Raw genomic sequence first — 63,187 nt, 5'->3', positions numbered from 1 at the left:
CGAGCGGTTATCCGATATTATTTCGCTAATTCGATACTTTTATTTCAAGCAAACGGGTACCTACCCTCTCTCCATCGTTTCTTTGCATAATTTTTCATAATTTTTCTTATTATGATAATTTTGCTGGCGAAAAAAAAAAAATATAATATACATTTTATGTGAATGCAATCTGATCCGTTATTTATGTGCCACACAATATAGTATGGTCTGCGGGTCTGCGTTCCCTGTACCGAATATAAACCGTTATGTGGGCGCAGACCACACATTATGTGTTATTATAATTTCACTGCACTGCCTGCCTGGCATCGTCTTTTTTATATCATCTTTATTTTTCATTGCTTTTTATTTTTGTGATTTACAGTTTCTGGGCTCGCAGACAGGTGACAACAGCTGTCAGTGGGCCACAGTTGGTTGGCCGATTAAATTTAAGTTTGGAATGGGGAAGGTACAGGATCTTAACAATCCGTTTTGATCAAATTTAGAAGGCACCAGTAAGATTTTTATTGATTTTTTTAGATAATTTATTGTTGTATTGTTGTACTTTATAAGCTATTTATAAGACTACCCACCTCTATCTGCCCGCATGTTGGAAAACTCCCAAGATTTGCATCCGCTAAACTCAGACTTTCGATTCATTCCCAGCCTCTTCCGGCTCAAGAAAACGAACCGCAACTTGTGCACGTTTCCCTGGCATTCTTACTCCTCCTCTGCTCAGCACTCCCTGCCACCGATTGTTCCTTGTTTAATTTCGCAGGAGCACAATATCCATATCCTTCCTGCTTAGCCGCTGGCTTGTGGGCGGAATATGGGAGCTGGTACGGTGGCGGGCCCCGAGGATTTCTTGCCCGAGAAAAGAAATTGTAAATTTTCGTAAAGGAAGTATGAATTACGGGCACTTTTTCTGCCTTTTGTTGGAGAAGGTCCTTCCCCCACAGCCCCTTGCCGTTTTTGTGTTCTGCCATATCAAGCAATGTCTATAACTAGATATGCGGCAAGTGTGAGAGTGTGTATTGTATATGGCTTTCACTTGCTGAACTCTTATAGGTGGGAATAAAGTCCTTGTTTGCCGGGAATACAGGGTGACAGGCGCATTCAATCTCTTCAAAAAAAAAATTCGATAGAGCTTAAGACCTAAATTCAATGAGAGTATTGGCCAAGGTACTTTTCCAAATACGTGCCATTGTTTTTCAAGTTTTTTACCCTATTTTAAGTGAAAAATTCACTTAAAATAAATTATAAGTTAATTTCTATGCTATATATACTCCTCTTTTCACATTTCTTTAAAGGCTAAAATAATGTTTAAGGTATCAATAAAAGTTTACAGATATTGAAGATGTCCTTTTGGGATCCTGTAACTTCTTCATACACGTTCAAACATCTTATACTCTTGCACACCCATTGTCGAGCTGCAGTTAGTTAGTTTTTGTTTGAGTAAAATCAACGCCATATTGTAGACATTGTTAAGGTTTCTGAAAATTTTATAATTAATTTTCTGGTTAACATGTTTTTCATATGTGTAAATATGCGCACAATCCATACAATACCAGGGGGGGGGGGAGGTAAGGCCCGTTGGTTGGTTGCTGGGTAAAGTTCAGGAAGTGTGTTTACAAAGAAAATCCTTTTGTACAAGTATCAGATTCCTGTGCTGATTAAAGAAGCACCCAACAAAGGGTTTGGATTGGGCCGGCTAGAACATCTTCCCATGCGAGAATATTTATTAAAAATTTCAACATTATAAATGATTTGCCACATGCTACTCATTGCCACGCTCATATCCTGTTTTAGTTTGTTGCTGCATTGAAGGGATGGGAAGTGAAGCGAAGGGCACTGTTTTCTTGTGGCGCCATGACTTTACAAGATCCCGAGACTCATTGCTATATTAACCATTAAGGCATTTTAAATCCAGACGCCGTTGCTCCCCCCGCTTTTAAGTTTTCAACGTCATTTACTTCGTTTCAATTCAATTTGAAATTCAAACTCTTTTTGGCGGCTGCCGCTGCTTCTGCCGTTGATGTTCCCGACTTGGGATTTATAAACTGAGTGAGTGACATGACCATGACGATATAGTAGTTGGTAGCTAAACTGCTGAATCACCGATTCGACGGACTGCCAAATGGCATTATTGTGAATATATCTGGAAGATGTTTTTCTCTTTTTTTGGGTTTTCTGGTTTTTCTCTTTTTTATCCATTGTGCGCGCATTCAACTCTTCGATTCTTTTCCTTTTCCTCCAAGCAGTTGTCCTTTTACTTTTTCTAGCCGTCATCCATTCATGTGATCCATCTTAATTCTTTCGGCATTCGTCATCGGTTTTCCTTCTTCTTCTTATTATTTTTTTTTTTTGAAAACCCATTGCGCCAGTTCCACACTTGGCTCTGCATTTTAATTTGTCAGCGATTTTCTTTTCAATTTTATTTTCCTCAACCAAAACACGGATATTGCATAGTATTGGGCGCCCTGCCAGCTTCTGATCGATGACGTTTTTATTTGCCATATGCGCGTGAGAGTGTGTGCGTGATGGATGGCTTTCGAGGGGGCGGGGGTTGCAGGGACTTTGAGCCAAAATTAAATTTAAATTGAAAGTGCTACGGCTTAGTGATGGCCAATAAAAAAATATGTCAAAATGTCGGTCTTAAAGCCAATCAATGAGTTTATTGTAGATGTTTATATTCCAGTCAAACTTAATTTATGTAGCTTATAAATTCAAAATTGAGTGTATTACTTAATCAAAAACTATAGTTTATAAGGATAAAGTTAAAGTCGATTAAAGCATGTGATTCCTGGAGGATTCAAACTGTTTTCATGTATATATCACATATTTCCTGTGTGTTTTTTATGCCCTAGATCATTTTGTTTTTAAAAAAGCATAAATATATAAAGTCTATCTTGTTTTCTTCAAGGAAGTTGTGCATCGAAGTTTCGAAGCTTACAATCCATCGATTTCGATTTCGTTTGGCTGAGACAAGTCGAACTTGCAACTGGGCTGCGTGTCAATATATCACGATTATGTCAGTCGCTTGTGTTTGTTACCCAGCAGGCGGTCACTTCTTAACCATTGTGGAGTATAAAGAGGGGTATCCAGTTGGGGAACTGGGGATTTGCGTGCGCACGCGTATAGCGCCAAAACGAATTAAATGTGATGCACCAGCAAATGATAATTCAATTTTTTTTTTTTTTTATGTGGTGCTGTCGGTGAGGGGGAAATATCTGAGAATCTGTAGATTCAATTTGTCCAACTGTTTTGGCCCACAAAGCAACAACGCACACGCTCTTCAATTTGGCAAGTTGGCAGTTCGATTTGCGACTAAATGAGGAATCTCTTCTGGACACGCAAGCCGAGAGTTAATGTGGGGGATAAACCCCCTGCCCCTGGCAGCAGAAACTGATGATGTCAAAGTGTTGCAGTTGCTGTTGATTTTGATTTTTTTTGGCAAATCATTGGCGTAATCTTTCAGCTGCTGTCAGTTGGAAAACCGATTGAATGAATCAAGACTAAACATACATACATTGCTCAATTGTTAAGCAATTTATGCAAACAGCATTTCCCCTTTTTTCCATTTCCCTTACGATTTACCATTCTTTCGGCGTTTTCGCCTGTCAAATTTGCCAAATCACGATGACGTATCGCTAGACCACGCTTGACATTAACGTTTTTTGCTATCAGCCAACAAAAAGGGTTGCATACTAATTTTCGGATTGGAAAATAAGGGTATGGTCCATTTTCTTTTTGCTGCCATGCGAGGGGAGAGATAAGAATGCGTTCGCACTGATTGAGTTAAGAAGTTGATGGGAAATGATGGGGAATGATCTACAATGTGGAGTAAATTTGTGACGTTTAAAGGAATGTAATTTTGTTTTAAACTAATAAGTAAATATCTTTTGGTTTTTTTGCAATAATTGGCTTAGCAGTTACTTAAGGCCTAATATATAGAGCTCTTTAACGCATTTGATAGTCAACATTAAGTAAAGAGCTCTCTTTTGAGCTTAAGCCATTTGTAGATCAAATAAACCAATTCTCCCCAAAAGCGAATTCCCTTCCATTTCGTCTTTGTTTACAAGCTAAATGAGGAATTGCCTTTTTTGGGGGGCAACGGGGCGATATTTAACGATTGCCCGCTTAGTGTTTATTTGTGCATCTAAACATTTTTAATGGCAAATCGCAACGTATCCATACGAGAACAGTGCCAGTTGGCCCCTAGAAAGTCCAAATCGAAATCCCACCCAGCGTGGGTGATTTTTGATTTTAATGATACACGGGGCAAGTATTTTTTGAGTTATTGCGCACAGTGCGTAATAAAAATCCTCGGCCCGGACTCTCGATGTGTGTGCCGTAGTGAAGTTTTTATTGTTTCTCTGACGATTTAATTAAATTTCTAAAGCGTGCCGCCAGTCGATGCGATGTTGATGTTGCTGTTGATGCTGTTAGTTGGCCATTTAGTTGCAGCGTTTTATTTGTTTGCTTTAGGCGCGTCGTCATCCCCCTCGCCATCTTAATTCCTTTCGATTCGTAGTCCCCATTTTCCAGTTTTAGTCGCGATTCAAATGCAATTTCACACATTTCTTCAGTCTTCAGCGGCAGGCAGGGCATTTTGGCATTTTAGTGCCGCAATCAAAAGTTTTGTATTTGTTTATGCACATTCTTCGGTGACCACAAGTCTTTGGCAATTTATTTGTTATTTCTGTTGATGCTGCCTTATTGTTTAGGTTGTAATACGGTACGATTTCGATATAATTTGGAAATTCATAGTATTAAAAAGAAGTTGAGAACAATTTAGTTAAGCCTTAAGTATTTTAATATGTACCTTAATGTCAATATATTGTTAATTAAATAGCCTATGTTTCTTATAATCGAAATCAAATGCTTCTTTTGAATAGATTCAAATGTACCCACTTATAGTATTAACTTATAACCCTTGGTTTCGATCGCACTCCTCACATCACATTTTTTCACATCCCATCGAAAGCCATATAATTCATGGAGCCACACACGTTTCTTCATTAAATTCCACGTGTTTATTTGTTTAAACTAACCTTTTATGAGGCAGTGGCGCTACATCTAGCCGCAGACACACACAACGATGTGTATATACACATATATATGCATATATATGCATATGTATGTCGGGGCGTCGGGTTATCACATCGGTCTATATAGAGAGTCGCCTCTGCTGCTGACAGCTAATTGAATTTAATTGGTGCGAACAGAAAATTACACAAAATATAAACAAAACTTTCATGTTTTAGTTGTTGTCGTTGTTTTTTTTTTTTGTGCAGCATAATTTTATGAGTTGTTTATTTCGTTAAACAAGAATAACCTTAACTTGTTATGGCACATTTTTATTGTCGCTTGTTTATGAATAAAAACAAAGGCAAAACAGTAAGGAGCGCAGAATGGAACAAAAGCCGGAGCCTTTTATTTTGGCATTCAAAATAATTGTGGTCAGACGAATTCACGATCTGGGCGTTAAAAATCTATAAACGTATCTCCGCTCTGCACGATGCTGCCTGTATGCCCTATAAGGAATTAAAGGGTATATCTACAAAGTCAACACGATAATTAAGAGGATATCTTGCAGATGTACTTCGAAAAAAAAAACAAATACTAAACATTGTGTTTGGAGTATCTACTGTTAATGGTGTTTTTAAATGACTAAATGTGTTATGTCTGTAGTTCTGATTACTTCTAAGGCGTGGTCATGTGCTGTTTATTATAAATCTAGTTCGAATTTATTTATGATTAAATGCAGAGCATTTGAAGTGCTTTATATTTAAGTGGCACTATGTTACCAACTTCTCCCACAAGTGAGACTCGATGTTGTGGCGCCACTTGGCCATGGTCGAAGTCAGTGATGATCGTCATCTGTAAATCATTTTGTGTGACAACCCGCTGACAATTGATGGAGAACGATCTCCGGGAGGAGTTACAGCAGGAGAAGACAGCTCAATCGGAATGGCCTGGTGGCTGAAGTTCTCAAGTTCTCAGTTCTCAGGTTCTCTAACGAAGTCCCTTAACGACAACGACTGCCTTGTACGGACTCATATACGAACATAAAGTCGCGTGGCTTATTTAAAATTAACAAAGCAATAAAAATGCAAACTCAAGGCAAGCAGAGGGCGATAACAATGTGAGAGAAAAAGGAGAATGAGTCCTGGAAATGGCCTGCAGTAAAACAAGTTCATTGTGGGTAGAAGCCAAATTGAGAGGCCGCAGTCTGAGATACTTAGTCATTCTAATACCAAATGTAGTGGAATGCAAAAACTAAAGCAACTTTTCCAAGGAAATCTTTATCGGTACGGTCAGCTTATCATATCGCTGGCTAACAAACCCAAGCCCCTGACCAGTCCACATGCATTTCCTTATCGCCATCATCGCCTCTTCGACCCGGCCAAAACAATGCAACGCGCAATCAGCGACACTTCATCGGCCACAAAAAAAAAAAGCAAACTGCAAAAGGCGCAGTGGGTATATCGAAACCACAGCAAATAAACAAAAGGACACAGCGCGTAATGAGGGCGAAAATATCTTTATTTAAAGACCAGCCAGAAACTGGCTTCCGTGGAAGACAACAGAAGTCGCTCCTGACTCCCAGTTGGAATCCCTGGTGCAAGGCAGCATATTTGTCATTCGCAGGGAGCACCAGGCGGCGATATGGACCGGGGCAATAATCATGAACAGATCTTGTAGACGCCGCCATGGACCAAATGCTCCTTAATTAGATGGAGCGACAAGCCCAAAGAAATCCGGTAGCTGGTCCGCAGCTTTGTCCTCGTCCTCGTCCGCAGCCTAGAAACACGATCAACGATATATGCAAGTAGTTTACACTCAAAAATATAAACAGTAACAATTAAACATATTTTAAATAATATTCAGAACTTTGTTCTAAAACAGATCTGATTATTTATGTATTTCGAAATGGTTATGTTTTGGTTATACCAGGAATAACCCAGATTTTACTCCAGATAATTAGAAAAAAATAAGGCAAAATGATGTATGTATATTTCATTTTTATAAATGCCTAAGAATATAGAACTTCTTATGAATTAAAAAACAATTGTTATGTTAGTTGTCATTATTTTATTAAAGTTTCCTTCTAAGTGCATTGCGACTTTAGTTCTGTTTTGGGATATATTATGGAACGGTGGCCAAAACAATGCCGTGTTTACAACTTGTAAGCTATGCAAGTGGCATGCTCTGGCCCACTCCCTTCCCTGTCACCATCGATTCCATATAGTTACCCAAAATCCATGCCCTTTGGGCCCTTAACTCGCAGTCTGGGAAGCTGCCTCGAGCTGGCCAAGTCTCGACTTCTGCCACTAATGGCATATTTTGCATTCCAATAAGGCATTGCGCCAATTGCAAATAATTTCCGAGTGTATAGTCAGCTTAATAAGATCACGATTCCCAGATAAGCCGCCTAGATAGCAACTAGGACTTTCAGCTGGCTCCAAGGGTTTGAATTTGGTTAACAGTGGCTAGGGTAAGTGTGGGAGACCAAGTCACACGGCGTATTCATAAGTTCGAAATTCTTCAGCTGGCCACAGATTATTAGATAAATAGAAGGGAATACTTTGAGATACTTAAGTTCGGGGCTTGTTGATTTAATATGCTTATATAAATTTTAGCTTTTGTTTGTTAGATTTAATTCAGATTAAGCACATAGAAACCTAAAACGTTATATTAAATACTTTCCTTTAGAAGTTGCATCCATTATATATTTATATATGGTGAATGAATTCCTCATTTTTATTATCGTATTCATATTTTTATAATATATTTTATCATGACTCACCACACCCAATAGAAGGGTATTCCCAAGTTATTAGGCCCGTCGATTTTGGCCAAGAAACAATAACTTAATTTAGTTGTCTTACATCGTGTTGCTGTCGTCGCCAGTCGAGGCAGTCGGCCCAGACACCCCCGATCCAGGTCCTTGTGGCCACAGTTCACTGTAGTGGCAGCCTTTGCATGGTGGTATGTCAGCAATTCTGTAAACAGGGGACACACGGCCCAAAGGGGGCAAGTCCAACCATCGTGGAGTACGCATATGGATCGCGCGGATCGAGTTTTTCGGAGTCGCGTTTGTAGCGCCAATTACACAAAGCCAAGTTAAGCAGTTCGAACTCAGTGGCGAAATCTGTAAATCTTCGCTGGGGCACAAAAAGCGAGGAAAATCGGCAAAGAAAAAACCACAGCAAAATGCCATTTGACCAAGATGGGTCCGAGATGATAAAGCGACCGATTCGCCCAGACGTGGGCGCCAAACAATTCAATGCAAAAGGGGCAATTAAACGGGAGAGCAGGGTAACGATGCATATACAAAAAAATATAGGAACCCAGGCAGTGTTTGTACAAAATAATAAATTAATAATAAGAAAGAAAATAAGAAACATTGCGAATTCATGTTCAAAGGTATCAATTAGAAAATATAAAAAATATTAATCAATTTTAAAAACTTTTTCGTTGCGTGTATATGAATGAAGAGGGCAAACATAACTAAAAAATAGTAATAACAACATTATTTTTATATATAGAATAATATGTGGAATAGAATTAAGTTCCATTTAGCACTACCTCTTTTCTCTCACTACATATCAGTTTCCTTCATCTCCCTTCCCATTTGAGGACCAAGCCCATCGAATTAATTTGCGGTGCATTTTAGTTTACAACTTTGTAATTAATTTGCAAAAAGGGACAGACACAGAAGGAGGCCTTTTAGGCACCGAAAGGGTGACATTTGTTCCCTCCCAGCTCCGCTTCACCAACTTTTCTTGTGACATTTGCGTGCTGGAGATGTCTTTATGGTCTGGACTGGAGAAGTTGGCTTAGAGAAGTTGGCTTAGAGAAGTCGGCTTAGAGAAGTCGATACTTGATGGCGCGCAGCATGGGGAAGCGATCGTTTGTGCACTGACCACGGAAATCGTCTTGGGTCAGATCAAACAGAGCCACTCCACCGAGATTCCTTGCCCTGGCGTACATAGCCTTGCTGGAGGCAGAGTCCGGATCATCGTAGCTGATCCACAGTCCATGGTCACCATTTTCATCGGCGGCACGGAAGGCGTAGCTGCCATAACGTTTGGTGGGATCCACAACCCTTTTCACCGGAGCATTAGGACCTCGGGCATTGGAGTTACTGGGGTTGGGCATCAGTGAGCAGATCTCAGCCCAGTTGAGCAGACCCTCCTGTTTGCTCTGAGGTCCAGCTGGAGCAGGTCCCTGGGTGGAGGGAACCACTGGCATACCAGAGTCTCCCGAATCCTTGCTCATCTTCCACGACCTGCCATAGGTGGCAATGCCAATGTTTATCTTATTAGCCGGCACTCTCTGAAGCAACCAGTGTTCCATTTGGAAGTTTAGATTGTAGTGGCCCAAACGATTTTGTCCAACTGCCTCATATGTTGGCGCCGAGAAGTCCGCCTCCTCGGGATTGCGCTGCGGGGTCAGGAAGTCAAAAGTTCCCAGGTTGATAAAGTCCAGGCTTGGGGCGATCGACGGGGCATCATAGTACCCTAGAAAGTGGAATTGTGCACTGAATTATTAGTTCCGTAATACATTAATACTCATTATATAATAACTCTTTCCCTGCTTCTTTCTAAGACAATCTGTTTCAACAGCTGCTTTCAAAACAATTAACAGTTGTGTACCAATTAAACAAAGTGGCTTGTATCAGTGGGTTTCATCGATACACAACGCAAATAAAAAACTTTTCTGACTCATCAAATTACACCAGATCGTCGGAATAAACAAAGTAATTGCCTGTTGTTTGTATACTTACAGCTGGAGTTCACATTTGGCAAAACGGTGAGACTGAGCAGCAGATCATTTTGTTTCAGAGCGGCACTCAAATCCTTGATCAGTGCAGTCACCTGTCCTTTGTGCGTTTCCGATTCAGTATCCACAATAAAGTCGCCGGTGAAGAACTTCTTGAAACTCTTCCACGCAGAGCCCACATCCCCATGAACTTTGCGTGGCTTATTTCTGGGAAGCTGGAGAGCCAGGTCCAGACCATCGAAATTATAACGTCTCACCAAATCTCGAGCAGATTCGATGAAGCGTCTGTGGCCCTGTTGTCCCGATTCCAGGAGCTTTATATACTGATTACCCTCATAGGTATCGGCATCGCCACCAACGCTCAATAGGAACTTGATGTGGGGATAGCGTTCCTTCATACTAGTGATCTGGGCCAGATGACGCTGCTCAAGGTCCAATCGCTTGTTAATGCTCTGCATTTCATAGTTATCGGCATTAACACCCGCATAGCCGTAGACCAAATGGGTGCAGAATTGTAGGGCTAGCTCGATGTCGATCATCGAAAACTGAGCCAGGCCTACAATGGGGTTTACAAATGTAGCTATAACTATACAAATACTATGTTCCCCAATTTGGAATACTTACCCTGACGCTGAGAGCCCTGCGAGTCATAGAAACAAACCAGATTAGGAGCGGCGCTCACTTTAAATTGAGCCAAAACCGCTAGACTCAGTGCCAAACTGAGCCAAAGAGAGCCAGTCATCTTTGCAGAGCGATAAACCCAGAGAGCTGCTTTACGATGTCAAAACAAATACTATATACTTTGGGGAGGGGGACGTACTACAATACTTCGCAATGCGTTCCGTCGCCGGCGAGATGCGAAACCAAACTGAATTCGAAATGACACTTAGCACGGGAATTGGAATAAATATGGGCACAGTGGAGCTTTTCAGTGGAATCACCTCCTCGCGTTTCCCCGTAGTGAAACGAAAACCCCAGACGAACAATAGCAAACGCAGTTTTGTGGGTATTATTATCAACGAAATTCAACCAATTCGTTTGTCTCAAGTGCCAACTGAGATCGGGTTCAATGAGATCACCTCTCAGCTCGGTAATTTACAGAACAGATTATACGTCTTTCTCGAGATTATGTCCATCGACTCATAGTTTAAATAGGCTAATTCCACGGGCATAGTGATAAGTCTGCACTTTATAAGGTGTTGACGAATTAGCAAGGTCGCTACTGTTCATTACTCATGCCCAAAAATGTGTAAATATTTAGCTTTTAAATGCTTAATGAAAATGGGTACATAGCGAATAAGTGCCAGATAAATAAAATGTATATACGAGCTCCTAAAAAATATTTTGATATAAAATGAAATCCATGAACTCGGCAGAGCTTAAACTTTTATAGAGATTACACAAAACAAATGTCATAGGTTTTGTTTATAATTGATAATTGTTTATTTAAAGTATTAAATGTTATGTTTCGTTTTATAGACGATATTTGATGGCTCGCAGAATGGGATACTTATCGCCTGAGCACTGTCCACGGAAATCATCGTAGCTCAGATCGAACAGCGCCACGCCCCCTAGGTTCTTGACACGGGCATAGGCTGCCTTATTGGAGGCGGAGTCGGGATCATCGTAGCTCACCCAAATGCCCTCGGTTATCTGACCATCCACTGGGCGATAAGCTATGCCTCCGAATCTCTTGGTGGGATCAGAAACTCTTCGCAGTGGCGATTCGTTGCCCTTGAGGAATTGATTTTGGGGATTGGACAACTTTCCGCAGATTTCAGCATAGCTTAGTAATCCAGGCTTTTGGGACTGGAAGCCCTCGGGTGCTGGTCCACTTGTCTCCGGCACAACAGGAACTCCTTCGAGACCCGAGTCCTTGGTAAGTTTCCATGCATTACCATAGGTGGCAACTCCCAAATTGATCTTATTGGATGGGAATCCCTGAGATAGCCAGTACTCCACCTGGAAATCAGCGTTAAGGTGTGCCAACCTATCCTTCGATCCATCGGGATGGTAGATGGGAGCACTGTAGTCCGCCTCCTCGGGATTACGGGCTGGTGTCAGGAAATCGAAGGTAGCCAGGTTCACAAAGTCCACCAGGCCATTCAGAGCGGGAATATCAAAGTACCCTAAAGTCATAATTAAACTAAAGTATAATTACATATTGTTATTATTTTGAAATACCTACATGTTGAGTTTACATTGGGCAGCACAGTCAGACTGAGCAGAAATCCATCAGCTCTCAAGGAGTCCTTTACATCCCTTACTAAAGCGGTAAACTGCTCCTTATGAAGGGCTGCGTGTGGATCCACTATGAAATCGCCGGTGAACAGCTTCTTAATACTCTTCCATGCCAGTCCAAGATCACCGTGAACCTTTCTTGGCTTATTCTTTGGGAACTGATAGGCCAGATCCAAGCCATCAAAGCCGTAGGTCTTAACCAAGTCATAGGCCGATCGGATGAAACCAATTTGACGAACCTTCTCGCCCTCCAGCAGATCGATATACTTGTTGGGATGATCAGGGTCGATGTCATGATCGCCGCCCACACTCAACAAAACTTTCAGGTGGGGATACTTCCTCTTGAGGGAGGTAACCTCGGAGAACTGATGCTTGTATATGTCCAGGTTCTCGTTCATACTGTACGCCTGTAGGTTTTCACCTCTCAGCCCAGCATAGCCGTAGACCAAGTGGCTGCAGAATTGCAAGGCGATCTCCAGATCGGGATTGAGCAGCTTGCCCAGACCTGGAAAAAACACAGTTTAAATTCAAAAGATGGCATATTTAGTATGCACGAAAAGTACAACGAGCTGCACTCGAATAACAAATAATCCCAGAGACTCGAAGTGGTCATTGCTGTGGGACACTATCTGCGCACAGTGATCCGACACCCAACACTCTCGCTCTCGGTGAAAACTACCGGAGAGCGGAGATCGGAGATCGGTGTATCTCCCCCTGACCAGAGCCACCTCCTCTCGGATGCTGATCCATTGTCTCGTCGACTTCAGTGGCTTAATTGAACGCCAACAGTGTGAGCCCAGCGAGCGGTTTATTATTGTTTGGCTCGGCTGCAGAGCACAGTGGGTTGAGTTGTGTTAAGAGCTTAATGTAAAATATAATCATTTGCATTTATATAAGAATATTTAATTAAACGTTATTTGAAAGCAGAATTTATAAATGAACTTTTCGGTTTGTACCTAAACATATTTCTGAACATACATTTGAGCTGCTAACAAATCAACTTCAGTCATTTTAACTTCTACCTGTTTTAAAAATTTTTACAAATTTAAATTTATTTAATTAATTATTAATTTTATTTATTTACCTATCGAATGCATCTATTGGACGATATTTATCTCATTTTTCCCCTATCCTAAGGACACTGTGCAGCGCTGCTGAGTCACTTGGTGCTCTGCTTGCCACTTGCTCGGATCGCTGGTGCCAAGTCAGCGTCCGCTGGCGGGGCAGTTGTCGTGCTGGACTCGCTGTGTGTTGAACGCTCTGGTTTTTCATTTCGAATGCGTGGGATCGGCTCAATAATATAGACTTAACTCGCCCTATACCAAAATAATCAACTAATTGCCATATTTTGAGAATTCATTCCATTATTTTTGTTTGGTAAGTTACACCCGCTCAAATTAGCTTGTTAATCCGATCAGAACTTCTGCTTTTTATCGCTTTGCGAGCGAAACTCTGCGGGAGAGCCAGTCTCTGTGTTTTATTTTTGAAAAAGAAATAAACTGGCCAGATAAGCCACTGACCTCTATAAAACTAGCTTTGGCTCTCTTTATCTCTCTGTTTCGCTCGCCAGGCGATAAGCACTGCAAGTTGAATTAAATTAAGTCCGAGTTTTGTTTTGAATCAGAAATGGTTATGTAACTCGATTAGGATGCTTTTGTTTTCATTCGTCTGTAAATTTGGCACACGCTACTCAAAAGACAGGCGGTATTTTGGTAGGCTTTTTGGATAACTTTGAATAAATGATTAATACTTTCAATTTTACTCCCATTCCTCATATTTTAGTTCATTTACTAAATGTGTCGTTCAGTTCAAACGTGGCTTAGTTGGTTAATAAGGTTTTACCAGAATTACTGTTTTTCAAAGCTTTTCAAAAGGCATTTTGGATGACAATCAAGTGTGTATATTCATAAAACCTAAGTTGGTCAGTTTTCATTCATTAAAAGAATTTAAAACAGATCAACAACATTTTAGTGAGTAATACTTATAATACTCTAGTGCTAAATGGAACCAGTTTGAACAACTAAATTGTTTTTACGTTGTAACTTTTTCTGTGTTTGATTGCTAGATAGAATATTTTACAACAAGTTAAAACCTCATCGATCTGTGATCTAAGTTTTCTAAAGCTATGTATATATTATTTGTCTGTCATATTCACTTTCTGGAGTATTCCGACCACCTCACTCACCTTCCCTGGTGTAACTCGAAGAGTCATAGTAGCAGACTAAGTTGGAGGCAGCTTCTGTACTTGCCGCAAAGAGGCACGCGACAAACGTAAACCAGATCCACGCCTTCATGGTGCCAGGGATATATCTCTATAGGCACAACCGCAGAGCAGATCAAATGAAATCGAACTGAGACTGAAATCGAAATGGAAAACGAAACCGAAACCAAAACCCCAGCCCCAAGCCGATGACAAAAAGCTTGAGCGGAGCTTTAAGAGGGGTCTGAAAGCCGATCTGAAGCCGAGCTCATTGCCTTACTTATTCTCGCAATGACTTAATTGTGTACACAGAAATTAATGACGACGATTGCGACGAGGCAGACGCAGGGTCAAAACGTTGTGACCTCTAAAATTAAAAAAAAAAAAACAAGCAAATAATCTGAAAACATTGAAACGCGCTTGCTGATTAGAATTCGAAAACAGTGTTTCTGATTGGTTTCGTAAGTGTACATATATAGAACTAAAAGCGGTGGAAATACCCGTCTATACCACATGATTTAGTTTATCACACGCACTATAGAATTCAGTTTTGTTTTGCAACTCGTATGTGTTTGAATATATTATTGTGGGTTTTTAGTAAATTACAAACCAATGATTTGTATTTTTGCCAAAAAGGTTTTTTCTCACTGAGACCGATTATTAAATAATGTGTTCAACCGCAAACATGCGCTTCAATATTTGTAATTCAAATGAAACATTTATTAGAAAACTTAAAATATATGGCTTTGTTAGGCTTAACAAACAAATCATTTATCCCATAAAGTACTTAATTGACCGCAGTATGGGGTACTTTTGGCCAGTGCAAAGTCCACGGAAGTCATCGTAACTTAAATCGAAAAGGGCAATTCCGCCGAGTCCTTTGCCCTTGGCATATACTGCCTTTATTCCAGCAAAATCCGGATCATCGAAGCTCAGCCATACGCCAAAATCTCCATTATCATCTGCTGGCCGGAGAGCGTAATTTCCGTATTTCTGGGTGAGATCCGTGACCTTGCGGAGCGGCGCCAATTCTCCTCTATATTGAGCGGATGCGTTCTGCGACAACTTCGAGCAAATCTCTGGCCAACTTAGTAAGCCCTCAGCACTCTGGATTTGTATTCCGCCGGGTGCAACTCCACATGTCTCATGAACAATGGGAGCACCACTGAGTCCAGATCCCTTCGATAATTTCCATGCTCTGCCATAACTGGCTATTCCCAGGTTCAATTTTTGGCCAGGACAATGATTCTGCAGCCAATAGTTAATCTGGAACTCCACATTCAAATGGGGCAAGCGATTCTGTTCGTCCTGGAAGAAAATCGGAGCTGTGAAGTCCGCCTCCTCGGGATTTCGTAGTGGGGTGAGAAAGTCGAAGGCCGCCAGGTTTATATAGTCGAACTGGGGATGCAGTTTGGGGACATCGAAGTACCCTAACGAAATGATTGATTAGGTGGTTAATAAAATAGTTCCTACTATATGTAAAAATAGGATATATACTTACAAGTGGAGTTCACATTGGGCAGGACTGTCAGAGACAGCATCAGATTAGCAGATCGAAAGGCATTCTTTATATTTCCAACGAGATCGGTGAATTGTGACTTGTGCTCCTCCGCCTGCGGGTCCACAACGAAGTCACCAGTGAAAAGCTTCTTGAACGACTTCCAGTAAGATCCAAGGGATCCATGGACTTTTCTGGGCTTATTACGGGGTAACTGGAACGCGAGATCAAGGCCATCGAATCCATTTCGCTTAAGCAAAATCATGCTGCTGTCTATAAAATTCTGCTGAGCCGTGCGATTCGCCTCCAGAAGCTCTACATATTTATTGGGGTGGGCCTCATCCACATCGCGATCTCCACCCACGCTGAGGAGAATCTTCAGTTGAGGAAACTTCTGTCGCAGGGCGGTGATGTCCTTGTAGTAGAACATGTCCAGGTCCACATTCAGACTGAATAGCTCGAGGGTACCGGACTTCAGGCCCGCATATCCGTAAACCAAATGGGTGCAGAACTGCAGGGCCAAATCCAATTCGTTGGTATGCATTTTGGCCAAACCTTGGCGCAAATACGAGTTGGAGTCATAATAACAAATCAGATTGCTGGCAGCATGGGTCAAACTTGTCACACTGAGCAAGCCCAGTATATAAAACAACTGGAATCTCATCTTTTGGTAGAGACCACGTCCTGACTTTATGGCTGATAATTAGCAACTGAAATCTCGTTCAAAAGCTTTATAGCTTAGCTGCTGTATTTTTGCTTATCTCACTGTTCTGCCGATGATGCCATTATCTGGTTTTCAGGCATTACGTAGTTCCTGTCAATGTTTTCCGACTTTATTGCGTTTGTTTGTGATGCCCTGTCAGCTAATACAGTTTCACGAATTGCCGTGACTCAACTTTTAGGGGTCTTTTTTATGGCGACGACGTATTTCACGTTTTTAGTGAGTGTTTTGGATTTTTGTTTTACTTGCAAAATTAAATTTATTTCAAAGGGTACTGAAAAAACCGGAGTTATATGTTATTAATAACAATTATTGAACAGAAATTAATGATGAAAGTTTTACAGATAACTGTATATTCATATAAAAGGATACTAATGAACTTACAGAGTATGTAGATAATAATGTATATATTTTATTATTTTTAAAACGCAGTTTTAGTCGATCTATAAATGAAACATAAAAACCAGCTTTTTATCTTCCATACATTGCCATAAGATTTTTCATGATCTACCTCATTTACGCATCGTCATCGCTGTCGTCATTTGGCTCCTGATGAAGGTGAAAGACTTTCAATTAGCTAACTCCGAACCGCTCCAAAAGAGCCGACTCTCGAGTGGAGGACAACCTGCTGGGCAGCCGAATCTTCGGCAGCTGTTTTGGGCCCACGGGGAGGCACTTAAATCAGAAATCAATTGAAGCATTAAATACCCCAAACAAAGCAGCGAAGAGATGGTCCTTGGGCAAAAGTCGAAATGGGACAGCTAATGACGACAGTCACAACAATGCGATGGGGATGGATCTCTGATCCGATGTACTCAGGAATCTACTCTCGTATGTGACACAACCAATTAGACAAAGGACATGGCGGGTCCTTGCCAAAGAATGCGAAATAATCCTCACACGCTGCTTAGCGTTGACAATAAAAACCCGGAAAAATCGGGGGACGAGGTCCGAGAGGCGTGTTCGTGATGAGAGGCGGCATTATCCTCGAATGTCCTCGATTGTGTGTGCGTTTTATCCGCAGCCATATCTGTATCTGTGTCTCTCATTGTTGTTTGATTTATATCGGAGGCCTGGCTCATCATCATCTCATTGTTTGCCTCACACCCCACCCATATGTACATATATGTATGGTACACATATCTATCCCATATCATTGTGGCCCAGATATAACAAGCCAAAGCATTTCTAACCTTAGCCCATGTCCACAGTCTATTAGCCACAAATCCCCATTTCCATCTACCAACTATTTGCTTTGGTCTTTTTGGGTCATTTTGGGTGTTTAATGCGGCTAGTTTCGATATCATCAATCAGTCAATCATTGCTGGGCAAATAGAAATCAATGCCAAATAGCTTAATGTGTGAATTAATGTGCTATATAGTCAGATTGTATTACACTTATGGGCTTTGATGTTGACATAAGCTTTAGTGTTCAATAAAACTTTAATAGTTTTCGGACTAAATAAGGGAATACGCCAGAACACTGGGATCGGAATTAAAACTGTTTTAAAACAGTATATGCCAGGCCTTATTTAATAACTTTTTCTGTTGCTATTCAAGAGTAACCTTCTAACAAAACTCTAATATAAAATACAATACAATACCATTTAGGTCATTTAAAGTCTCTTGTAAATGATCAAAACCATTTGTATAGCACCGCAATAATTGAAACTTTTCCAAGAGCCTTAAGCCTTTCTCACATTTTTATTTACCTTTTTGCCGCGAAAACTTGAAATTGTTTTCCATTATTGCGCATTCTTGGCTTCCCTGCTTGGCAATAATTAAGTCCAATAATAATTTAAACAAATACCTTCGCCAACCCCAGGCTCACCTTCAGCTTCATTATCTGTGGCAGCAGGTGCAGAACACCGCAAAACATTTGCCTTATTTCATATTTCTAATTAGACAGCCGACGCTTTTCCGAAGTTTTCATAACCGGGCAGACAATGCAATGCCCGCAAGAACAGAGGAAAATTCAATTTTCACAAAACAATTGCCATTAGGCGACGGTTTTCCTTTGCCGCTAGAAGAGACGAGTGCTCTGCCCAATTGATGTGCCTAATCAGTTTATCTAAAGCATTTTTTTTCTTGGCCGCCCTTCTGAGGGTTGCTGGCCAACAGGAAATTCATCATTGTCAAATGTGCGGCTTGACATTTTCCAAAAAGGAGGGGGAACCCGGAAAAAATGTAAACTTTTTTGAGGCAACTTTTGGCTTTTTTTTGAGGGTTGCCTTTGCAATATAATTAGAAATTCATAATGAATTTTATTTGCTTTGGCCGCAGAGAAAAAAACCGAAATGAAAACAACACGCGGCAACGTCGCCTTGTCTAAATGTATTTTTTTCGGTAATATTGACGCGCATTTTTGTGCAAATAAAATTAAAGCGCCCCCACGCCATTTTCGCCCTTATGAACCCACCGCATTAACAGACCGGGGCATATCAAATTATCAGTCATGGGCTGGGCAGTAGTCAGTCATTCAATCACTCAGTCATTCGTTCAGTCAGTCCATCAGCAGGAAATTCTGGGTCGAGCCTTGGATTTCAAATTTTTTGGTTTTTGGTCTGGGGGATCTGGGGGTGTTAATGCGGCGTGCAGGTATCAAAGCGACGTTTGAAAAATGAAATTAAAAATTGTTGTTGATTCTAGCGCAAAAGAAATGGATAAAGCGAAAAAAAAAACAGCGGATGAATAAAGTTAATGATAACAGCGACTGTGGCACACCCTTCTGGGTGATATGAAACAAAGTTAAATAATGTTAATACAAGTCTAAAGTCTTTGCATTATTTTTCTAACATTATTTGTTTGATAAATCTCTCAAAAATATACAATGCACTTTTAAATGTAATCTACTAACAGCATGTTAAGTACCCACCTACATACAGTCAACCAACCAAAAGAAAAAAGATACAGCATGCCTAGAATTTTTAATTTTTAATGAGTCAAAGAGCACTTCTTTGGGCTATCTATGTCCATGGCGGAGGTTGGAGGTTTATTCCAAGTAGTCAGTCTGTCCAGAAATGCCCCTCACTGCCATTCATTAGGTAAGGACATTTTGTTGCTGTCTTCATTAGAGACTTCGGATCTCAAAGTAAACTTGGAATGTATCCATCTATCTGTCAGCTAGAGTTTCCTGCTTGTTGTCGGGTCCGGATATTGCTTTGGTTTTTGCGGATGACTACATGGCGCCACATGTCACCAATACAGAATCCAGAATGCCAAATACAAAAAAAAAAAAACGAAACGGGACCTTGAAGGACTTCGTTTTGAGTAGCATGACCTTCGGTGTGTTGCTCATATTCATTATAAGCCCAAATAACTGTTGTCGTTGAGTGGCAAGTGTCAAAATACCATGGGCCCAAAAGGATTGTTACCATCGCACGTCGATTCCCCGATTTCCTCTCCTCGATGGCGCCTTCTGGTTTTCTGCTCAATTGGTTCTGGCGTCGATTTGGCCAACTTCTTCCCCCTTACCAGCCTGACGTTTCCCTTTTTGTGGGCTCGAGTTACCAGTTGCAGCTAACTGACTTGCTTATTGGCCTGGCTTTCGGTCGGCCACTTGGCCACTTGGCCCGGCTCATGTGATTTACCGGGCCTCTGCTGCTCAAGTGTCAGCAGAAGCTGAAGGGAAACCTTAGTGGCGGTGCCAGTGGCGACTGGCGACAGTTGGCCCTGGCTCAGCATTAAGCCTCATTTCTGGCCAATTCTGTCCTACACTTTCTGATAACTGTTGCCGTAAATCAATATCTCGCTTTGTGGTCAATCAAAATGCGTTTTTTTTGTTTGCACTGGTGCAGAGGTTACAGTTCGGGGAAATAAAAGCCCATGAAGTGAAGTACTTACGATATCTTGAAGTACATAAGTTTAAAGACTGATTAACTACGTATCTCCATATTTTTAACAAGCTTGGGCGAAGTCTAATTAATTTTTATTTCATACGGAACCGAACAAAAGAAAGTCGTCGCGGCAATAATTCATTGAAAAATATCATCAAAATCAAATGACAAAAACAATGTCATAAATAATAATTAATGCCACTTAATGCACCACTACCGACAATATTCAAACATAGCTGCGAAAAAATATTAATATATATAAAAATATAAAGCAGAACATAAATCTCGACGGAGAGGGTGAAAGCAAAGACAGACAAGTTGGTCATAAAAATGGTTTATAAGTCCATAAAAACCAATTGTTTGCATTGCCCGTAATTGCATTAAAAAAAACACTGAGCCACGTGGACACTCCAATAAATATTGATGGGAAATTGGGGGAAAAAAAAATGAAAATCCGGAATCGAAGCGTATGCATTTTTAATTTCGGACTTAACGCGGCATATAGAATGTAATTAAAACAGAATCTGATTAAATAAAAACAAATTAAGTGGTTTGTAAATAAATTGAATAGCGAGTGCGTAAAAAAATGTAAATAAATTTGCGGCCATGTTATTGTTACATAAACTGCGCTTGCCAATTTTTTGTTGCCTGTTGATCACAAATAATACATTAATAATATAAACCAATAACTAATCATATAAAACAGCCATGTCTGCATCGTCTGTACAGTTCAGTCGACTTTTAGAATGCTTTTCGAGAAACTCGAATAATACCACCAACTTTTACTTAAGGCCAAAGTTAAAATAATATTGTGACAAGACCCATCCCTCGAACAAGACTGGGGTTCTTTTAGCTTCTAGCTGGAGGCCAAATTCGTAGACCATCCACATTTGTCTATTTTCCTATGCAAATCGTTCGATTTCACTGTGGAAATGGATGTTTTGGGCCAGTCTGAGGAAAACCTCTGGTTGCAATCACAACCCCTTTGCGCATTATGCGTAATTCTAAAAATGTTTTCTTTTGCTTTGCTTATTTTTTAATTGCTAAGTTCTTATTTCCACCTCAGCTCAACTCAGCCCTTTTTTGGCCTTTCTACTTTAGCCTTTCTCGTCTGCCAAAAAGTTCAACGAAGTGTGTAAAGTTTTCTTCTCACAGCTGAGGAATGGGGTAGCTGTTAGCTGCTTTGGCATTAAATTTGTGTAAATGGATTTTGCTAATGGATCCAATAATTCATTTACAATTTTACTTCTTAGCCTGGCAAATGGTATTTGCGCCAAGGTAAATAGGAGTCAGGACGACTTGGCCGCACTTTTCTGCGGTCGCCGATGGGAAGGAAGTCAAAAGTGGTTTGCATTCGGTTTTTGGGTGGCTTTCGGTGGATGATTTCACACTTAAGTTGTGCTGGAAAACGCTAAGCTAAATTCCTCGGCTAAGAGAAAAGCTTTGGGCCTAAGGACTTAAGAGGACGTATTTTCCAGTCCAGGTTTCAGCATCAATTAGACGCCTCTACGTTCTATTGAAAATATTTATTTGTCTTACATTGTTACAACTTTTAGCATTGCCTGACAGTAAGTTGTTGTTAATACATTTTCCACCTAAATTCGCTGAAAGCCATATCAATGTATTCTTTTCCGCAGTTTCCCTTAATCTCCTCTAGCGCGGAAAACAATTCCAAACACACAATTAAATACCATTTTTTACGCCCAATAAATTTGTTAAAAAATGTATGAGGCTGCGTGAGGTCCCTTTTGTGTGTGAGTTGTCTGCTTAACAATATGAAAAATAAAGCTGACCATTTTTTCACACGCCAGACACGCAAGGATGAATCGGGGGATATATGTAATTGTATATACATATATACATATTTATATATGTGCGGGCCAAAGAGTTGAGGGCAACGCGTGCTAAGGACCAAAAAAAAGGACCCACAACAATGAACCTGAGCGTCACTTTGTCTTTTTGTTGGCACACACACACACACACTCGCACGCAGCTGGACACCCGGTTGTGTATGTGTGTGAAAAATCACTGCCGCAGTGACGAAGGTCCTTCCTCGTTGTTGCTGTTGTTGCGCCATTATTTTGCTTAATTATTTACATGAGTAAACAGTTGAGAGTTCAGTTCAGTTCACTTGCGCTGGTGATGAGTTGCGGTGGTAATTTTTTCATATATTTATGGTGTCCGCAGATATGTGCAGTCTAAAATATTTCTAAAGAACTAATTTATGTTATTTTTTACATAAATAAACCATAATTTCTCATAAAAAATTGGTAAATGTTGGGGTTTTTTTTAAATTTTGATATCCATCCTTTTCTCAAAACGAACTTTAAATTTGTAATATTTTTTTAAGTGGACTCATGTGTAAATAACCTCAAGCGCGTTGCTTAAAAATTGGTCAAAAGCTCGCCTAATGGATCGCTTACTTTTTTGCGGAAAATGAGTTTACCCGAGGAAAATGCGGTGAAAGGGCACCCCAAAAAAGGTGTGAGTGTGGCTGGCGGAGCTCTCACCTCTTAGAAAATGTATACATGCGCTGATATTTCCAATTCCATAAAAGCGAGAAACGCCTTCGAGATTCCTGTTTTCCCCTGCTGGTAATGTCTTTTTTTCTGCAGCGAATCAAATCGAAAAGAGCTGAAAGCCATCGCGAACTTGGCAGAGACTTCCAATCAGACACAATTTGTTCCCGACCAGAACCGCAATGAGATGAGGAGAAGGCCACGAAGACGAGAGCATGGCTCACACGGAGCTCCTTGTCTCACCTCGTCCTCTGCTTCCGCCGCCTTGGCAATAATAATTTCAAAATTACAAATTCACAAAACGTACGCGAAATTATGCACAATGTCTGCACCTCGGTTTGTCTGCCCCGCTTCCCTTAAGCTCCCTTTCCCACAACGCCCCTGCTCGAGGACTGCGTCATCATCCTCCGATGCCCTCATGTATCTTTGTATCTTTGCATCTTTCAGCTGCCATCTGCCGCTGCTTCTGCTGCTGAAAAAGCTGTGCCGCGCCTAAAGCACTTTTTATATTATATATATTCACATTTATATATAGCTATTGATGTGCCATATATATATATATATATACATATATATATTGGGTATATATGCCGCCATGCCGCATCAAGGATTACATGTTGCGCAAGCCGGGCCACATCCTCACCTCAGTTTTTGCACAGTGGGACAGTTTTTTTACCAAAATAGATTACTTTAAGTGGAAGCAAAAGACTAAGATGCACAGAATTAAATAAGAAAAATCTTTGACACATCAATAATTTAAATATGCTGAAAATTTGATTGTGTTACATTTTAAAGTGCATTGAAAATTGAATTAAATCACATATATTGTAAAATAAGGGAGACTTTGTAAAAGAATTATTATTGTCTATCGCATTAATCTTTAAACGTCTATTATGCACAACTTTTATTGAGACTGAATTGTTTTCGAATTGATTTTGTCCCACTGTGTCGCGTCTCCATTTTCGTCTTGTATAAAATGCATAAAATTCACATTTAGATATTGCTCTGCGGCCTGCAACTGCGACTGCCGGCTTCCATGCTGCCATGTTTCCAAGAGTTTCCCCCGATCCGATATGAGGGCTGGGTCCCGTCTATAACTGGCATTCATCATTCATTCATTGCCTCCACACCAACGTCAGACTGCGATTTTTCATAGCAAATATGGCGAAGTCGCGAATCGCGGAGTTGCCTGTGCGGCTTTCTGCGGCGAGTCTGGAAGTCTTTGAGTCTTCGAGTCAATCAAATGCCCCAAGTTCATTACGAACTGCAAGAGTGGTTGGGTGAGTAATAAGTGTCGGCTCTTCTCTCTATAATAGTTTGCCTGCCTATCTGTTTGAAATACACAGAAAAAATAATAAAATTCTGCTTGAATAAGTATTTCAGTTTTTTAGCAACAATTAACAAATAATTCTTGACTATAAAAAGAGATAAAGCTTATATTGAATATCGTTACTACTAGACTTTTATTTGGTTAAGAATTTAATTATTTTTTTTTTAATTTCGAAATTTAATAGTCCTTATTGAACTTGAAAGCTTTAAGTTTGTTTAAACGAATATTTGAGTATTAAAAATATTTATTTATATACCATATTTTAAACACACACATTATAAGCGAGTCATAGGTATAGAAATGCGCTAATTATAATAGAATTTTGAAAATATTTGACTTAATGCTTAGGATTGGTTTATGGTAAAGAGAAAATCCAAAAGTGCTCCTATTTGGATATTCTTTTTTATCCGTGCAGAATAGTTGGCCAAGAGTTGGGCATAGATCAGGTTAGTTCGTTGCCACCTTCGTCCATTTTCGGCTGCTACTTTGTTGGCCGTTTGGCTGTTGGCCTGGTCCGGAGTTAAAGTCGGAGTCGGTTGTTGTTGCCTTTGCTGATGGGGATGTTGATGGGCTTGATGCATGTTGTGTTAGCTTCTGTTGTTGATTTGGAATGCAGTTTGGCGGTATGGCCCGGGGCCATATTTCCTGCTCCTGCATCCGCCACTCCGCATTTTGCATTTTGATTACTTTTTTCAGTTGCTCAGCCGACAGTTGGAAGTTTCGATTTAGTTTTTGTGGCTTATAGAGAGAGATGCGCAGATATCTACTACATATATTTCTATAGTTGAGCATTTTTCCTGCGCTTTGAAAAGAACCGAAAATTCAGCACTTTGCCAACAATTGGCCAAAAAGGAAAACTTTTCAACTAACTTTTTAATGGCCACGTGGAGGGAGAGCTTTTAACTGTAATTAGGAAACAGGCGAGGTTACCACATTGAGAAAAACCCTAACATTATTTGTACTTCTCATTGAAAATGATTTTAAGATATCACAAACACATATATCTACTAGAATTGTTGTTCCACATGCTTACCTTTGGATTTGAATTTTATTGAATTGAAATTTATTGAATGTTTGCTATTTACAAATTTCGCCATGTGCAGCACTGGCTAATATATATGCCTTTCAAAATGTTGTATATATAAAGCGAAAATAATAAGGAAAAATTCAGCTCAATTTTCGTGAGTTCCGCTTGGCATGCAATTTCAAAATTTTAGCAATTTCGCTTCTGGTTTGTTGCTGTTTTCCTCCTTTTCTGTTTCGAGCAATGACATAAATTTATTTGGGTTTCTCGTGTTCGGTCGGCGCACAAAAGTTGATGCCACAAAATGGCGTCTGGCCGGGGAAATTGTTGCATGCATTTGCATATTTTCTGCATCGGCTTGGCCCGCAAAAGAGCGAGTGCGCGACATTTTATTTGGAAAAGTGCAGGCCCACTTAGCTCCCTCCTGCTTCCCAAAAATTTTCCCTTTTTCTCGGCCATAAAACATTGCCAGCGCTGTGCCAACATGGCCAAAATGGCGTTGGGGAAAATGTCAACCATGTGCAAAAAGGCAAATATCAGTGGGCGAGGGGCCACCAGTAGCAAGTACCAACCGGTTGAAGTACGACTATGTCCCAGGGCACAGTGGTAGGAAAACTAAAACCAAGTAAAAACTAAAAGTATTGAATTAATAATATTTTGGATTTACCAAAAATATAGCCTGCGCCTACTTCTTTATTACATTATTTGGTATAACAACTGTTTTTGCAGACCTAAAATCGATTGTCTGCCCACTATAAAGAGTTTTTGTGTTAGTTAAATATTATTATGAAATGATAACTTAACTTAGAGTCTTGAAAATTATTATTTTAATATTGACTTAATTCATCATGATCATTATTTATTTTTCTACCCCTAATGAATAAATGAATTAGAATGATCACCATCATCGAGGGCACCACTGTACATTTGGGCGGGCAATCAGCCAACCAAAGCGACGGCCATGCGATGTCCAATGCCCAAGCCACCAAGACCGCTCCTCCTCTTCCGCCTCCCAGTGCCTCCTCCTCCATCACCTCGCTCCCCCCAGCCTTAACCCTTGGCCAACCCCGCAGTCGGAGTAGAACCCGCAATTATGCTGTAGACCAAAGCAAAATAATTACTTTGATCGTCAAATGATATTATTTTGTCGGCCATGCGGTGTCTGTGGTGCAGGGTAGGGTGTTTGGGAAGGTGCGGGGTGGATAGTTTTCCGTGGAAAGGGGGAGGGAAGGCCGTCCGAGTGGGCAGAGAGGGAGGCGTGGCTGGTTCTGCATGCAATTGAGCTGGGTGTGCGAGTGTGCCGAGCATAAGTGTGTCTGTGTTGGCAATGGCCGTCGCGAAACAGTGGTTTTAAATTATGGCAGATTAGTTAACACTACTGGAATTTTTAACAGTTTTTTTCAGAACATAACATCTTTGGAATACAGAAATGTTTTATATTTTAAAAGAAAACGGAAATAATAAAATAGATTCTCACTCTTTCACAAATTTTATGAAAATACTTATACTGTAATCCTGATTATTAGCAAGTTGTTGTATTGTAGTCAAGACTTAACTTAACTTAACTTAACTTTAAAGATAAAATGTTACTCTACTACTTATATTATACATGTTTTTTCCACTGTTTTCTATTGGCCAGTCATAATGACGTCGACAATGGCCGCCATCAACTGAAAGTGCAATGTGCATTTGGCCAAATTTGCATTTGTCGGTATCCCCGCACCAACACCACCCAAAAGCCATTTTAGCTGGCCCAGGCCCACAAGTTAATTACTTTTTCGTACATTTTCGATGGCGCGTTTCGCACTGGAAACTTCCTTTTTTCCATCTTTATTTATTTCACTGCAAATGAAGCCTCCGCATGGCCAGGTTGCCTCCCCAAGCCGCCCCACAAAAGCCCCTGAATACCCCACGAAACTGAAACTGAAGCTACAGCTCCATTTGCAGTCCCAGTTCTCAGTCCACAGCAATATCCGCGTCCTGCATTTCGCTCCTCCTTTCGGTCGTTGTTAGTTTGAATGCGTTTTCGCATTTATATGCAAATTTTTTGGTTTGCATGCAGAAAATATTGCTTTCGACAAATGGCCGGAGAGTTGGGAACGGGAATGGGATTGGGGCGATGATATAGTGGGGGTTTTTCTGCCAGTTTTCGGTGTGGCTGCCAGGAAAAAAGGGGACGATCCCGGGGCCACGGAATTGGTCGGCGAAATTGCAACGAACTGACCAATGGGCGGCATCACCATCATCATCATGAACTCAAATGGGCACAACCGCGAAATTGGATTGGAATTCGACCGGGATATGTGTTTTTTTTTAGTAACCCTCCGAATTATAAGTTATTATTTATCGAAGGATGAGTTATCAGAAATCGGAATTTCCCAAAATATAATTGAAATACAAAAAAATAAAAGGCATCATGTATACATTAAATAACTTCCAAAACAATGAAATCAATTTAATTATCGTTTGACAAACCTCATTAACAGTTTTCACTTATTTAGCAAGTTTTGCAACCCCGTGCACTATGAATATATATATCTCATTTTCCAAGAATTCCTAATAGAATTCTCTGCTGATTAGAGGTAAAAGAAAACTTCCCACACATTTACTTTAACCTTTTGTAGACGGCCCAACCCCCTTTGGCAAATTAATAAAAAGAAAAATGTTTCAACTGAGCTGCAGATTTATGGCGGTTAGAAAATGTGCAATTAATGCGTGTATAAATTACAGCGGACAATTAAATGGGGCTCAGACGTGCTGAAAGTAGCCTCTAACCATCCGCAAATTATCCAGACCCATAGCGACCCACAGCATTACACATACGCCGCGTGGGCGTCGACATTGCGTGCTTAGGGAGTGTGATTTATTTTTGGGAGAATCGTCTGGATGAGCATTCGTATGAATGGATGCGTTTATAATGAAGTTCCGATAATACATACGACTAATTATGCGCCAGGAAGCGTACAAGGAGATGCGATTCGAAGTAGACAAAGGGAACTTGAGAAAACACTAGCACTAAATGTCCTGTGGCAATAGAACTAGGTAATTCTCTTTTAAAGGATAATCAAAGCCTAAAAATTAATATATTTCGATACGTTTTGTATAGGGTAATAGAAAAATGTATATAATAATGGTCAGTTGGGATTTATTATAAAATTTCCAACTAAATAGTGATAGTTTATACTTTTAATGCTAACAATGTATTTGTAAGAATTTTTATTAATTTCAAGTTATTCGAAACATTCTGTTTTATAAGGAACACATTGTGCCAACAGGCGTTGAACATCATCTAGTTTGAATACACATTCCTTACTTTACATACCCCAAAAATGGGGTTAGCTGCGTAATCTACAGAGCCCAAATTGAGTTGTCTGTGTGCAATGGACAAACAGAACCCCACCCAGCTTTTGTTTACCCCTCCCCTCTCGTACTACGCCCATGCTCCTGCAGCAATGCAATTCATAAATTTCAACAATGATAATCGAGCAACTGAGTTTGAAGAGGGCGTTGCAAGATTGCTGACTGCACTTGGGCGAGATTACAGCAGGGGAATTGCCAAAGAATGGGGATGTGGCAGCATCCAGTCGGCAAGTGTAACATATTGCACATGCACACTCCCATGCCCGTGTGTGCATTGGTCCTTTTCGCCCAGGACAACGTCGCTCGATTGCGAAGCCGATGCCATCGTCGCCACCCAAACAAACACTCGACGCTTTTGTTCCTGCTGATGGAATTATTTGTTCGCACATTGTCAACTTGCCACTCCCCCAGGCCCCGGGCACCTCGGCCCCCCGCCCCATATCTTTAGGGTGTGCATACACCGTAAAAAATCACACAATGCTTACCGTATCAGTATCGTGGTGTAACGAATTTCACGGGTATATATACAAGGAACTACCCATGTAACGATGTTTGACTTTAATTATAAGTAATATTAACAAAAGATTAAATCTTAAATATAGTTTAATTCAACTTATTGAATTCAGAAACGTTATCTTTTTTTAAAAATTTATTTTATAAGGCTCTTGTTTTGCTCGCTGTGTAACTGCGACATCCGTGGCTGGTGTTTCCCATTGCAAAATGCAATTTGCCGCCACCCGAAAGGTTTTTCCACCCACCTTTTCCCCCATTTCGGTCTTATCTTTGCTTTCATTTCATAAACCAGCTGCCCCCTCGTCCAGTCACAGTTTGCAACACTTTTCGACCGCAAAACGAACTCAAAACTGAAACAATGAAGACTCGTTGCTGCAACTGCAATCCATTCTGTGGGCAGACTGCAGTTGCCGGCACAATGTATCATCAGTTGAACTTTTGTGCGGCTGTCATAGGCAGAAATTGGTTGCATGCCTGCCTCTCTGCCGAAAAAACACACACATTTCCCCGAAAACGTGCCCTTGCAACTTGATTTGCAACTTCATTTGCAATGCTTCGGGATGGGAAAATTTTGTGGGGGGGGCGACGATGGGGATTTGCATGGAGGTCCAAGTCGAAGGCTTATAAATCATCTGGAATTGGTTTGGAAAAGACAATGTGATTGGATTTGATATTTTCGTTCAGGGTTTCGGATAAGATCTCAAGGCTTGGCTTTCGATTGGGTGAAAAACTTGAGGATAAAGCAATTTACGGGGTCGAGACTTAAAACAGTTTTTTCCCTGGGAAAGAATTATATTGCTGAAGCGATTCTCAATCAAAATGTAATATATATAGTAAACTGTATATATAAGGCATTGCATGTCTCATTTCTCATTTAGATGTGACAGGATCCACCGACTTTTTTAGGCATCACCCTTCAGGGTAACGTCTCTATATCTTTTTCCATAGTTTATCTTTATGTTCGGCTGCAATTTTGTAGAACAGCATGGCCCGAGGAGTTGCTCACTCTTCATTCTGCCTAGTTTCCAAAGACTAATTGAAGACTCTCAACACCTCGGTCGAACGGAACCAGCTGAAAACTGTGAGAGCCGCCTTATATTCCCAACTGGCCTTAATTAATTTCTCACCCATCCAGCGGCAGAAACTACGCAGCTTATTTGAATGTTTATTAAAATGTACGAGAACTTCCCTCCCCGGGTTGCCTTCTTTTCTTCTCGGACATAGTTGCGCCTAATTTGATATAAAATATATGTATAATATATATACTTATGTGCTATAGTGTTATGGCAAGGCAGGCGGATCACTAACAACGCGCCAACATGCAAATTGGCAATTTAGTTTTAATTTTTTAATCGCTGCAAAGGAAAATTCAACACGTTACGTTGATTGTTAAACATATATATGTACATATAAATTGTATTTCGTTTGGATAACTCAAAAGTGGCTACTGTTTTACATACATACATACATAGGAAAATAGTTTTTTCGTGTGCACCTTTTCGTCCATAATTTTTAATTGCGAAATGCAGAATATTTAAAAAAGTTTCAGTCAAAAGGGGCTAGTAATTGTTTTCGAGTGCATACAATATCATGTCAAGCAGACATTTCAATTCAATTAAATTCTTTCGCCTTTTATCGAAAAACTTTTGCGGCAACAACTTTTTCGTATTCCCAACCATTTTTCCACTTTACAAAAGCTGCATAAATTAATTAACTAAAAATGCTTTTAAACTTGTACGTCCCTAAAATAACCAAATTCTTCAACGGAAATCTGCGACTGAAGGAAAACAAAGGCATAAATCGATTAAATTTGCTGTCATTCTAAATTTGACACATGAAACAAAATGCGTTGAAATATTCCCACCCACGGTCTTCAAAAAATATTTTTTTAAATGGAGAGGGGGAGTTTGTTCCTGTCACATGTAGCTGGGTGTGAAAACAGCAACAACAGCAAGGGTAACATACGTTCGAAAAGCTTTTCAGATTTTCCCCCACCCCACCCCAATGGGGGTTTCCTTTTGGGAAAAGGGTGAAAATCTGGGTGCGCGACGTTTATGCAAATTGTCAGCCGTTTGACTGTGAAAACATTGTGTAGCCATTTGAACTTTCGGGCAACAAAGAGTTGAAAGGAATTTTTTTGGGAGGAGCAGATGGATTTTAAAATTAATATAAAACGCTCGAAAAAAGATAGAAGAAATAGTACAAAAATTAAAATTCATGCATGCGCTAAAATTATGAGTCCTGAGCCGATTAATCTGATGCGATGGTACTTTTAAGATTATATGTACTATATGTTCTAGAATCTAGTTAAGTAAATTGATTTTCTAAAAATATACATACATACCATTAAAACTTAACAAGCTGTTTTTGTTTTCCACCTGTTGTAAGTGTCTTGTTTCTTCCTGCAATTTGAATTTTCATTTCCATCCAAAGTCCATCTCGGAAAATCGTTTCTTCGTAGATTCTCTTCTCATTAGCTCTTTGAAAAATTGTGGTTACAAGTGGAACGCGTTTCCGACTTGTGTAAGGCGGCACCGAGCGATAAATAAGCGTCTTTCAACCTACAACTCTGACTTTAACACTTGCGACAACTTAATTCGCCGTAATCATGCGAGCAGTCTGAAATGAAGTCTCTTCACCGCTTCCACCGAGAGACCCAATTTAAATTAATCAACTTGGTGGGCCGAACAACACCCATTCAAGTCTCTGCGATTCTACCACCCACTCGAGGGCTCCTCACGAACTCCCGATAACCTCAGCTGTTGCGTGCTCCCGACTAATTTTCATGTGCGTTCCTAATGAACTTTTAATTGTTTTCCGAGAAAAAAAGAAAAGATTCGATCGGAAGACAATCGCAATTGAAAGTTCTTGCTTTTCTTGTATTTGTTTACGGTGGGAGAATAGTACAAATGGTTTGGAAAACTCTTGAAAATATAAGCATATGTATGTAAATATTAACATATAAAATATAAACATACTATTACTATATATTTCCGGAATTTTAGAAATTAGCTATATCAAAATTAATTTTTTAATTTTTCAGCCCTAACTTATGCTTAACCAGGGAATCATTCATAATTCACTCTGAGGTCCTTTAGTTCGATTCTATTTTTCCGAGTGGCAAACCACACAAAGCCCACATAAATAAATTGCCGGCAATTACGGCGTTAACAAGTTTTATTGACTGACTAAATGCGCAAAGCCCCCCGCCCCCGGAAATCCATGAAGTGAATTCCCCCCTCCGTCACTGACGAAGTAAAGTCCAGAGATTTTTTTTTCAGCTGCCCGACGTTTCAACTGAGTTCTCCCCCTTTTTCGGATTTTTCGGGCAAGGACATTTCATGGGCTTGTACAAACGTTTAACCGAGTGTCTGCTCCCCTCAGCTTTCCTGCCCCCTCCCGCACTTTTTTCGGCGGGGAGTAAATTTATTTGCGCTTCGTGGTCGTCTGGTCAAGTTTTTGTTTTTGACCGAAAGAGGGGAGTTTTGTGCCGAGGGAGAACAATGAATAATGTCCGCCAGTCAGCCAGGCGCAATCGCTTGTTTCCACTTGCCGACCACCCACTGACATCCACCCATTTTCCCGCCCCACTTGGTCGCCCATTCATTCCGCTAGATCAATCTTCGTTGCACTTCTGTTGGGTATCCCCCACCCGTTTGGCTCGCCCTGTCCATGTCTGTCTATCGATTCGACACTTTGTTGCATTTGAAATTTATTAGCCAGTTCTATTCCACATATACGTAAAAAAAAAATGGTCTGTTTTGTAAAAAATGTACATTTCGGTGGAGTTTAATAAAGATAAGATTTATTTTTAAAGGTAGAAAAACTATTCCTCAGTTTAAATTCACACTTTTATCAGAATTTAAATACTGATTACCTTTTACTTCTTGCTAAATTGATTAATGCATAGAATATTAAAATGTTATTATGTGGCCTTAGAAAAAAATTGCCTGCCATGCAGTTTTCTAATACATAAATCCAACAAATATACCTTCGCTGCTAAATACCTATTAAAAACAATAAAGAATTTTTGCTATTGCAGAATCGACAGAAATCTTTATCGAGCACGTGCATATATGTACATACGAGTACATCCCCAGCATATTTCTCACATTATAACTGTCAGTCGAAAATTTACCTTTCAAGCTAAGCATAAAAAATGGCAAAAAAGAATCATAAGGCGACATTGATTCCGTGCTATTTTTTTTTTTTATTTTCGGCAATGGCAGCCAATAAAAAGATAAAGCCAGGCAAGCGAATCGTCTGGGGGAGGGAGGTTATAGCCATGTGTCTTGGTCTCGGGTGGTTCGTTCCCCTCGGGAGGTGGTGATATGGGTGATATTGGCGAAATGGGGCGGAGGCGTTAAGGGGCAGGGGGCGTGTGCTAGGCGCTATCAGCATATGCGGTTTAAGTTGCGGTTGACATTTATTTCACGCACCATTGCACAAATAAATGCGTTGCGGCTTGCCGATTCGATTGGAGGGGGTGAAGAATATATATTTATATGGTCTGGAATCGTTTGGGGTAATGTACTGAAGTACTGAAACTTTGGAGAGTCACTAAGGGTACTTTATAAAAAAAAATCTATGAAATATATGTTTCTTAAAAGCCAAACAAGCGCTGTACCGTACCACAAATTCCATATAGCATCTATAATTGAAATGTTACAAATGGAATATAAGTTTGGCAATTCGATATGCCCACTTAAGTTGGTTCAGCCTAACCGATACTTTTTCTTATTTAACAGAAAGGTTTACAATTAATCGATTTACCTTACGTATATCATATATTAATTAATTTATCCATCAAATCTTCAATTAGCAGACACTCGAAGAATGTCGAACTGGCGCAATCGATTGGAGAACTCGGTTTGTAACAACTTTGACGGCCAAAGATCATCTCCATCACATTTTTGCGGGCCAGGAGACCCTTTAACCCTTTTCGTCGTCCGTGCAACTTCTGGGCCACGCCCCCAAAAAGGCAGTAAGAAGGCGACCTCTTTCGAGGGTCTCGGGGTCATTTGTTCCCACTTCCTCCACACTTGTGTTTCAATATCTTAGCTTAGGATTTCTTTTTCGTTGCGTTTGCCTTTTTGGGTTTTTAATTTTACGCTTCGAAATTTTATAATTTCCACACTTTGTGCTAGACTGCCCCTCTTTCTTCATTATTTTATCTCTCCCATTCGGTTCTTGGGGCCTCTCGTCTTTAGCCTCAAACATCAAAAGTAAAGTTTTATTTTCCAGCATATTCTTTTCCCTGCTCCTCGTATTTTTGCTTAGCCCGACTGAAAATTCCTGTCACGTACACAAAATTTTAATTGATGCCATTAAATGGTTTGGGTCTCAAGAAGCGAAGAAATAATACAAGTTGAACGAGAGAAATAAAAATATGGTGGGCGAAAAAGGAATTTGGAAAAATAAATTTAAATTTTTATTATTATTTAAATAGCTCCATCGCATTTAAATTGTTATTCTCTCTAACAAGTATAACATTTGATAGGAGGCTTGATTTTTAAAACACATTTATATTTTGTTGCAACTGAATATGACATAAGGATGATTATAGTCGCTAACTGAATCTTCTTCAATTAGTGGAATGATTTAGCGAATTTTTGTGAAGTGGCTCATGAAAGTCAGAGATAGTAAATAATCCCCAGTAGTCGTTATCCTTGCTGACATTAATTAATGGAACTTACAGCTCTATTCGCAGGATAGCAGAATCTCGAAACTTTTTAGCTGTGCAAGTGAGAATTTTAATTGTACCCCATCTCCGCACACACGTCCTTGCCCATCCTGTGTTGACTTTAATTGTGCGAAAAAGCAAAAACATTCTAATTTACAGAGCTGCGCGAAAAAGGATGCAGGATATGTGAGCTGGTTTAGCCGTGAAGTTGTTCCCCCAACTCAGTTTGTGTGTTTGGAATGTGATAGTGTAATTATGATGCGGTTTTGGGTTCGGTATTCCGCCCTGTCCAGATCCTGGCTAACAATTGCAGCCGAAGATTAGCCAGCTCAGCCCTTAGCACACGCCCTCGTTTTCCAACCATTTCCATGACCATGTGTCGCACGTTGAGAGTCCCTTTTTGTGCGAGTCCTTTTTGCATACTCCATTCGGACAATGGCAAATGTACTTTATGCAACTCGCCATTGTTTGCCGTTGTAATTATGTTGACAATCCATCATCATACATCATCATCATTGGCCAATGTAGGGGGTATTTCTATATGTTTCTCTAAATTTTTGTTGAGGTTTCTCCGATTGCGATTGTATATTTCTGGGCACGGCGCTTGACGACTGCCTTTTGTGTCCTGTTTGGCTAATTTGTTTAATGAATGCATATGGAGATTCGCATTGGACGCGGTTGGCACGTGATGAGTGATTGTGGGGTTGAAAAATGGAAGAAGGGGTTGTTATTTATTTATTGATACAGCTGGGTAGCTGATATAATATTTGGTTATTTAAAGTGGCATACGTAAAATTATGTCTGGCACACAGTTAGATAATACCTTCGGGAATTGAAAAACCATCTAAAACATTTGACCAAAAGAAAAGGTAAGATTTCGTAAACAAAATGGATATTATTTTAAATTTATTTTTATTAATATATAGTAATACAAGGAGGGATTTACATTGAGCTTTTACTTCTATTTGTTTACATCTTTCTTACTTATTTAATTAGCTCAAAATCAATTTAGGTTCCAACTAAGCAGCTTCCATCAGCTAATCACTCAAACTTAAGTACCAACCCACCAATCCTAAGCTAACCCACTACCACTAGCTGTCTGTCAATCGCAGGATCATATCTGCATATATATAGATATAGTTGGAAAAAACTCTTCCCCTTCGCTGAGGGCAAATAAGACAAAAGTGGAAAAAATAATGCCAAGAAAAAAATATTCTACGCCAGTGTGTGAGAGAAAGTGTAACTGTGTTTAAACTCAATTAGCATAAAATGCAATCCATCATGGAAAATGTCAAAAACTGCTGAGCAAAGTTGCTACAAGTCGAAGCACAAAAAAAAATAAAGAAAGAAGCCAAATCAGGGGTTGCAAACTGAACCGCAAAAAAACAAAGTGGAAAAAATTTCTAATATATTAAACAAATATGATAATAAAGTTAGTGTGGTGGGCGAAAGGGGAGTGGCCAGGACATTGGGAAATGCAGGAAACTATAAAAAAGCAGAAGACGCTGATAGAGAAAAGAAAGTTGTGAACTTTGCATAACTTTTTCGACCAAGGATTTCACATCCACTCAGGTATTTACGACCTAACCAAATGCGATAAAATGTCCCACCCAAAAAATATAAAGTAGATTTCAAAAACCTGTAAGTTAGCCTAGTTGTGCACTGGGAAAAACAATGAGAGCATTTAGACAAAATGCTTCTTTTCATTTCTACAGATACATGTGAAATCATTGGAAATAAAAATATGAATAAGTGTTACAAGTCGCTATAAATAAAATGCTTTAATAAAAATTACAATCTTTTGAAAAGAAATCCAAATAATTTCTCAACGTGTTCCAGTAGTTAAGGGTCAAGTAGTACGACTGGGATGGGAATGGGTTAAGGAGGACGAGTCGGCCATAAATTTCCAGGTGCTCCTGGCTTTTGTCCTGGCCTGCCTGAATTATTGTCACGGGCAACAATGATGTGGCAGCATCAGGAGCTGTGAGATCCTTGGAGGGGATGGGCAGGAAGTCCATAAACCATAGGCTGGGGCAACTTTAGCAGAAAACCCTCTCATACGTAGACGCCCTACCCACGACAAAGTATTATCGAAGTGGGTAATAAAAAATAGGAAAATATGTTCGAGATTTCGGGCTCTTTTGGCTCCATATCTAAATTACGCTCATCCGCAGACATATCCTGCATGGAAAACGCCAGCATTAAATGTTGAAACTTTGTACAATTTTCGTAGCATACTTTGGGGAAAAGCGAAGAAAATCAAACAAAGACTAAGGGGTAAATATCCTTCCATTTCTCGGAGGACTCCCAAGTTCCACGAATTAGGGGTGTGGCCGCCGCAAAGATCCTGGCCGCAACATAAATCCTGCAGGACGTCTTAGCACAGGAAAATGCAATGCCACGGCAAGAGGAATTAAAAAGATGGAAAAAAGAGAATATAAAGGTGGAGAAAAACGGGAATGATAGAGGAAAAACCAGCAACTACAAAAGAAACGAAGAAGGCAGAAATTTTGCAGTTGCCAGCCAAAAGGGAAAATCGCATTACGCAGATGTTGCCAATTTTGCAGTGGGTAGGGGGGGAGTAAAAAGTAAGGGCGTGGGGAAAATCCAGTGGAAATTCTTCCCTTTTGTACCGCCCACGAAGTGCTAAAGAAAAAGTCATAAAATGCAAGCAAGAAAAGAAAATTGCAAATGAAATGTCGAGAGTTTTGTGAGCTTTTCCCGGGGGTTCGAGGGGCGTTCAAGGGAAAAGGGGCGGAGAAAAAGCAATAAAATGGCGGATATAAAGAAAAGCGAAGGCCAGGAGCAGCGATTTTGCCATGTACACGGACTGTACATAAACTCCCCTCAATAAAGAGATATAAAGGAAGAAAGTATACAATGAAAGCGGTTCGCAGGAGATACGATATTATTTTTGCATTTCACTAGCAATTAATCTTTCAATTTTAAACTCCAAAAGATAATTGGGGAAAATTACTTGTCGGCGAAAAGTGGAAAGAGTTTGATATATTTGGTTATTAGTGGGAAAATTAATTGAATTGATAAGGGTTCAAAAAATGATTACCTGAATAAAATCAAATAAATAATTATTCTATTTAATTTTACAATTTATCACAAAGGATGAAATATTTTTCATTTTATAAAATATGGTTCTATATTTACATATTTATATTAATTCAATTAGAAAATAAAACACGAGAGTAATAATTCGACCTATACATATATCTAGGAATATTTCGATATTTAATTGAAATTTTATTGAAATTGTATACGCAACGTTTTACAGCGCCCCCTCTTCTCTATATAATTTATTTATAATATAAGAAAAACTAAAATTTACATGGTCATAATAAAAGTGCCAAAACAATTGTCTTTTCCTGAATTCTCGGAGCCTCTTTGAAATGAATTGTTTATAAAGAAATTTACATACCGCAGAAGTTACACAGGACTTTTCTATAAATAACTCGAGTCGGGGCCAGCTTAACCCCAGAAAGCCCCACCTCACTGCGCGTACATCATCATGGTTGTAAAACTACAACCGACAAACTGAAATTGCCCAACGAAATTTGAAAAACATAAATTTAAAATTAGTCCTGGTCAAAGGACCCAGCGAACCCTTGGCCCCACAAGGCCCGAAAATTAAGCAGGAACTAAAGCCAAAATATTGTTTTTACCTTGTAAGTAAAATATTTATTCAATATAACAATATTTTCTGATTGAGGGATGGAAGAGGGAATAGGACAGGGATAGGATACCGAGGGAGCGAAAGAGAAAGCGACCCAGAGGGTGCTAGGGAGAGAGAGGGAGAGCGAGAGTGCGCAGTGCTGAAATTTGCACAAAGGAAATGCCTTTAAATTGTAAAACGAGACGCATAAACAAATGCACCAACGCAAACTCAACCAAACACACAAGACAGTCGTTGAGTAAATAATAAAGCAAAAAAACCAAAAGAAAAAGCAGAGCAAAGGCAACGAGAAAAGCAAAAACACAAGTGCAAACACAAACGTAAAGAAAGGAAGCCAGTACATAGCGGAACGTTCGGCAAATGGAACACGCTCTTGGGGGCGGAGTCTCAACGATGGAAATGAAATCGCAATCTGAATTGAAATGGGAATTGAAATGGAAAAGAGCGAGTCAGCTAGCGAGGGAGCGAGAGAGAGAGAGTGAGAAAGAGAGAGGGAAACGCACACACACTCGCATTCTCGCAATGAGAGAGCGAAATGACAAACAAATACAAATGCACAGTTATTGCTGCGCCGCCGACGTCGACGTCGCTGCTTCCATTTGCTCCCCTTTTCGCGCCTGTTTCTCCACCATGCTCCTCGCTTCCTCGCTCTTTTCTTCCCATTGAAGCAATCCCCAAAACGTGTTCAAAACAAATAAAACAAATTATAATCAAGCAAAGAGAGAAAGAGCAAGATGTGGAAAAACCAGAGGAGACATTTTCCAAATTTTTGAATTTTCTTACAATTTGATCAGAAACCTTCTGAAAGGAGCGGCTGAAATGCATGTGAGCTAATACCTTATTTGGATTAAGTTCAGTTTTTAAGCCAATGCCTTGCGATCTGACACTTTGGGAGAAATATTAATTGTACCTACATACATTTAATAATTGATTTTCCATAATGATTTCCATAAATATAAACTGAAACTAGCTTCCATTTAATAAACATTCGTATAGGCTTCAATAGCAGCAATAATCTTACTGTTTTTACTTTAAATAAGAGTTTGAAACTTTTAGTACAAAAACTGAGTTATTAAAAAGTTATATCAGGTTGCATTTTCTTAAACATATTTAAAACATATATACTAGATCAACAGTCCAAAAATGGCGGAAATCCATAAATTCGTGTTGCTTACATTGTTTTCTTAGTCGCTATTGTTGGTGTCGGAGCAATTAACCCACTGCTGCCCCTTTCGGCCGTCTGCGAGGTTAACCCCTCGTCATACTTGCCGCTTGGTTCTTGCATAAAATTATCAGCCGCAGAAATTATAGCAAAATGCTACAAGTTTTTGTTGGTAAATTTGCATCTGGTTTTGTATCAGACGTTTTAATTACAAAATGCTACAACAGCTTCGTTTCGATGTTTCAGTCGAGTTGTTTAATTGCCTTTGATTACCGGTGGAATTATGGGAAATGTGAGAACTAATTGATGAACTCCAATCATAATTTCCTTAAGAGATTCCGAAGTTCGCTGGCTAGGGAGCTATAGGTGTTTTAATTATACAAATTAGGCAGAAGGCAGATTTCAAAGGTAAATTTATAATTTACATACATATATATGCAATATTTTCTTAATAAATCTATTTTTTATTATAGTATTACTTTTGTAATAATATTAAAAGATATAAGAAAATAATTATGTTATATTCTTATTATTTTTGCACCTATAACAGGTGCTTAGAATATTTATTTCACTACCCATTTATGGAGTTCCTAACAGCTCAACATATTTTTATTCGTTCTTTTGCTGTTAAAACGTGTTTTCATAAAAACCGCACCAGCTACATAAATTTTAGTGGCAATTACGTTAGTCAGCTCACCTTGCCTGACTGGATGCCCAGGACTCTTTTGGATTGCCGGCGGCGTAAGGACCTTTAGGCAGGTCGAATTTCCAATTCCAGGAGCGACCATGCTAGCTGCCATTTTTCCCATTACGTAAGGCCCAACCGAAATTGAGTTGAAAATGCTTTCTTACAACTAAATCAAATGTTTTGATAAATTGCCCGGCACACGCAAACATTTCGTTTGGACAAAATGGCCGAGAGAGCTGTCGACTCGATATATATGGTAGTTGATGCTTATCTGGCCATTAAAACAAGGCCAAGACTTTGTACAAAAAAGAAAGAAAACAATTGCGTGCCATTTAATGCGATTTTCGCATTTCGCTGAAATTCCCCAGTGCACTTTGTTATGCTCTTCTGATGATCTTTCGTTTTTCATGTAATCTATATAAATATTTACATTTTGTGTGGCTGCAGTTGTCAACACAATTGAGCAATTAAATGGGGGATCTACGCCAAGATCTTCCCATGACTTATCTGGAAAAAGGTTCTTCTCATGACTCCGCCGCTGCTGCCACAGCAATTTTCATTTCAATTTCTGCGCACGCGCAACATTTCAGCCTCCTACTCACGTTCCCCAAGTTTTTTTCTTTTTCCATCTTTTCTCGTTGCAAGCTTTTACCTCTTTGGTTACGAGACTTGCACAATTTATCTGTGATTCCATGTGATTCCATCTTTAGTCTGGGCAGTTTTTCCTGTCAAGAGCTAGTCGCTGGGATGTTTTAGGGTTGTCATCGTCTCGCTGTATTTATGATTATTGTTATTACCATTTCATCCTTCTCTACTCCATTGCCTGTTTCGTGAGCTTTGAACTTGCCAGTGCAACTTCAATTCATAAGAAATTATTGAATTCGAGGTTGAGGTTAGCCGCTGCAGGTAAGCTGCTGGTCAAGCGGTAATTTAAGATTCGTTTTGCCCCTTCAACATTTGCCTTTAAAATGTTTTAACTTTGTAATATAACCTATCGAATCGATAGGAAACTTCTGAATCTGTTCGATAACTTCTAAGTACACTCACCTGCCAATTTTCATATCCATCTTCAGTCGTTTTCGTAATGGGTTAAGGGCCTCGGATAGGCCTCTGATTCTGTTTTTCACCCGCGGGCCTTTCTATTTTTATATGGCGCGTGTGTGGAATCAATGAAATGGAAGATAATTGCACACACCCAGCATTTCCATTATTATTAACATTAACATGAGCAACAAGGATTGTTGGGCGGGGAAAAGTGGGAGGCAGGTGTGTGGCAGTAGCAAGCAACACGTGTGAAAATCAAATTCCATGGCATCACCTACGCAAATTACAAAATGAACACACGCAGCGTTGGCCAAAGAGGGGCGACAGGGGACTCACAAGCCGGACAAGGGGGGGTTAAAGGTGCCGAGCGCATGCCTGAGCACCAATGGGTTAAGCGCGTTAATCATTTTAAGCATTGACCGGCCATTCAGCATCCTTTCAGTGTTGTCAACAGTTGGTTACAAGCAGTAGCCGAATCGACAATAAAACGCATTACAAAAGATTGTTTTTTTAAATGTGTTTAAAATATTTATTTAAAATACCTATAAACTGCCGATTAATATGTTGACTATCAAATGCTTTGTATTCTAAAGACAACAAGTAATAAATATGAAAATCAGAAAGCAACATAAAAAATGTATGTTTACGTACCCGAAGTTTATAGCTAGAAAATAGCCAGATTGGTAACACTTCCCCGTTCACTCTCCCCTCTCATAATAATTTTCCCTGGGCTTTTCCCGTTCCTCATGCCACCCATTCATCGATGATTATTGCGTTAATTATTATCCTGCATCCTGGTTTTCAGGAGTTCCATGGGGCTATTTCGAAGGCATACTTGTGCGTAAACTTCAAAAGGAATCTCTGCTATTTTCGTACGAGGTGCCTGCTGCCCGCTTAACCCCTTGCTGCCCCCGTTTCCGAGGTCTTTGTCCTGCTCACTGCCTTGGGCTGCGTTCGTCCAGCTGCTGCCCACTTGCCACTCCCACTTTTCCTTGGCCTGTCAGCAGCAACTGACCTAATAATCATTTTCAAAGCGAAAAATTGTTGCTGCCGAGTTGGCCTAACTTATTTCATTCACACTTTGTGTGGGATGGCTAGGGGCGGTAAGGGGAGTTCGGATGAACGGACTGGTGTTAAGCGCTTGGGGAAAACCATTTCCTTTTTTAGCCTTTCCTTGCTGTGCGCATGGGGCCTATTGCGTAGACTTTTCCGGAATGGATTTTTGGATCCAGCCTAATTTGGACACTTTGATGAATGTTTTGGGAATGGGTGGATTAAGCAAGTTTTAATGGGAATTCAACATCTGTAAATGTATGCACACAGTCAGAGAATATACATATAATTAATTTGAAATATTTGTATTTGTATATGGCTAAGAAATTCACGTTCGCTTTTAAACTAAATTAAATAAATCCCATTCTCACAATCATTTAAATCGAAATCAAATTAAAAGCTTATCACTAATAGACCATCCCCGGGCCATTTCTCATGGGTCAATCAGTTTGTTCCAAAAAAAAAAAAATTAACCAGAAGCGGATGCAATTCAAGGTTCATTAACAGACTTCTCTCACCTTTCGAACGCCCAGCGAACAAAATACGTTCATCAATCAAATATACGAATCCTAAAGTGTGATTGCTATTCGAGCACGAATAATGATCAAGATATTCAGCTGCAAGTTGGCAAAGACAAAAAACCGAAGAAATGATCGAAGATCGATATTTTCAGGGGAGAATTGAAAAATTAAGGCGATGTGTTCGCAATACTCTGGCCCATCCAAGTGCCAATTAGGCATTTTGTACATTCTTCGTGGTCGAAGGCGACAATTACCAAAGACAATGTAGTGACCACAGAACATTTGGCTTTCCATTCGCATTCGACACTGCATTTGTCGCTTTATTTGTCTGCCTTTCGGGCGACTAATCGAAATTAAATGACGTGTGAATGTTGGCAGCTGTTTTCTGTTGGCTCACCTCCTGACTTTGTGCTGTTATTATTATTGCATAGCTTTCGATTGCTGCCAGTCAGCAGCTCCCAGGTTGGCCTTTCATTTCCCCTGTCGCCCAATTGCCATCGGCTTCATTTCAATTGGTATCGTAACTACCCAGTAGCTGTGGGGATATGCGGCTTTCAGTGGCTTACAAGAAAGATACTTTGTATAAAACACTCATGAGAGAAATATGTGAAAGCATTCAATATAATCTTACCAAGAATCATCTTTATACATTCTCATTGTTTTCAAAATAATATAAAATAAAATTAAATATTATAATCTTACCAAGAATCATTATTTTACTTTCTAATTGTTTTCGAAAATTTCGGAATTCAATAGCATTTAGTGATGTATACTACATATCTTTGGAATGTAAAGATAATTACTGCATTTGCAGGGACACATATAAGTCGACCCTTAACCAAAAGCTAAACAATCTGCTCCCGTTCTGTTCAGTTGATTGTCGTCTGTCGCTTTTTTGTGGTTTTTATCAATTTAGTTGATATGTTATTGGGCTATTTGAGGAGACCAAAGCCAGACCAGAAGGACCCATAAATTATGACGAATGTCAGTGGATGATTGCAATTGCGTTTGCGATTACGATGAGGTTGTCGATTACCAACTGGCGTTAAAATGTTGTGGCCGCTTTCATAAATTTTATATATGTAGACTTTCACGCCTGATATTTGTGCTACTTCACTCCCATGTTCGGACATTTAATTAATGTTTAAATAAACCCAAAGAGTTGGCTTCTTCGCATTTCGCCCCGAGTGATTTTTGGATCATAAAAGTGAGCTGTGAGAAAATTGGAAAACATCGGATGATCTGCGGAGTGGTTGTGCCACTTCTGTTTGATTAAAGTTTGTTTAATTTATGATGTCTGACCAGAGATGAACTTGTTCGTAAATTGTACAATTTTATGCCTGATTTGTCATGGCCGAGTGGGATTTGTTTTGGTCTAAATGGGGCTGATTTATTTTCTACCATCAATTTGGGATCGATTCGGATTCGACTGGCTTGAGGATGAGCTGCTCAATCTGACTGGCAACTGTCATCAAATTGCACTCAGCTTGTCATTACTTACAGCTTTGTGGCTAATAGTTGCCTTCATTCGGCAGATGATTTTTTCACCATCTCCGCAGAGTTGGCTAATTTACATATAAATTAAAACTAGAAAAAGTAAGAGCAGTACTCACACACATCACACGGAGGTCGGTCTTTAGCTGGCAGTTTGTTAACCTCAGCTCGTCTCGTTCTTGTGCTTTTTGGTAATAGTTGTCTGGGCTTCTCAGGCTTTTCAAGTCGCCCGCCCCGAAATTCCGCACAAAATTTCATAAATGCCTGGCAATAAGCGACCCAAAGCGGCAGGATGAATCCCAGCTAGTAGGATATGATGTAAAAAAGTCGAGCCACATATGCGACACTTTGCTGCACATGTCCTGCGACAGGACAAAAGGCATCCCGGGTACACAAAAAACCGCAAAATGCTTAAATGTCTTTGATGGCTGGCTCTCGAACATCCACCAACAAAACTCCTCCACCCACAACTTGGTTACCAATTTTAGTTTTGGGTTTGGCATTTTGTGCGCTCCAAGGAATTTCAACGGTTCGAATCCGAAGTATTTTCCCTGTTCAAATTTTAATCTGTACATTTTACAACTGGCATACCATGCCTCAACCTCTTTGATCTGCCAGCCGATTGATATATCAGATCATTAATAATAGTTGGCTTCGAACTTTTTCCAATCTCCTCTTCGGTTTTTTTATTCGGCGCCTACTTTCTTGGCATATTATTTGTTCAATTTCACGGTGTACATACTTAGTTATAGTTGTTATGTTCTCTCGTTTCGATTCGCTTTGGCCACTCAGCTGAAAACATTTGAATTATCATTTTGTGGCACTGCCTAATGATGATTGTTTCGCATTTAATTGGTTTTTCATTCGGTTGGTGGTGCATGACTGGCAAGAAAAAAGTTTCAGAACTTGTAAGGGAATTGTAATGGATTTGAGTGATCGAAAAAAAAACATTGGACTGCTAGTAGGCAAACTTTTAACTTTTTTAAACACATTTTTAAAGGGGTTTGAATACTGGAATCGAGTATTATTTTCTCTATAAAACCAAAGCTTACCCCCTTTTCGTATGGCAATCCCATTCACTACTCCATCTTATACACTTTTCCATTGCCATTGCCACATATCATTATTTCATCTTTGAGCAAATCGAGTCCTAAGCCACTCTAATGGATTTCATGCCCCGCCGAAGAACATGGATTGCATATTTCGAGCGACCCAATGACCAAACCCACAACCCTCGAATACCATCTAATTGCCATAATCCATTTATAAGGTAGCACAATGTCGCACAATGCACAGCGACCCATGGAAGACGGTGAGGAAAAGCGAAGGAAAAAAGGAAAAACAAACAAAATAAGCCAGACAACAGCCAAAGTAAAAAAGTCAGTTGTTGCAATATGACAGGACTAGTAAATAAATAAGGCGGACGGCCCCCAGAAGTCGGAACCCCAACCGCTTGATAGAGCCCCCCGTTGCCTGCAGTAAAATGATACAAAGAAATGCGAGACGACGACTTTTCAGTACAATTTCCCCGGCGTTCGAGGAAAATCCTTTTTATTAGTGCGATAAAGGCCAGTGAAATATGTAAAAATTCTGGGAAAACGAACCAGGGAAATTACACAAGCTGCAAACAACATTTGCATTGCCTACTTGGCGGCGTCTTTTATTTATGTATCTTCTTGTCCGTTTTTCCGTACGGGGAAAATCTGCGCTTATTATAATTTCCTTTTGAGCATTAGGCTGCCAACCCCAACCGTCGCCGTCTGCTACCCACTGTGCACAGTGGGCCTAATGGATGTTTGCTGTCGCTGCTCGATGCTCGTTTTTTACGATTTGTAAGTGCAATCAGTTGTACAAATACAAATCTCCCATTGGGTTTTTATTTTTTTGTGTGCATGTTTTTCTCCCAGAGCTCAAAGTCAACTAAGTCGTTTAATTTTGTTTAACAAGATTTCGCGGTATTTCCCCGCACGTGTTGCTTTAATAATCCGGCATCAACCACCGAGGCAAATTACCCCAAAAATCTCGAGTATTTTCTACGCATATTTTTCCGCATTTTTACTCCCATTTGATTTGGTTTTTCTTGTCCTGCAGAGTCTCGGTTTCATTTTGGGCTTATGACTTTGATTTGTGTGTTTATCTTTTGAATTTTTATTAGCAAATAAGTTTCCTTTTCCCGTCCGAGTGGGGCGAAAAAATTCAAATGAGCGGAAATGATGGAGAATAAATATCCGCTTACAATTAGAAAAAGAAATGCGCTAAAGCCCGAACATCTGTTGTGGAAATTGCAATTTAATCGCAGGAATTTTCGATTTTCAGTGGATAGCCAGCGTACAGCTGTCTGTTTGAAGCGTTTGGTAAATACAGACAAAAGTTATAGACTGATAAAGTAATGTTTGCAGTGTTGTAGCTAGATTTGTCAACTCGTCGTTTTGTTTGCCTTTGGCTAAATATCGAAACATGTGTGCAATCCACAGCTTATCACGTGGCTCCGCTATCTGCCACCCACTTTCCCACCCACGCCCACCAACAGTCGGCAATAAAATAGTGCGATATATGTATGTCTGCGTCTGGGTGAGAAATCTCTTGGGGATTGGTATCCAATAGTTCTCTGGCTGCAGTGACTTTGCTTCCGCAACAATGTCGTTGGGGAACCTTTGAAGTTCGCCGCTCTGAGCGGGACTTTCAATTAGCTTTACACCTTTCCCGACTTCCAAGTTAAGTCGCAAAGAGACCGCACACAAAGTCACTTGAGGGATGAGTTCCACATAAACAGAAATACGAGATAATCGCCAGGGATGAGAACTCGAGACACATAATTCGATCGTGACAGGTGATTTCGCTTTAAACACTTCCATTAATCACTAACCATTAGGTCATATAAACTTCAAAAGATATTACCTTATAACCAAAATAGGTATGTATTTGAAACACTTAGATAAAACAAATTAAGGAAAAATTAATATCCAATTGTTAGCGAATATCAATTTCAAACAACTTATCTTTATGAAGAGTGTACATTATATGTTATTAAAGCCCTTTTTTAATTATTCTTAAGTTAATCGCGTTTACTGTCATCGACTCACGGTGCCACCTTCACGATATTTTGTTTCTACTGTGTTCATTTATTGATCGTTAAAAATGATTTAGACCTGACAATGAGACATTGTTAAGGGCGACGAGGAGCTCGTAAAATTCTGCGGTTTTTTCGGTTTTTGTTCGGCACATCCATGGCCAACACACTTTGCTGTTGAAAAATGAAATAAACCGGCCCCGAAAAGTACTCAAATTAAATAATTTTTCTTATTGTTTGCCATAGAGCTACTGTTTTCTCTCTTTTTGCGGTTTCCTGAGGTCGGCCGGCAACTTGTTGCTGGCAACATTTGCGGCTAGGCCTTGCCTTTTCAAGTTCCCAACATGGAAGAGACAACAAATTAATGTTGTCGAAACACGAGAAAGACTTGTAAACTGTCGGCCGCTGAGGCAGAGACCCTTTTTGATTTTTTGCAGGGTCCACAGACCGTAGAAGAATCGCTGGGAAAGAAGCTTCAGCAGAAGGAAGCTCAGCACGCACGGGAACAACAAAAGCAAAAACAACATAAGCGACAACAACAACGACTACTTCTTGGCGGCTTTTGACTTTGGCCTTTTGCATGTGGACCCGGTTCGGTTGTTGTTGTTGTTGTTGTTGCTGCATTTGTTGCACGCTTAAATGTCTTCTAAGTGGCGTAAATCTTAAATTGTTGCCCCAGGCTTTTTGGCTCTTTCGCTTTTTATGGTTTCAGGACTCTGATTTGCCTTGGCAATCGTCGCAGATTTGGGGGATTAGTTTTAGCCGGTGATTTGGCCGAGTTTTTTGCCATTTCTTACTGATATTTTTTCGACGGTTCCGATTTTATTAGGTATGCAAATTTTTGTGAGTCTTTCGGTTCTACTTTAAACGAAAACACATTTAATTATGTTTTTGCACAGACGCTTGCATTTGGATTTGTCTGGCAATAAATGTTTTTGTACCTATTGAAATATACTAAAAAAAAACTCACACATGTTATTTTAAATTATATATAGATATTTCTCATTTATATAAAAATTATTCATACCAGACGCCCCTCGGCGTCTTGAGAAGGGGTATGAAAACTGAAAACTCTGAAAAGTTTCGTATAGTTCGATAAACATTCCTTAATACGTCTATAATTTATGTGGCACACTAAAAATTCATATTAAAAGTACGCGATAATAAAAAAGTTTCCGTTTAAATAAAAATATCACCAGTATTCTACTTCTATGGTATTGAACAAACTTTTATCTACCTTAGCTTACCGCTTTACAATACTGTAGAAAGGTTTTGCGAACTTTCCCCCAGTTTATATACGAGAAAATGATTGATTGTTGTCAATAGGAAGCTTCCAAAGAAATTAACTGTTCGAGTGTTGCATAACTCTCCCACCCTCGAATCGATCCACCACGCAGCTGTCAAATTCGTAGCATCATATAAATGACATCGAAACAGTCGAAAACAAAAAATAAGTAGGCATTTTTGTCACGCAGCCAAATCGATGACGTCGCAACAGAAGGCTATGTAATCAGTTCCGCTTAGCCAAGTCACAAGTCACAAAAGTCGCTGGATAAGTCGCAACTACACGGCCTATCTAGAGCGCTGATGACTGTTTTGATGATGATGACAGCCGAGTGTGATTGACAGGGATTTATGATTGTTGCCTAAGCAGTTGAAATTTTTGTAAAGTCCTACTCGCAGGAATTCTTCAGCGAAAGCAGTGAAAAAGGGTGTTGGTGGAGTAGCAAAACCAAGTGAATGACCCGTTTGCATTTTGTGTCTACTTGTGAATGGCTAAGCAAACACAAGCAAACATTCGCTCATTCATTCAAATGCTGTGAAAATTGCATATTATGTGGGCAAACAGTAGACACTCAATATCTGATATTGATACTTCTATGGAAGCAAATAAATTCATTAATTTATCAAAAAAATATTGTTATTAGTGTTACCAGTGCCTGGATAAATGATTTAAAGTGTGACCAAACGTATAATTGTGTGATCGTGTATGGAAAATATTTCGTTTCATTGAAAAATTGACAAAAATGAATGCTAGGAGTTTATGTCATGGTTAGCCAAACTTAAAAAGTGTTTTGCATTACCACTGTGCTTGCAGTCTGCTCTGCTTTTTGGTTCACTCACCTCGGCTTGTGCAAACACTTTTTGCGGGCAAATTTTTCAATGCGCATTGCATTTCATCTCTAAACGAGATATGGGCACCAGGACGAGGACGCGAGTCCTTTTCAAGATGCTAGGGAGGAGCGAGCGAGACGGGGCGAAGTGTCTGCTGTGAGTATGAATATTCATGCCTTGTTTATGCATATTTGCGTGTCAAGTGATGCCACGTCCTTTCCTTCCAATTCCTCTTCCTTCGTCCTGTGCGATTCGCATTTCTCTGCTCATTGCTCTTATTCAGCGGCTCCTGCTGCTTCCTCTTCGTCATTTTGCACGTGCAACACGACGTATGCGCAATATTTCCGCTTCTGCTTTTCGGTTTGCTTTTCAAGTTTGTTTACCATTGCACACGAGTTGGGTTCAAAAAGTACAAAAAAAAAACAGGACTAGGGGAAAGCGATGCCATGGCTGTGTGAAAAATTTTCTGTTTATGCTCACATTTCATTTGAACGTGAGTTTGTTTGTTTGCCAATTTGAAGTGCTAAAAAGTCGGTGGCTGAAGAGGAGCAAGGGGTTGACTGGACGGGGAGGACTTTGATTGCAATTTGTGCCGAGTGTGCAAAAAGGAAATGACTGCAAAGGAGGTTGAGCTTCTGTACTTTCGGCCTGCTAAAGGGCAATAGCAGGCGGATTAGATAAAAAGGAAAAGAACCAATACAGATACCTTATTTTAATGGGAAATAATAAATAATGCCATTTGAAAGGGGACATGTAAGCATTATCAAATAGTTGGTTTAATCTTCCTGAAAACGCTGCAGCCAAAACGAATGCACTTTTTCCAATTTTTTACTATCTCTTTCACTTGATTTCTGCTAACCCATTTAGTAGCCCGAAGAAATATTCCCCAACTACCCACTCAAAAAAAATATATTCACATCAGTCTGATTTCCACGCCGTGTCCATGACAATTGCCCAGTCAAAATGGGGCGTAACTAGCCATATTGTACCGCGGCTTCAACTGGGAATTGGCCGTGGCCCAGACGGGTATGTTGCTGATGAAAATGATGATGACGATGATGGATACTCGATACTCCTTGATACTCAGCCCGAACACGAGCAGAACAAAAGCCATATAGCGATGCCCTTGAGTGATCTATGCAAAGCAAAAGGCGGTGCTCTGGACCCAAGATCGGTGGATTGATGGTGATCGTGGTTATGCAGTTGGTTACAGCCAAATGAAAGGTAGCCGTTGCCAGTAGCTCGCTGGTAGCCGACTAGTCATCAAAACTGGGAAATTAGCATAGACAGTTTCCAAGCCAGCCATGGCCAAAGTGCGTAGAAAATCATAAAAATGGCTACTGGAGTGGCCAACAAGCGAGAGCCAAAACCACGATGCAGCTGGATATCCACACAGGAAAAATTATCGACTTCATATAAAGCATTACTACACAACATTTTGTTGTGATGCTTTAAATGATTCACTGTTTCAAAAATATATATATTCAATAAGCTAATAATTAATTTTCTTAACTTTCAATGGAAAGTTAACTTAATTATGTCAAACGTATAATTAATTTAATAAGATCTAACAAATACGCAGTAAAAAGACTACGTCATAAAAATATTCATAACTATTAGTATATACATATATACCTTTCAAATTAAGTGGTGTCAATTTTGTTGAAACCTACATTTTTCTCTGTGCAGATGACTCGGCCTCAAAGCCAGCGGCATTAATTTCATACAATTAATGGAAATTATATGAAATTATGAGTGGAACATTGAAATTCCTTGTGAACATCACCCGGGACAACAACAATCCAGATGAAATTCACTGTCCGCCTTCAAACGGAAAACTTCTAGCACTAACTTGGGTGGCAATTTCCATTTAGACACAGGCCGAGCCAAATGAAAGAAAATTAAATTTTTCACTGTCTTCTTAATTGAAACATTAGCCAAACATTTTAGCTACTCCCACTCCCCAAAAAAACGGCTCCACTCCTCTGTTCATTTACATTCAAATTAACTCGTAATGAAAACGAGTCGAGAAACTTTGACTTTGTCTGGTTGTTCTTCCGTGGGGGTTGTGGCATTTAATTAGTTGTTCTGATTGTTGCTGCTTCGTCGTCCTGTCGTCCTGTTTCCCCTGTTTATTACTATTTGCTGGCCATTTCTTCTCGGCTTAGTCAGTTAAATTATCCACGCCCAAGGATCTCTGTTTGTTTTGACACTCGTTTGATGTTCATTTGCTGCAGTTTAATGACAGTTGGCAGTTGCCTATTCGATTGAATGGACAATCAAAATTACGGGGTGGAAAGCGCTGACCTTTCGGAAAGCTGTGAAATGGAAAACAGTGTCGTCATTGCTGTCACTTTTAATAGTTTTTATTTTCAAGGGTGATATCACGTGATAGCCTGATATCTTAAAGTAAGTCCCACAAAATACAGGCTCTTTTAAGCACTTATATCCTTTTCATTTCGCATTGCAAATAAACCGGTAAAATAAGCTTATTATATAATTCTATTGAAAGATTCGACAAATAACACAAGTAAATTAATTTTTCATTTACCTCGGTAAACAATATTAAATTTTGACGAAACTTCAGGGTTGTCATTGATACAGTTCTGCGTTGCACTTGCCACAACCCGTTCCCACCCACTCCAAAAAAAAAGGGACCACACCTTACAGGTCCATGCCTTCCGATTTTCCATCGTCAATTTCTCCGGGCGTTATGTTGCCGTGGCAAAAAGAAAACAAGAAAACAGCAACACGTGCCCCTTTTAATTAAAATAAATAAATAGGCGCAAACGCATAAATAAACAGAACATTGAGCCATAGGATAACTACAATGCCAAATAGAGATGATGGTTCTCGGTTACTCTGTCAAAAGTATTATTTTGGGCCTGGTACGAGTATTCAATTTCATGCATTTACTTCGAAGAGCGGGTTGTGCCCCGGGACAAAAGAGTTTGGGAAGGGGCGAGTTCTACCTCCCCATTTATATAAGAACTCACGATATGGGGGCGCCTTGAGCTATGTTATGGCTTTTTTCTGCTCTGTATTCTTTGTGAAACGTGCGCATTTGAATTTGAGGCGAATTATTATTTAGTCGCGGCGAGACGCAAAACGTTTCTCGGAATAAAACATTTCCAACAACTTAATTTTTGTATACCGCAATTTGCATGTGGAATAAATCAAATGTAAAACGCATAAAAGAGTCAGGAACACCCCCAAAAATAGCACAGACATGAGTTATGAGCTGTGGGTTAAGGTGGAGGAGTTGGAGCAGGAACAGTAGCCTTTGTCTGGCCAGGATTATGACCATTTATTTGCCTGTCTGTCCTGCAAAATGGTAAATACTCTTGTGGTGGGTCGAAAGTTTTGGCCTAAGGCGATTTTCCTCGGTACAAGAAATCAAAATCAATGAAGACTTCGCCGCACAATGGAGCGGTATTAACAAAAAGAGTGTCCTGCACCCGTTTGGTTTCCACTTTCTGAGACTTTATGGGTCCGAGTCCTTGGCTTCCTGAACTCGGCTGGTGCCGTGGCCTTTCATGGATTATGCATCGCTTAGCTGGCGTAAAACTTTTCAACCAGCCCAAATTATTTATTACTAATTGAAGGAGCGGCACTCGCAAGTCGAAGAATGACTTTTCCTTCGATTTTAATTCGATTACTTTTCGGAAAACATTTTGCACAGAGTTCAATTTGTCAGAGTTAATTAAACCGAGTTAAGAACTTTATTGAGCATTTCCTGCTCGCAACAAATGAAAACCAATCAAATTTAATGCGAACTTACCAAGATGGCAAGGTGAGGTAAATGGAGAACAGAAAATATATCTGGTCCGGCCATTGGGCAAGACATAATAATAACTTATGTTTATGGCAGCGCCAGAAGATCTGCAAACGATATGTGTATGATCCATGCTCACCGACATTCATTCAATACTCTATTTAAGGAAGAGATCATAGGTATTCAAAATAGTAGAAATAAAATAGTACACATATTTGGTGCTAATATATAATATAACTGGGAAACTACAATATATAGATTATCCAGTTAAAAACATTTGAATTCCCTAAATGGTCTCGGACTTGCTTTCATTTAGTTTCAAACACATATTTCTTACACCCAGTTAGGGGTTATCAACCTTGCCTTTTTTATTTCACTATATATCCTGCCTTTGCTTACATATCATTTTAATTTATTCATACACTTCAGGGTATTCATTCTTCATTTTGCTGGCCGTCCTTACTGCTTAATACTTTTCATATAAATGCACAAGTTTTTGATTGATTCAATCAAAACGAAGCAAAACGCAAACGGCGATCAAGAAGTGGTCTTGAGCTAAAGCCAACGCAAAGTTGGAGGCATCAGGTTTTCTGCATGCCTGTCACGTAATTTATTGATTTAGCTCTTGGGAATACGAGAGACGGTTCGTGGATCGTGAAAAATGAAATGTTTGCCACTGCCAGCAGCAGAAGCAGCAGCTTCAAAATAACACTGATATTAAATGCATGACTGCAATCTAGTGTAAAGTGCATATTTTACTCAGTATGAAAGGATCTGCAGAAACGATATTAAGTAAAAATATTTTTTAAAGATATTTTTATACAAATTCGTTTCTTCAATAGTGGATTTATATGTAATAAACAATCACCTTTTGATATTCAATAAACAAAATATTTAAAATAATATAGAGTCACAAATTGAGTTAAAGTTCACTATAATTTTGTGATACATTTTTTATATTATTAATGTAAATGATTAATGAGAGCGTAATTTTTCTGGGTGCACATGGGCAGACTGCGCAAACTGGCATGATGGCTGACCGAACTGGACTGGGGCTGATTGGTTGTCGATCGATTTGGCTGCCGGCCAGACAAATTCAAATGCATTGGCCCCGATCTGTGAATGCAACTGCTGCAGGAGGAGGTCCGAACTCAAGGTTGGGGGGGTCAGGTGCGGGGATCAAAGGCACTTACGCATGTACGCCTCAAACGATACACAAAACTTGATCATCGGCGGCCACAGCGATCATCGATCAACAGACAGACAGACATCCCATGCCATCCCATTTCAACTCATACCATACCATACCATACCATACCGTCCTGGGTCTCTGAGATAATGGCCGGCTTGCCATTTTGCATTTTTGCATTTGTAATGAAACTGAAAACCAGAATGAATCGTAATTTGTTCGAAATCGAGCAGAAGCAGCCAGTCGAAGTCCCAGTTTCGCGCACAAGAAATAAGATCAACAGCGGCTCCGCACTGAAATTGCACTGCAGGATGTTCAAAGTGGTTTGGGATAAGATTGTGGCTGAGGATGAGGATGACGATGAGGTGGGAAGAGCTCGATATGAATAATCTGGCATGAAAGGTACAGTGTGTTGACGATTGCATAAAGCAAACATACAAACTTAGAAAATGGCCTTTGCATTTCTATGTATCTTTTAATAAAGAATGCCAAATGAAATTTTGATAGATTTGAATTTATATTTGTATAAATAATTAATTTTGGTTGCTATTCCCATTTATTACATCAAATGATACCTTTAACATTTTTCTACTATTCCAAGCCCACTGTGCAGTATTAAACGTTTCTCAGATCGCTCCCATTCGCTTCTTCATCTGTGGCCTGCAATTCGTATGTAAAATCGCGCATATTCAACTGTTATCAGACCCACTCTTTTGGATTCACACCGCTGCCTTTACGTACAGATCATCTCGCACTCCCCAAAAACCCCGTAGTCTTCGCCAACTTAAAAAAAAAAAAACTCCACCGAAGGCAACGCAAATGGCAATTTAAGTCATTTTGTTTGCCGTTTTTTGCGTTCGATTTTTTTGATTTTTGTTGCAAAGGCGAATTCAAAATGGTTTAATATTATGCACAAATCGGGCGAGTTGCGTAGTAAATTATGGGCCATTAAGCGAACAGGTAGAGCGAGAAGCGGCAAAGATACGGCAGGGGGTTTACCTGACCGGCCCCGGGTAATCAAATTTGTGTAAAATGGCAGCCGGCCTTTGGGTGTAAAATGGGGGGCGGCGTCTTCGGCTAGAAGGAAAAACGCAGCAGCGGCAGCAGCACTTCCAGGGAAATGCGTGCTACCTGCAGGAAATCCAGACTCAAAGAGAAAGATGCACCTAGTAGTAAAGTATCTATAGATGTTGCCTCCGGAGCAGATGTTGGATCGTAAAAACTAATTTTAAAATCCTCTGCTCCTGCCTTACAGCGATCAGTCTGCTCGGAGTCCTAGCCTCAGGATGTGGTGGCTACTTCTTTTGCTGTCCCTAATTGCGCCGTCGTGGCAGGAGAATGCCACAGTGATCAATCCAAGTTATGTGACCAAAGCTGGTTGTGAGGCATTGGTCAAGGAACCAAATCTCTGCGAGTGCCAGGAGCAGGAGATCAAGTGCGAGAACCTTCAATTGCACAGTGATAATTTGCAGTTATACGGCATTAGCTGTAGTATATTCGATGCCAGGGGATTCGGCTATATACCACCGCTTAAGGTGGGCAATATCGGTTCCCTGATCGTTCAAAACTGTGCCATACCAAATGCAGAAAGCATCAAATACTTGCTCAGTAAGCTGGGTGTTAGCAACTACACCGAACTGGAGATCTTCAACTATTTCGATCCCAAGAAAACGGATCGAGGCGAGGTCCTGCAGCAACACTACACGGATCACGAGAGTCTGAAGAAAGTATCCATCATTGGATTCAAGTCAACACTGCCTGAAAATTTTCTTGAAAACCTGCCGGCACTACAACAACTCTCCTTAAAGGGAAGCAGTGATTTGCCCGGTAACATTTTGCATCCTTTGAAAAATCTAACCCATTTGGAAATTGTGGTCAAGAATTTGGGCAAGGTGTCGGGTGCAATATTTGCAAAGCAATCGAAGCTAAAACATCTGATGATCGACTGCGATGCCAAGAACAGTAGTGTCGAAATGTCCGCTTTTGGACCCCAAGAACTCTGGCACATGACCGAACTTCAGTCGATCGAGCTCTTCAATTGCGGTGATAATGTGCCAACCGAGTTGTTCTGGATGTCGGAGCAATTGGCATACATTGGAATAAGGAGCAACATCAGCTATTTGAGCAAGGACTTCCTTAAGGTGCAAAAGAAACTGCTCACCTTAAGATTGGAAAGAAACAATATTGCCAGGCTGCCCGATCAGCTTTTCAGGAACACTCCCTTGATTTTAGAGATTCACTTGGCGTTCAATAATTTGGATCGCATTCAGAGGTGAGTTGCTATTACAAATACAGACATCAAACATATATACCCCAGTATGACTTTTCGGTAACCATTAAATAAAATTACGTTCTGACTCCCTTTCCAGCGGCCTTTTTGACAAGTTAAAGAACCTACAGGTGCTGAACTTGGAGCACAATCCGATAACCACCATTGCCCTGAATGCCTTTACTCCCATCCCAACTGCCCATATCTACGTGGGCAAACTCTTTAAGGCGGCGAAAAATGCCGACTGGGCTCGATCCACGAATGCAACAATCTGCGAGGAGGAGTATATCTACGGGGTGTGCATCTACTGCAAGCGAGATGAGTATCTGGACCACTTTGCCGACTCGGAGAACTGCAATAAGCCAAATCCGAAGGCCAAGGATGTGCTAGCCAAGAAGGCGTACGAAAATCAGCTGAAGGCGATGCCAACGCACTCCTGGAAAAAGGCCAAGGAATGTGAGTAAAGCGTAGATATAACTTTCATCCCATTCCAGTGATTTTTCGCCAATAATTTATATTAAATTTGACATGCGACTTCCCTTCTTCCGAGTCAGACATGGCCAAATTGAAAACGAAATAAAAAGCAGATAGCGCATGAAATACAAACAATATTAATATTTGTTGTCCGCTTTCAACGCCGCCAATGATAAGGAACGAAAGTTGAAGGTTGGTGCGAAGTCGACAGAACGTTTTTATATATAAATCATGAAGAAAAACAATTTATCTTTTGATTTGTAGCCAAGGGGTGGGTTGCTACGAAAATGAAAGAAAACTTTTCCAGGGAGCAACATGTCAAATGTAATAAGGCCTAATGTTGTCTTCCCTTTACTTTTCGAGGGCTGGAATGGATTGTAAGTGAAAGTCAGATGAGGAATATCAAGTGAATTATGCGGGTTGCGAGGGGGAAGCGAAAAACATTTCAGATTGCTATCATTTATGTTAAAAAAAAGAAATCCAGTAACTGACAGAAGCAACAGGGATATAAGAAACTCACGAGGAATGTTTCAGTGTTATGCAAATAATATCTGTCATTTCTCGTTGTTGATCTAACATGTTATTTTGTATAGGGGAACGGGGGTCCCACAGAGCCAACAACTCATAAATGTCAAGGATATCACATGTTGAACTCTGTGGGTCGCCAGCGATGAGAGTTGATTGAACAGCAATCAAATGTAAATTTTTGTGTAAGTGGAGAAAGGAGTTCTTGGGGTGGCGTAAAGACCTCTAAGCGTTCTAAATGGGCGCGTAAAATAATTCAATTCTTTGTACGCCCTTCCATATAAATGAAAGCACTTAAGTACATGCAGATTAGATAAATGTTGTACGAAATAATAATGTACCATTTTGTAAGGAACATGTATTCAACTTTTTTACTTATTTTTTCTTTTGTAAATGTTTTAGTTCGTCGTTTAAGTACTATACACAGCCCTCTATCACTTGTCACCCAGTTTAAAAACCTAATGGGTGGCATTTTAGAATCCGCTTCTCCTACTACGTTTTTTTTTTTTTAATTTTCCGATGCGCTTTAATGCAGCCCATAACTCATGGCCTCACTTACTCAGTCAGTCGTCGACTGGCTTCTAATCTCAATTTGCTGTTTGAGTTGCCACTAATAAAACGCACGACGAACTGACACCACTGGAATCGAACCACTGACCACTTTGGACGCCACCGAACGAACGCCACCATCAACATCGGCGATCCACATGCATTTGTGCTGCCGTCGATACACGGATTGGCTTTGGGTCTGTTTATGGTTGTCTCCTTGCAGGCTTTCTGTGTTTCCGATAGACATAATTTGTCGGGCATGAGGTGACACTGACATACAAAGGGTCCGAAGTCGAGGACGATTGCCAGTTTTAGAGGTGGAACTTTTCGAGATATTACCTTTTTGAACAGAGAACATAACAGCGGCCGCATTTATTTATAGATTAACAGATTTATATATTAATTATTGTTATTACATTAAAGTGTGTTTTGAAGTGCACATTTTTATCCAGAAAAGGTGTAGTAGTTCCCCCAAAAAGGTTCTAAAATCCACCACGCAATCGTACTACTTCAATCTTTTGAGTACTCCACTCTAGAGGAGACACACGACCCAAAAACATAGCTCACACGCAGTGGCGCCACAAAGGGGATACTTTTCGACTATTACTAACATTGAAGATATGAAAAGGAATAGAAGTGTGGATGTGTAGCCCCTGTTTTTAGGATCCCTAACCCCTAGAATTAACCAAAAGCTCCACCTCTGCCCACAACTGACCAGCGACAACAACTGGCCATCCACTTGGGCCCAGATTGCGACTGGCTCTCCACAAATGCAGCTTTTGTACTACTCGTATCTGGCGGATACATTTCAAAGCAATGCCAACTGGACTGCGTTTATCGCCTGGTAGCCCGGCAAAAGCCCAGACTCTGACTCCAAGAGACCAAGGGGCCAGAAAACAAACAGGGAAAAAAGAGTGAGGGCCCCATGCGAAATTTATGGGCATCAACGTTCAGTTTGAAGCGGGATCCCGAAAAACCTGGACTCCAATGCCGCGCAGCCGACTAGCTCCAGTGGCTGGCTTGGCATTTGTAATGCCTAAATGCTTTGGCGAATTGATTTTTGGTGTAAACGATGTGCAATTTTAATGGATTGTGCTGCCAGATAAGCCAAAAGGAGGAGCAGTGCCTCGGAAGCGGCGAGTGGGGAATACTCCACATATAAATACACAGAGTGAGAGACCCCAACTCTGAGACCATCCGATGCCAGTCGTCGTGGCTTGTCGTGTGTCGTTTAATTGAATTTGTTTTGATTAGTTGCTCGATGTGTGTGCGGGCATTTTGCAAATGCAGCTTAAAGTGTTCGCCGCTGGAGTTTTAAACTCACCGAACAAGGGCATGCCAAAAGGAGAGGGTCCAGGACAAAAAAACCTTTGGGCCTTCAAGGCATCCAGCTAAATTGACATTGTTCATAGTCATAACATGACGGAAAAATGTCAATTTAAATATTTGCAAATATTTTAACAAGGCATGTGCGCCCCAGCAGCGCTAATTTCGCATGTGCGAAATAAAAATTGTGCACATTTTTTTGCTCAAAAAAATAAGAGAACCCAAAAAAAGGTGCAACAACTTTTTAATTAATTAAGGGAATGATAACGAAAGCGCCAGGGGTGCAAAGAAAATATTATGCAAAAATTGTGAGCCAAGAGAATGCGAAAAATTTCTGGTTTCAAAAAGGTTAAAACGACAATAGGGTTAAAAATGTTTTGCAGGTTGCGAGCGATGTTAAACAAGTTTTTAGTCATATTTAAGTCTTGCTTAAAAACATGACTTTTTAATATGTACCAACAATTAAATATCAGAATATCGATGTGGTAAGAAGAGCTTAGCTTAAAATTATTTAAAATTCCCTAAATATTTACCAGAACAATAATTAGCTTTGGGAAAAATCACATTCTTCTCCCAGTATTTAAAATTGTGTTTCCTTTGCCTTGAGTTTTCGTTTTTCATTTTAAAGGGCCCCCCCAAACTAAATAAAATTCCAAGCTCCACTCACAAGTCAATTAGACAGTGAGAAACCAAACACAGAATGCCATATAGCCCCCAAGGGGATAAATTCGCAATCTCCATTTGAATGACAGGCGGCAGTGCAGTTAACTTGTTGATTTTGCCACAAAAAGGGGGTAAATTTCGTAGAGGAAAGGTTAAGTCTCAACCGGAAATCTGGTCAGAATTTCAATTGTTTATGCGTAAAAGTCAATTTGTGATGCGAAATTCGAGTCGTAGGCAATTGTGTTTCTGGGATCCCTCTGCATGCGCTTCAATTAGAATAAGATTGACAGCTAAGCTCGGGGAGTGAAACTGGGACCCAAACTGGCGATTGGGGTATCCTTGTATCCTTGTATCCTGCACTTGCACTTGCACTTGCACTGACCGATAAGGTTATGCACTTGGCTTGTGGTTTTACCGAGCCTAATTGAATTTAATTGATTCGGTTTAGGAGTTTTTGGGGGAGTCTGTGTGCACCCGCTCACATTTGGGGTGGCTTTCAATTGGGAATTATTGTGACGGTATGGGGAATGCATTTTAAAGTTGGACTCCACTTTGGACGAGTGAATGTTGTAAATGTTGCATGACTTCCAGAGGCCCGCAGTTGGTAGCAGTGAAAAATTGCAGCTGTCAGCGTTGGCCAGAAAAATGATTTGTTGGTTTTGTTTGTGGGTTTGAGGAGCTCGTGGGGTTGCATAAATCATAAAACGCTTTACATATTCCATACATTGCCCATACTTGCCGCACGTATGCAATTAAACTTAATATAAATGTCTGGTAATTATTGTGTCTGCGTTGCATGAACTGCAGCGACTTTGGCTTATAATTGACTCAACAAGCTTACCAAAAACGTATCTAAATTAATAATCTTGCACTTGCAGATCCCGTTGAGGAAGAGCAGCCCTAAGCTCCAAACGGTTCGTTGGGATTTTACGCATCAGTACTAACTAGTATATGGATATCTGAGTAGCTTATTTCTGAGACTATAATGAGATTAAAATAGGCTGAAGCTATTTGTTTCCCGAATAACTTAAAATTAATACTCCCATATATGTTCACCTGCTAAGTATCTTTTGAAATATAACACGATTTGTATCTTTAGTGTAAAAGTTTTGAAATAGTTGCTATCATTAAAGACTATAATTTTATGTTTGCTGATTGTAAGACTATAAAATCGAAAAGTTGGAAATATTACTGTATCAATAAACTTATGAAATAAAGATATTGAAGAATACGAACTTATTTATTTCAGTGCAACTATAACCCTAAAACATTTGGGTATGTCTCTTTTTGAAATTATGGCTATTAACCCCGAAGAAAAGCAAGCGACACACAATAGCATTCCATTTGCCATCGGACGATGACAGGAGTATGGAACTAATATTTGCCAAAAATGCCAAAACAAAACGACTGGCATAAAAATCACAATAAAACAAAACAGTTTAGGAACAACAGGATCCTGCAACCCGAAGGCGACTATTGTACACATGTAGCTTTCCCCTTGCCCATGGTGGGTTGTAAACGAGCGGGCGGGGGGAAATGGTTAGTCGAGAGTCCTGAAAGCTTTCTCCAGTATCGCGCCTTTTGTGTGCGATGTGTGTTTACATGGTGATTTTTTGTTCGCACGCGATATCCTTTTTGCCGTCGCCCAGGATGTTTACCACCCTCCCCCCCCTGGAATGCCACCACCAAGTCCACCGGATTCTATTTCCCTCAGTGTTTGCTCCTTTCGGGCTGTCTGTCATATATGCGAACTATGAAATGGCTGGCAAACATTCAACTATTGTTTGCATTAGTTGGTCTTTTCAGCTTTTCGGTTTGCCCAAATGCTCCGCATAATTGTTGCCGCTGCTTTGTCCATCAAACAATGGGAAAACACCGTGCAACACGGGCAACAATAGCAACATTTGTCGTGAGTTATTTATTTGGGTGTATGGCCAAGTTGCCAAAACACTGCTGTTAATTATGTGGATAGTAAAATTACAACACGCAGAACATCAACTAAATAAAAATTATCCTTAATATTTAGATTGAATATTAAATAATAGTATTCGATAAATATTAAAACAATATTTTCGACTTGTAATAAAAATAAAACAGTATATAAAATAAATTCATATTTATGTAACTTAGCATCTTTAAGTACAAAATTTCCTCATATAAATGAGATTCCTTCTCATTTCCGCAATTGAAATTAATTTTTTTATGTAATTCTTATTCTCTGAATTCTGAGTGCAGCTGAAGGCCAGTGGAATATTGCAATTGCAGGAGGTGTCCTCGTTCTTTGTCGGTGTCATGTCTTCATTGCTGGATGCAAACAGCAACGGCAAACAACGAAACAACCAAACAGAAACAACGGCAGCTGTAAATTTATGCACGCACATGCAGCTGGCTGCATTTTTTGCGATTCCCCACTGTTGCATGTTGCCGCCTTTTTGGGGCGTTTTTCCGCAATGTTGCGAAAGTTTGCAGGCGCAGGTGCAACTGCAGCACGTGGCATGTGCAACAATGATGTCAAACAAAATATGCAGTTGCAGATCTAGAGTGGTCGGCAATTTGGGCGGGTGGGGTATCCAAACAGAGATATTTCTGCCTAGATTGGGTTGTCACCAAGTGTTGTCGACGTGCTGGAAAAACTGGAAAAAAGTGATCTGGAATCCAATGGCTATGTTTGGCCAGGAAAATTGTTGCTTAGACAGATAATCAAATATTTGTGCAACTTTGAGAAAAAATGCTTAAATGGATATATGGTGGACGTCTCACTGCATAAATAACTTAATTTTTTTTAGCCTAAACATATGTTTATGTTTTAATATTTTGTGTTAACATTTAGTTTAATTTTAAACTCAAATTTAACTAATTTTATTTATAATTATAATGCTTAATTTTTAAAGC

General features: G+C 39.9%; 4 protein-coding genes across 10 annotated transcripts; 1 reads left to right on the top strand and 3 right to left on the bottom strand.

Moving 5' to 3' along the window:
* Positions 1–6,505: 6,505 nt before the first annotated feature.
* Idgf3 (Imaginal disc growth factor 3) lies at positions 6,506–10,793 on the bottom strand. Of its 4 annotated transcripts, NM_165158.1 has the most exons (4): positions 10,589–10,793; positions 10,393–10,510; positions 9,773–10,324; positions 8,658–9,506 (listed from the first exon to the last, which is right to left on the bottom strand). In NM_165158.1, exons 2-4 carry the CDS (start codon positions 10,508–10,510, stop codon positions 8,851–8,853), a joined length of 1,326 nt encoding a protein of 441 aa, NP_723967.1. In that variant the 5' UTR covers positions 10,589–10,793; the 3' UTR covers positions 8,658–8,850. The 4 variants fall into 4 exon arrangements, with proteins under 4 accessions (NP_001285982.1, NP_723966.1, NP_723967.1 ...); NM_001299053.1 differs by having other exon boundaries at positions 6,506–9,506; positions 10,393–10,640; NM_165157.2 differs by having other exon boundaries at positions 7,162–9,506; positions 10,393–10,640.
* A 398-nt stretch (positions 10,794–11,191) lies between these two features.
* Idgf2 (Imaginal disc growth factor 2) lies at positions 11,192–14,370 on the bottom strand. Of its 3 annotated transcripts, none has more exons than NM_001259114.2 (3): positions 14,195–14,370; positions 11,957–12,870; positions 11,192–11,897 (listed from the first exon to the last, which is right to left on the bottom strand). In NM_001259114.2, exons 2-3 carry the CDS (start codon positions 12,405–12,407, stop codon positions 11,242–11,244), a joined length of 1,107 nt encoding a protein of 368 aa, NP_001246043.1. In that variant the 5' UTR covers positions 12,408–12,870; positions 14,195–14,370; the 3' UTR covers positions 11,192–11,241. The 3 variants fall into 3 exon arrangements, with proteins under 3 accessions (NP_001246043.1, NP_477257.2, NP_001246042.1); NM_057909.5 differs by having other exon boundaries at positions 11,957–12,514; NM_001259113.2 differs by lacking the exon at positions 14,195–14,370 and having other exon boundaries at positions 11,957–12,514; positions 12,573–12,675.
* Positions 13,231–61,525, top strand: CG5888 (uncharacterized protein). Of its 2 annotated transcripts, NM_135950.3 has the most exons (4): positions 13,231–13,386; positions 55,745–56,761; positions 56,859–57,214; positions 61,174–61,525. In NM_135950.3, the coding sequence occupies exons 2-4, from the start codon at positions 55,776–55,778 to the stop codon at positions 61,197–61,199; spliced, it is 1,368 nt and encodes a 455-aa protein (NP_609794.1). In that variant the 5' UTR covers positions 13,231–13,386; positions 55,745–55,775; the 3' UTR covers positions 61,200–61,525. The 2 variants fall into 2 exon arrangements, with proteins under 2 accessions (NP_609794.1, NP_001285981.1); NM_001299052.1 differs by lacking the exon at positions 13,231–13,386 and having other exon boundaries at positions 55,743–56,761.
* On the bottom strand, positions 14,907–16,422 carry Idgf1 (Imaginal disc growth factor 1). Its single transcript, NM_057910.5, has 2 exons — positions 15,711–16,422; positions 14,907–15,639 (listed from the first exon to the last, which is right to left on the bottom strand). The coding sequence occupies exons 1-2, from the start codon at positions 16,369–16,371 to the stop codon at positions 14,981–14,983; spliced, it is 1,320 nt and encodes a 439-aa protein (NP_477258.1). The 5' UTR covers positions 16,372–16,422; the 3' UTR covers positions 14,907–14,980.
* Positions 61,526–63,187: the final 1,662 nt, after the last annotated feature.

Source organism: Drosophila melanogaster, chromosome 2L (genome assembly GCF_000001215.4).
Source record: "Drosophila melanogaster chromosome 2L".
Lineage (NCBI taxonomy): Eukaryota > Metazoa > Arthropoda > Insecta > Diptera > Drosophilidae > Drosophila > Drosophila melanogaster.
Note: the sequence above shows the minus strand (reverse complement) of the source record. Positions and strands in the feature narration are given on the sequence as shown.

Bases quoted from the DNA above. Each gene is read 5' to 3' on its own strand.
- Idgf1 (NM_057910.5), bottom strand. From the start codon at position 16,371: ATGAGATTCCAGTTGTTTTATATACTGGGCTTGCTCAGTGTGACAAGT. The intron at 15,640-15,710 runs GTAAGTATATAT...TCATTTCGTTAG, and splicing joins GCCCAATGTGAACTCCACTT to GGTACTTCGATGTCCCCAAA.
- Idgf2 (NM_057909.5), bottom strand. From the start codon at position 14,303: ATGAAGGCGTGGATCTGGTTTACGTTTGTCGCGTGCCTCTTTGCGGCA. The intron at 12,515-14,194 runs GTGAGTGAGGTG...TGTTTTTTCCAG, and splicing joins TTCGAGTTACACCAGGGAAG to GTCTGGGCAAGCTGCTCAAT. The intron at 11,898-11,956 runs GTAGGTATTTCA...TTATGACTTTAG, and splicing joins GCCCAATGTAAACTCAACAT to GGTACTTTGATATTCCCGCT.
- CG5888 (NM_135950.3), top strand. From the start codon at position 55,776: ATGTGGTGGCTACTTCTTTTGCTGTCCCTAATTGCGCCGTCGTGGCAG. The intron at 56,762-56,858 runs GTGAGTTGCTAT...CTCCCTTTCCAG, and splicing joins AATTTGGATCGCATTCAGAG to CGGCCTTTTTGACAAGTTAA. The intron at 57,215-61,173 runs GTGAGTAAAGCG...TTGCACTTGCAG, and splicing joins CTGGAAAAAGGCCAAGGAAT to ATCCCGTTGAGGAAGAGCAG.
- Idgf3 (NM_165158.1), bottom strand. From the start codon at position 10,510: ATGACTGGCTCTCTTTGGCTCAGTTTGGCACTGAGTCTAGCGGTTTTG. The intron at 10,325-10,392 runs GTAAGTATTCCA...ACCCCATTGTAG, and splicing joins GCAGGGCTCTCAGCGTCAGG to GCCTGGCTCAGTTTTCGATG. The intron at 9,507-9,772 runs GTAAGTATACAA...TCCACTTTCTAG, and splicing joins GCCAAATGTGAACTCCAGCT to GGTACTATGATGCCCCGTCG.